The 60,948-nt window shown below is 41.7% G+C and overlaps 1 protein-coding gene and 1 long non-coding RNA gene across 4 annotated transcripts; one reads left to right on the top strand and one right to left on the bottom strand.

Annotated features, from left to right (window-relative positions):
- Window positions 1-318: 318 nt before the first annotated feature.
- Window positions 319-44,635, bottom strand: RNF175 (ring finger protein 175). 2 transcript variants are annotated; one of them, XM_032332741.1, is made up of 10 exons: window positions 44,521-44,616; window positions 42,551-43,790; window positions 38,188-38,225; window positions 35,331-35,472; window positions 19,871-20,025; window positions 13,804-13,911; window positions 12,283-12,403; window positions 6,740-6,873; window positions 3,583-3,684; window positions 319-1,341 (listed from the first exon to the last, which is right to left on the bottom strand). In XM_032332741.1, exons 2-10 carry the CDS (start codon window positions 42,719-42,721, stop codon window positions 1,221-1,223), a joined length of 1,092 nt encoding a protein of 363 aa, XP_032188632.1. In that variant the 5' UTR covers window positions 42,722-43,790; window positions 44,521-44,616; the 3' UTR covers window positions 319-1,220. The 2 variants fall into 2 exon arrangements, with proteins under 2 accessions (XP_032188632.1, XP_032188633.1); XM_032332742.1 differs by lacking the exon at window positions 42,551-43,790 and having other exon boundaries at window positions 44,521-44,635.
- A 222-nt stretch (window positions 44,636-44,857) lies between these two features.
- Window positions 44,858-51,409, top strand: LOC116584428. Of its 2 annotated transcripts, XR_004283196.1 has the most exons (3): window positions 44,858-44,977; window positions 45,537-45,671; window positions 50,890-51,409. It is a non-coding gene; the product is annotated as an uncharacterized LOC116584428 (long non-coding RNA). The 2 variants fall into 2 exon arrangements; XR_004283195.1 differs by having other exon boundaries at window positions 44,858-45,671.
- Window positions 51,410-60,948: the final 9,539 nt, after the last annotated feature.

Below are 60,948 nucleotides of genomic sequence, written 5' to 3'. Positions count from 1 at the left end.
GAGGGTGGCTCAGTGGATTAAGCTTCTGCCTTCAGCTCAGGTCATGATCTCAGGGTCCTGAGATCGAGCCCCCCATTGGGCTCTCGGCTCAGCAGGGAGCCTGCTTCCCCCTCTCTTTCTCTCTGCCTTCTGCTCTGCCTACTTATGATCTCTCTCTCTCTGTCAAATAAATAAATAAAATCTTAAAAAAAAAAAAAGTAGTACGTTATCAGCCAAATTAGAGGTTGGCTGTCCAGGGTGGGTTGTAACAAATGTGTTGCATGGATTAGAAAATGATCATGGTGGGAAAGATGCAAAGTCGGCTGTATTTGGGTTTTGTTTTGTTTTGTTTTGTTTTTTGTATTTGTTTATGTTGTTGTTCATATTAAAATCAAACACAAACAGAGACCAGACTTGAAATTCACTGAGCAGACAAAACCAGTTTTTTTTGTTTTGTTTTGTTTTTTTGTTCTGTTTTTACAATTTTACTTACTCATTTGAGAGAGAAAGAAAGAGAGAGAGAGAGAGAGCACAAGCCAGTGGGGAGAGGCAGAGGGAGAAGCAGACTCCCAAAGTGAGGAGTCCAACTCGGGGCTCGATCCTAGGATCCTGAGACCATGACTCAAAGGCAGATGCTTAACTGACGGAGCAACCTAGGCACCCCAGAACCAGTTTAGTCTTACAAGCAAAGCTTGATGTAGCTTATCTTGCAAGACAAGTGAGGCTAACTGACCTGGGTATTTCTTTGCTTAGGCCTCTGAAGATAATAAGCAAAACTTAAACTGTTTTCCTAAAATTGATATGAGGTCATCACTAACCACTTCCCTTTCATTTAAGAAAATTTCAGTATTTTAACCAATCTCTGTGAAGAATACACCGTCCCCGTCTCGGCACTATGTAAGCTGTTGCCTCACATATACCTCTGAGCTTCGTTCTGTGTTTTGGTCTGAGTGCCCTGGTTTGCAAACGATCTTTTTGCTGTGTGCACAATAAACTTTTACTGATGACTACTTTATTGATTCATTGGTTTTACTTCTGTTTTCCTCTGAACTTTTGACATTCAGCTTCTCTTTTAAATTCTTTCCACATAGATTGCCTTTTGGAGGGCGCTTTTATTCATTTCTCTAAACTCTTGGGCTCATCTCTGAAATTGAAAAAGCAGTATCAATAATAAAGATAGGATCAAGGATTTAAGAATATTTCAATATGTCGCAAGCTGCTTCTGGAGTAGGTGTGCTGTACTATTCCAGTCCTAGGGAGTAATTAATGCCTTGAACTATTCCAATCACCACGGGTTGCCAGGCCACCAAATAACGAAGCCAATCAAGGATCTGTCCATAGAGAAAGTGTGTGCGCTCCCAGCTAAATCTCAGTTAAGGAGGTTGCTCTCTGGGCAGCCAGGTAGCAGAAATATTCATAAATCTCATTTGCAAATATAATAAGCAATGCAGCGAGTGGGTATCTCCTTTCTTGTTAATTCTATGTGCCCACTGAAAAGCCCCTTCCGTGATTTTTACAGCATTTGGTCATCATTGTTATTTACATGACACTGAATTTCCAAAAGCAAATAAAACCGGCTTACAATAAAATCCCAGACTCTGAAACAAGAACTAAAGGCAAGGGTCACTACTAAAAGAGAGCAGGAAAGGGAAATGACTACCCCGGAAAACCAAGAATCATGGAAACGTTTGTAAGTGAGCCAAGACAGCCTTGGGCTTTGCTGTAATTGGCTCATCAGAGGGAATGCATTGCGTATTCCAAAGAAAAACATCACAGATCAGATAGACTTTTCCCAAATTCCTTTGATAGATTCTGCTGAGGGGATATAACTAATACATAATATCTCTGATAGCAATGTTGTGCCCATAAAGACAAATATTCCCCAAATAACTTTTTTTTTCTTTTTTTACTGAGTCTCAGTAAAAAGAGTACATGTATTATTCAAAAGCTTATGCTCTCAAGACAATATAGAGTAACCTGTTGTCCTTTGTTATTTACGTGATCATTTAAGGTGACATTTAGGATGATATTATCATCAATTTTATAACAAAGACACATATAGTTTTGTTTCATAAGGGATTAACCAAAAGCGGTTCTGGATGCAGTATCCCCCTATTAGAAGGGAACTTCAGGGAGAGTGCATGAGAAGAAGGGAGAAGCATCACAGGCCGTCAGTGTGGTTGTGCTTGAATTGCACTGACTCCCTGAGAGAGCTCAGGCCTATAGATGGAGCTGGGGGCCCACGGACGTGCTCTCTGCTGCCCAGGTCCTAAGACACCCATGGTGTTGCTTCCTCTCCTGCCCTAATGGCAATTCTTTCCTTGGTCTGCCGTTCTCAGGGATGGGAGCATTGCTGCCAACAGCCATTGTTACATCTGAATATTTAGGGCTGGTGAAGAGTAGGGGAGTGGGTAACAAGGGAAGGAACTCCTTTAGCACGGTAAAACGTGGCTGACCGGTACACAGGATGTATAGAAAGGCTGGCTGTCCCTTAGGAGAAGAGAGAGTACTTGGTAGGTTGATGCCAACCTCTCAGTGTTTTCTGCTTAAGGTCAGGATATGTTTTAATCCCATTTACCACTACCCCCGCCCCTGGAAGAGAAAGATTATGGTCTTGGGCCAGTGGGGTTGAGGACTAAGTCTCTGTAATCAGATCTGGATGGAGCCACTGAGGCTTCCAGTGGTCTTAGTTGGAGAACATTGGTATCTATAAATATCTTAATTGTTGCCATAAGCTGTCTGTAGGTCCTCATTTTCTTTCAGTATTATTATCCCTAGGGTTAAGCCCAAGACAAGATGAGACATGGCAAGGAATTTAAAGGCCAAAATACAGGGGGTAAAAAAAATTCTCTCTGGAAATAATAAAATTTAGTACAACTTAAAATTTATTTTTTATACTCTAGTTCACATCTGGGACTTTTAAACTTTCTATTCTAGGGGCACCTGGGTGGCCCAGGTGATTATGCATCTGTCTTTGGTGCAGGTCATGACCCCGGGGTCCTGGGACTGAACCCTATCTGGTGCTCCCTGCTCAGTGGGGAGTCTGCTTCTCCCTCTCTTCCCTGCTCCTCCCCCTCAAAATCTCCCCACCCTGTGCTCTCTCTCTCTCTCTCAAATGAATAAGTAAATAAAATCTTTTTAAAAATTTCACTTCTATTCCAGTCTATATGTCTACCCACCCACTCACCCCATCCGTCATCATCTATCTGCCTACCTACCCATGTGTCCGCCCATCCATCCATCCATCCATCCATCCATCCATCCATCCAACCATCACTGATTTATATATTTATCACCTTTCTAATCCTTCCATATTTACCTAACTCTGGCAATATCCCATCACATTTCCACTAAAGCGCTTATAGTGGAATATATGGAATATGTAGAGTAGAATGTTTGTTTTTTGGCATTTAAGTTCCTAGCCAGAGTCGTAACATGGGCCCAGGGTAGGAGAGGAGACCAGGGAGTCGTTTTGAAATAATTGGCTAAGGAAAGCAAATTCCTCTGCTAAAACTGTGATGAAGAAAATGAAAATTCAGGTTGAAGTCTGCATTACCAGAAACATTTAAGGTAACACTTGACAACTTTTTAGAGAAAGGATACGGGTTACTGATCATCCTCTTCAAATCGACCTTCTCTTTGCAGTAAGGGCAAGTCTGCTTTTTACCAACTATACACCAGCCTCGGATGCAGAATTCGTGAAAGCTTAGGCATCTTGTTAAGGAAGTTTCTAGATATTGAAGGGCAAGGTCTGCTTCACGATGACATAATGGAAATGACCCCATCTGCGGGGAGGAAGTAGAGGGTGAGAATGGCTGTCAGTCATGATCTGACTGTGCACATCACCATCTAGGGAAGATTGTGCAGGGCAATGGAACCCCCAAAGACTGGGAGCTGGCAGTCAGAGCTGCCATAGCTCTAGGACCCTGAGGAGTTTCCACAGCTCCTTGGCTTTATTTATTCTTCTTGCTTCACTCGATCCTCCCGAGATTTAAAGTAGATAAAGAATATGAAAATTCTTTTCTGCAGTAATATTTTATGTATTTTATGTAAATACAAAAGTGCTTTTTTTAACAGTAATTTTATGTAAATTTATGTGCATACTTTATGTAAACGTATCATGGCATTTCTCTGCCTTGCTGATTGTGCGCTTCTCATGCATTCCCCATAGTATTTCCCTATTCCACTTTCTGTGCATTACTCATGACCTACTATGGAATCAGACTCGTCTTAGACACTTAGACAAGCTTCAGTTATTTGTAGTCATAAACCGCCAACTTATGGATATTTCTATTAGCCTCCTATCTCCTATCTCAAGTTTTTTATTACTGATAAGGAGATACTTATTTTTAATAGACTATAAACCTAATAAAATTCTGAAACTCCAGGCATTGACAGATTCATTAGTACATATCTCTTTGTCTGGAGAGTTTAACCCTTTGCCCCTAAAGTTGAGAGCGCATCCGAGGTTCTCCCACTGCATCAGGGGGATGCTCCTGTCAGAGTTCATATCACATTGTGTTATGACATTCTGTGCGCATGCAGGTCTCTCCTGGCCCACCTGCTAGCTGTGGGACCATGTCTCATTCTCTGTCTTCAGTACCTTAAGCAGTGCCTAAGGGCCTAATGATGAAATAAATACTTGAATGAATCACTCAAAACCAATTACTTTTGCAAATATATTCTCTTGGTTTCCACAACATTGTAGATCGGAGCAAAGTGACGAACAGTTACGAGATCCATCCTAGAGGCTTATTTCTACAGCTGTTAATCCCAACGTGGCTTTCTGGAACCAGATCCCATGATTTTCTGACTAGCCTGCTGTCACCCATGTGAACAGCAATGATGTGGAAGTCTCCTCCCTAAAAAATGGAGAGCAGTGAAGTATAGACAAATTGAGGCCATGTGTAAAACTCCTCAGTATAGATCTGTATGCAACTAAGAATTTCCACTATTTATGTTCTTGGAATTGGGTCATTTTTGCAGTAGGCTTGGATTAACATAAAGTGGTGTATTCTAAGAAAAATTTTAAACCCAAGCCCCTTACAACCCTTTATTCAAAGCACTGGAGTACGGCCCCGTCTTCTAGATAGGTACAAAGGTCAGGGGTCAGGAGACAGCGTTGAAATGGCTACCTCCTCCTTAATATTCTTTGTCTCATCTTCAAAATCCCATTACTGAAAAGCCTCCAAGCTGGCAGAATTGCTGTAGAGAGACAGACTCCTTCCCCTGCCCCACCTTGTTCATGTGAGTCATGTTTGCCCACTTCTTGGTCAAATGACTCATGCTGAAGTGGGTCATTAATAATACTCCCTGCAAAGCAAATTTAAGGGTGACTACATTTTAGATTACATATGCACACATGTACAACAATCCCGAAGCACTTTTAAAGGTGGAGAGAGAAAATATTTCCACTTGCAAATGGGAGAAGGGGCTCTGGTCCAACATTTGAAAAGTAAATCACATTCAAAACCAGGACCAGATTGGGAAAATTTCTTCCAAAGAAGGATCCCTTTTTTGGGAAAGGTATCACCCTGAAAAGCTACCATAGAATTCCATATGGGAAACCTTTGTGTCTCTTATCTTAAAATAGTAAGGCTTAAAGGTTGGAGTAAGGGGTCCTATTATATTTCAGGTGAAGTTAGTCCATTTTTTTAACTCTCAGGATTGAATAAATGGAATCTGTCCAGATTAAATAGAACTGAATCATAGGCACTGTGCCTCTAGGATATTACTAAATTAGGTGGGCTTCAAAGGCAAAAGACAGATGGTTTAACCACCTCATCATGCCAGAGCTTTGAACTGAATGTAGAGCAATATTATCAAGTTGATGTTGTGCTATACAATAAAGCTAGATGATACCTTCTTTCCCCTTGTATTTAGAAAAGAATTAAAATACTGATCGTCCACCAACCCAAACACAACTTTGGTCTTCAGAGTTCTATACTGGGACAGCATGGGCTGCTTTGCTTGGGGCTCTGGATCCCAGTATCTTTCCACATACTGAAGTCTTCCTCCACAGTGACTGGAATTCTCAAAGAATGCTGGTTTCCAGGCCCAGGTGTGTCCTAACACCTAAAGATCCATCAGCTATTTGGGGCAGAACTCCCAGGTAGAGGACCCCAATGGTTCAAGAACTGAGTGCTCAAGCTCTGGTCCCTCTTTCTATAATCAAAGGTGTCTTGCTACCCACGGCGTTGTCCTATTTTCAAGACCAAACCTGATACTGGGCTGCCCCCACACCTGACACAAGCAGGTTCCCGGGATTATTCCTAGGCAGAGCCCAATGTGTTGTGCTCAGTCCCGTGAGATTCAGACCCAGGTTCCACCTGCTTTAGTCCTGAGCTCCTCCCTGCACCGGAAACTCCACTTTTTCTCACACCCAGACCCTTCTCTCCCTGGTCCTTCTTGGCTATCTGTTCACTTACAGCTTTCCCAGCCAGCGTCTTGAGCACACACTGCAGCTTTTCCGTCCGTGTGGCATTGAGATTCAGTTTTAAAAAGAAAATTACGAGCAAAAGAGTAAATTATTCAGCAGGGATTATCCCAACGGAGAGAGATGGCTGAGGAGGATCAAGGCCTGGGGTTTGGGGGATGGGAGCTAGCTAAGGGAGGCAGAGGAGATGGTGAGACGGGGAGGAGGAAAGGAGGCGACAGCGCTCCCTGACTTGCCATCTCCCATGACCCACACAGAGTATATGAAAGTTGCCTTCCATCACTGGCTTGATGAAGCCCACGTGGTTTCATGTGAAAAGGATACACATGATTGCAGGAGAGCTGGTAGGTGTTTTCAATGAGCCCTTCTTCCTCGAGTTCCACAATGATCTTCTGGCCACAGACAGCACAGATATTGTCTGACAAGCTCCTTGTGGGCATCCCACTGACGCTGTAGAACTGTTGGGGGAGATGCACAGAGCACTGTTGGAAAGGAGGGCAAGTGCCATTCGTTCCCTGAACACAGCAACCCAGAGTCCTTACTGCTTCTTCCTTGGTTTAGGAGCATTGCTCCTCACAGGAATGCTTCAGTGGGGCTGAGGTCTTTAGGCAAGAGCCCACTGAACCCCACATGGACCCAAAGCACACGGCTAACTATAACCTTCAATTTAACCTCCTCAATGTGAATCCTTCAAGGGGAAAGTTCTCTTATCCAGGGCTATAGTTCATAGCTTTTTAAGGTTACCCAGACACTGACCCTTTCTCTTATTCTGGAGATTGAGTCACAGGTCTGGAGTAAACTGAGGCGTTGCTTTATTTCTTAATTCCCACGTGATGAGAAGGAGCACATGGACTAATCCCATTGGGTGCAATGTTTTTAGAATTCTAATTTAGGATTCCGGCATCTTTTAGTACCACAGATGAAGACTGATTCCAATATTGGCAGTGTTATTAGAGTCCCTAAGTGTTGGAGGCCACGGCACGGGTGGAGTCGAGGACCAAACCAGGCCCTGACTTGTGTCTCCTTCAAAGTCCGGACACCTTGACAAGGTTAAGCACGGGAAAGTGGAGCGCACTGAGAAAGGGTCAGTGCTCTGCGGCGTGCGCTCGCCTACGTGACTTCCCACACACTCTCCCTGCCGCAGGTGAACAATGTGGCCGGAGTTCTTAGTTAATCCTTGTTGTTCTGTACCTCCCAAGATCCACTCCCTGTTTGATTGTCTTGCTAATGGATTTAGCCAAAACTACCTGGGCTCATGAGGTTTGCTCGTACTTAATGTAAACTTGTTATAGGAACTTGCGGTCATCTGACTAGGTACTGATGTAATGCTCCTCCTATTCTGGTTTGCCTTATAAATGCTTCTAAGACGTGGAATCAGTTTGGCACTGTTGGTCATCCTCTTCAGTGTCCCACCTGGCCCCATCTCTTTGTCTCTTAACATTTTTTCATCATCCTCTTAGCCCCCACGGTTACCCTGGTTGATTCATGGCGTTGGCTGCGACACCTAAGAAGCTTTTTTTAAGATTATTTATTTATTTATTTATTTAAGAGAGAGAGAGAGAGCACAAGCAGGGGAATGGGGAGAGGGAGAGGGAGAAACACTTCTCTGCTGAGCAGGGAGCCTGATGTGGGGCTCCATCCCAGGACTCCGAGATCAGGACCTGAGCTGAGGCAGATGCTTAACAACTAAGCCACCCAAGTGCCCCTGTTTTTTTTTTTTTTTTTCCCTTCTAATCTAATGTCCTTATTCTATTCCAGAATCTCATCCAGGATACCACTTAGGCTCCTCTTGGTTATGGTGGTTTCTCAGATTTCAATTTTTTTTTTCAATGACTTTTACAGTTTGGCAAGTATTGTGTGGAATGTCCCTCAAATGGAATTTAGCTGGTGTCTTTCTCTTGAAGACACTGATGTTACGGGGTTTAGAGAGGTAGATAAGAGAGGTGACATTCTTACCACACCATAGGGCATGTACATGCTTTCAACAGGACTTACTGCTATTGCTGTTAACCTTGATCACCAGGCTTGTGACAGTGTTGTCACGGTTCTCCATTATAAAGCTATTCTTTCTTTTATTCCTTCCTATTCTGTACTCTTTGGAGGAAAATCACCCTGAGCAGCCCATTTGTAAGGAGAAGGGTGTTGTGCTCAGTCAGTGAGGCTTCTCCAGAGAAAAGGGAAAAATAGGATGTGTGTGTGTATCTAGACTAGCGTTTGGGTATTCAAACAATTGGGCACCCTAGCCCACCCAAGCTGACACAAAAAACTTGACCATACAGCCTTCTTAAGGTTGGAGTACCTACATAAATTATGTGGAATTCTTTGGCAAAAAAGATTTGTCTGGTCTCCTCCACTCATTTATTCATATCAATATGGAGTCGTGATATTTACTTTAGAATTGGGTTATAACCCAATGCTCCTGCTACTACTTCTACTGCTGCTCTTTTGTTGCACAGATTATTCCAGCTTTGGCCATTGGCAGCTTTTTCAGTTGGCTTCTGTATCTCTCTCGCTAACCCTTATCATTGTGGTATTTTTTTGTTTGGTTGGTTTTTTGAGTCCTTGCTTAATTTCTGGCAGTACAATATACTCCAGGCTCATTTGTACGTTCCCTACCAAGACCTAGAATCAACCATTTCTCCAAGGAGCCCTGGTTCCTTTTGTTGTAGAATAGTATTAGAAAAGATCTGGGCTCAGGGCACATGGATGGCTCAGTCAGTTGAGCACTGCCTTCGGCTCAGGTCATGATCCTGGGGTCCTAGGATCGAGGCCCACATTGGGCTTCCTGCTCAGTGGGGAGCCTGCTTCTCCCCTCTGCCTGCTGTTCTCCCATTCATGTTCTCTTTCTTGCTTATCTCTCTTTCTCTCTCAAATAAATAAATAAAATTCTTCAAAAAAGAAAAGAAAAAAAAGGAAAGATCTGGCCACAAGGTGTGCTCCTTGCTACTAGGGTGTCATTGCTTCTAGGGCTTCTTAGCTAACAGAGCCAGGAAATGTATCTGTATATACTAACCCATGGTGTTTAACATAGCAATAGATAGCTCTGTATCCATCTGTATATATATTTTTAAGATTTTATTTATTTATTTGACAGACAGAGATCATAAGAAGGTGGAGAGGCAGGCAGAGAGAGAGAGGAGGAAGAGCCGAGCAGAGAGCCCAATGTGCTCGATCCTGGACCATGACCTGCGCCGAAGGCAGAGGCTTTAACCCACTGAGCCACCCAGGCGCCCCTGTTCGTAACCTTCTGAGAGTGAGAGACATAGCTCCCACTATGGGTCCTCCATTTGCTTAGTTGTTCAGTTCTGGAATACATGGATAGCAGTATCAGAATTGTTAACCCACAGCCTCGAGGGAAACCACTTTATGAACTAGAGTACAGCACTTATGTTTGGTTCCTTTGCTTTTAATCTTTGATCTCTTCTCATTTCAAAGGTATTTAAGTCAGCACTTTCTTCTCCTACTCCCTGCATTGTGGTTATCTCATATATTTGTAATACAGTTAGATTCTTTTGTCACAGTCTACACTCTCTCCTGGCATTCTCTCCTATCCTAAATGATTTTCTGTATTTGTATACATTGTTTCACCCTTTCTGCTACAAGGCACTATTGATTTTTATAAATGTACAGTGTCATGTATTTCCCATTACAGTCGTACAGAATTTCACTGCCCTTAAAAATTCCCTGTACTTCACCTATTCAACCCTGTTCCCCGCTAAACCCCTGGCAACCACTGATCTGTTTACCATCTCCATAGTTGTGCCCTTTCCAAAATGTCATATAAATGGAATCATATAATATGTAGCCTTTTCTCATTGCCTCCTTTCACTTAGCAATATGTATTTGCAATTCATCCATGTTCTTACAGGGCTTAATAGCTCATTCCTTTTCCTGAGGAGCTTTTAAAACGAAGCAGATGCATTGGCTCCACTCCCAGAGATTCTGACTTAATTAGTCGGCTGAGGGGCTTAGGCTCTGGTGTGAGAATGGAAACTGCTCCTCCTTTCCCTCCTCCCTATCTCTGTCATAAGCATATGTACAAGCATGCATGCACGTGCACACACACCCCTCATCAGTTCAAGTCAATGTTGGCTGTGCCAAGAGATAGCTTGAAGCAGTGGGTTTTATATATTTGGTAGATGGAGTTAAGATGACAGAGGAGAAGCCTCTAAAAAGCTGTTGCTTAAAAACTTGTCTTATGAGGTTGAATCTCTTCTTCCTGGTCCACTGGAGGACAGAGAACATATAATTCTTCTCCTTGTCTCCTGTCCATAGACAAGCACAAGAGACTTCGGGAATTTTTTAGGGAATATGGCTTCTGGCCTTTGCTAGAGGAAGTAGGAGTGGAAGTGTTCCCTTCTGTGCTCACCATAAACATTAGAAAAAAGGCAGTTGTCCCATAGATGATGCTTGGTGGAGAAATTCCCAAAGGTATCTTGTTCTAGCATTATACCACATAAGTGGATTCCAGGCTACAGGAAAAGAGTAAGATAGAGCCTCCAGAAATGGAGAAGGGCAGATGGGATGGGGATGAAGTCAAGGTCATGTCTACTTGGTCCTGCCCCATAAATGGAGAGAGAGAAGAATGGTCCTGAATTACACTCTTCTCTTGCCACTCACACGAGCTTTTCCACTTCATATCTGGTGTGTACCAAGAGAACGGTAGAGGACAGAGACAGGAATTCTTGAAACCACTGGGTCATCCCTGGAGCCTCTGTAAGTTTTTAAGAGATAAGCATGTGTGGGGCGCCTGGGTGGCTCAGTGGGTTAAAGCCTCTGCCTTCGGCTCAGGTCGTGATCCTAGGGTCCTGGGATCGAGCCCCGCATCGGGCTCCCTGCTCAGCAGGGAGCCTGCTTCCCCCCCCGCCCCCCCCGCCTGCCTCTCTGCCTCCTTGTGATCTCTGTCTGTCAAATAAATAAATAAAATCTTTAAAAAAAAAAAAAAAAAAGAGAGATGCGCATGTGTCAGATGTAGATGAATGCTCCTAACATTTGAATCTGAAATCCACCAAACCAGAAAGTATGTATATTTGGAGTTTTAAGAGAGTTTTTGAAAAAGCTATTAGGGATATATATATATTTTTAATTCTAGAGAAAAAACACGCAGTCAGGATACATTTAGCTCAGTTTTTGTATCTTCTACTTCCTCTAATGCTGTGTAATAACTGATCTTTATGAGGAGTAACCCTGAGACACTGATGGATCCCAAAGTACTTTATGTACATCAGATATGACTTTCTGTGTTAGGCAGATGGAAAGATTTTTGTTATTATTGAAATTTTTACTAATCCTTTTCTTTTTTTTTAGAGAGATGAGGGAGGGGCAGAGGGAGATGGAGATAGAGAATCTTAAGTGGGCTCCAAGGCCAGCATAGAGTCCACTGTGGGACTCGATTTCATAACTCTGAGATCATGACCTGAGCTGAAATCAAGAGTTGAACGCTTACCGGACGGAGCCACCCAGGCATCCCTACTAATCCTTTCAGTTGGAGTATGCTACTTATTGTTGCTTCCAAATAATTATTTTATTTAAAAAGAGGCCTTTGGGGGTGCCTGACTGGCCCAGTCTATACAGCAGGTGACTCTTGATCTCAGGGTTGTGAGTCTGAGCCCCATGTTGGGTGCAGAGATGACATAAACATAAGTAAATAAATAAAAAGATGAGATGCCTTACTTCCAACCACTTTATATAAGTAAGAAGTATATTTTCTAATCAATTAGCAAAGATAATTTTTGATGCAAGGAGATTCAGGGAGCACTTGGCCTGGGAGAACCAAAAAAAGACCAACATGTTTCTGAAAACGGATGCAGATGTGTAAGATGAGACCATTTCTTCAAGTGGTTTCAGAGAATGAAAGCAACACTTACCCCTATTGTAGAAGCCATGTAATCTGAACAGATCTCAGCAAAGTCTCTCCCCATCACACCATAGTAGAGGCCATAGAACAAGGATACGATACCAAAATCCATTGAATCTCTGGCCTTGATTCTGTTGAAAACAACAGTGGACCGAAATAAGAACGTGGCATTCAGGGGGCTTGGGAAGGGCTCTAGCTTAGAAGACAATTCCTGCCAGAGTATCTAAGAGAAATTTGGGAGCTTTTTTTTTTTTTAATTGATTTTTTAAAATTTCTTCCTTCCTTCCTTCCTTCCCTCCCTCCCTTCTTTTTCTTTCTTTCTTCCTTTCTTTCTTTCAGAATTTTAAATTCTCTAAATTCCCCTCGGATTTTATTACTCAGTGGCAAGTGGACAAAGTAATTCTTGAGAAGGTACTTCTAATGAGTGGTTCTCAGGTTGGGCTGTGCAAAGAAAGGCCTGGGCGGCTTGTAAAACTGCCCCCTGCACCTGGGCCTCCCAGGCCAATAACATCTGACTCTCTGGGGCTGAGGCCTGTGCGGCAATATTTTTGGAACCTCTCCAGACCCCAGGTGATTCCAGGGGGCAGCTAACATAAAGAACCTCTTTAACTGAGCTGTGGTTCTCAGCCTGCAATATAGATTAGAATCACCTGGGGGGAAGCTTAAGACTCTGGGGATCAGGAGCTGTAAAGTATGTGGCCTGGGCTGGGTCAGCCTAGCAGTGCTTTTTAGAAGTTTCTCAGGTTTGGGAATCTCTGCTTTCAAATACTTTACTTAATGGATACTCCAGATAGATAGGATTATCCCCACTTTGCATTTGAAAAAAATGGAGATCTAGAAGAAATGATTTGCTTAACATGACAATTGGTCCCAGGGATCAAGCTCCAATTTTGAGGCCCTTTGGTACTGTGCCACTGTTGCCATGTATTAGTCAGAAAAAAAACCCAAAAACGAAACTGTGCAAGTTGGATCACATTTCAAGTATAATAGGATTCTCTAAAATAACCCCACCCCATTTTTTAAAAAAAGATTTTGTGTATTAGAGAAAGAGAGGGCACACAAGCAGGGGAGAGGCAAAGACAGAGGGAGAAGCAGGCTCTCTGCTGAGCAGGGAGCCAGAATTCAGGCAGTGAGCCCAGGACCCTGAGATCATGAACTGAGCTGAAGGCAGCCGTTTAACCACCAGGCACCTTGCCCCCACCCCATTTTCATTTATTTATTTATTTATTTATTTATTTATTTATTTGACAGACAGAGAACACAAGTAGGCAGAAAGGCAGGCAGAGAGAGGAAGGGAAGCAGGCTCCCCACCGAGGAGAGAGCCCGACGCGGGGCTCGATCCCAGGACCCCGAGACCATGACCAGAGCCGAAGGCAGCGGCCCAATCCACTGAGCCACCCAGGCGCCCCCCCACCCCATTTTTAAGGGAAATATTTCTTTAAGAAATGAACAATTGGCCCCTAATTTAATTAGCTCCTAATTTAATGAATCTTAATCATTAGGTACTAAGGTCTTAATTGGAGATACTTACCTGAAAAGTAAATTGAATCCACACATTGTAAACATGATAGCCAAATAACCCACAACACCAAATGCATAGCTGAGTTTGTAGATTAGGAGAAACCATTTGTAGACCAATCTGTGAAGAGTAAAGTGGGGATAAATACAGAACATGATATATTATAAAGTATTTTACCTTCCTCAAACATTTTTGTAAGTCAGTTTTTAATTTCTAGAATTCTATTTTTTATGTAATATATGTGAGTAGATTATATCATCTAAACTCAGTAATAATCTACAGTTTTAATATATCAACAAAGCGTATAAATAGTATGCACACGCATATACAAATTCATTGTAACTTATCTATATTCTTCATGTAAGAGTGATCTTCAGGGATGGTTTCTCTGTCTGGGAGGCTGCCTCCCCTTCTCTTTTTTGGCCCTACGGTTATCTTAGAGTGGCTTTGGCAGGAATAGCTTGGAAGTAAGTAGAAGAGGAACAGAGAAGTCAGGAGGAGGGAACCTCCTGTCTTGGGAGTTTCTCCCCACTCCTGTTCTGGCTACCCTTCCACCCCCTCCCCCAGGCCCAGGGCAGATGTCATCAGCAGTGAGCTCAGCCTCATCCCAAGTCCTCTCTACTCACAGAACCCCTCCCCTAGCCCTGGGATGGAATCAGAAGTGAGCCTTGGGGGGGGTTTTCTCTTGCCCTGTGGATAGGTCCAGGCATGTACCCTGACCACTCTTAAAGACTTTCCTTCTTCCCATGGGGGTGAAATGGAGAAGTGGGAGATGGGGATAGAGAGGAAGGGTATAGATGATCTGGCAGAGGACCCCATACCCTGTTTGTTTCCCTTATCCCTGGCAGTAAAATCCCTTAGAAAAACTATAGAGGGGGCCACGTGGCTGCTTCATGCCTGGTAGGATGTGGGAAGAGGTCAGGAGCCCAGATCCCTGGGCAAGTACCACAGAGCAAGGTTGTGAGCACTGGAACAAGAAGAGGCGGTAGAAGGAGCAGGAGCAGCTGGGTGCTGTCCTTGGGTCTCAGAGTAAAGAGGCAGGTGGCTGGACTGTTGCTCCCAAGTAGGAGGCCTTGTTTGCCTCTCAGCTTGTCCCTCTGGTTCTCAGAAGCCCCTGTTCCTGCCTTTAACAGTGCTCTTCACTGTTAGAATGTGTGGAGAATGAGTGGAGAATCACACTCCAGAGACTACCATGCTGTCTTACCTTCAGCCCCTGGAGCCCTGCCTCCAACTCTCTCACCTCCCCCGGCTTCCTCTCTGTTGGAGCCATTGCTCCCAGTGCTTAAGTTCTATGATATTACTGATGCAGTGTTTCGAAGTTATTTTAAAAGATGTCCTGCTTCACTGACTTCTAGTCAGAAAGGACCTTGTGAAGCATGATGCTTTACATGGGGTTGGTGGGCTGGCTTGAGACACGAGTTGTCATTTACATAATTTATTTTATTTTTTTTTAATTATGTTAGTCACCATATAGCACATCATTAATTTTGATGTACTGTTCAATGATTATCTGCATATAATACCCAGTGCTCATTACAACACGTGCCTTTCTTAATACTGATCACCCAGTTAGCTATCCCCCCCACTCCCCCACCCTCTGAAACCCTCAGTTTGTTTCCTGGAGTCCATAGTCTCTCATGGTTCATCTCCCCCACCACCGATTTTCCCCTCTTCAGTTTTCCCTTCCTTCCCCTAAGGTCCTCCGTGCTATTCCTTATGTTCCACATATAAGTGAAACCATATGATAATTGCCTTTCTCTGCTAGACCTATTTCACTCAGCATAATTGCCTTCCATTCCATCCATGTCGATGCAAGTGGTGGATATTCATCCTTTCTGATGGCTGAGTAATATTCCATTGTATATATGGACCACATCTTTATCCATCCATCTGTTGAAGGGCATCTCGGCACCCTCCACAGTTTGGCTGTTGTGGACATTGCTGTTGTGAACATTGGGGTGCATGTGGCCCTTCTTTTCAGTACATTTGTATCTTTGGGGTAAATACCCAGTAGTGAAATTGCTGGGTTGTACCATAGCTCTATTTGAAAGAAATTGAGGAAGACAAAAAAAAAAATGGAAAAGCATTCCATGCTCACGGATTGGAAGAATAAACACTGTTGAAATTTCTATCCTACCCAGAGAAATCTACACTTTGAATGCCATCCCTATTAAAATACCATTGGCATTTTTCAAGGAACTGGAACAAACAATCCTAAAATTTATATGGAACCAGAAAAGAACCCAAATTGCCAAGGGGAGGTTGAAAAGGAAAAACAAAGCTGGGGGTAGCATGTTGCCTAACTTCAAGCTATATTTCAAAACTGTGATCACCAAGACAGTATGGTACATACTGTCTTGTACAAAGACAGACACATAGATCAATGGAGCAGAATAGAGAGCCCAGAAATGGACCTTCAGCTCTATGGGCAGCTAAAATTTGACAAAGCAGGAAAGACTATCCAAAGGAAAAAAGATAGTCTCCTCAGTAGATGGTGTGGGAAAATCTGGACAGCCATATATAGAAGAATGAAACTCTACCATTCTCTTATACCACACACAAAGATAAACTCAAAATGATGAACAACCTCAATGTAAGACAGGAATCCATCAAAATCCTGGAAGAGAACATAGGTGGTAACCTCTTTGACATCAGCCACAGCAAACTCTTTCAAGATACATCTCTAAAGGCAAGGGAAACAAAAGCAAAAATGACCTTTTGGGACTTCATCAAGATTAAAAGTTTCTGCATAGCAAAGGAGGTGGTCAACAAAACTGAGAGGCAACCTACAGAATGAGAAAAGATATTTGCAAATGACATTACAGATAAAGGGCTAATACCCAAGTTCTATAAAGAACTCCTCAAACTCAAAGGTCAAGAAACAAATAATGAAGTAAAAAAAATGGGCAGAAGACATGAACAGACACTTCTCCAGAGAAGACAAGCAAATGGCTAACAGACACATGAAAAAGTACTCAACCTTGCTAGCCATCAGGGAAATACAAATCAAAACCAAAATGAGATACCACCTTCCACCAGTTAGAATAGCAAAAATTAACAAAACAGGGAACAACAAATGTTGGAGAGGATAGCTGTTGGAGTAGATGAAATATTGGAGTGGAGAAAGGGGAACCCTCTTATACTGTTGGTGGCACATGCCACTCTGGAAAACAGTGCGGAGTTTCCTCAAGTAGTTAAAAATAGCGCTACCATTTACATCATTTCAAAGATGAAGGGCTGGGCTATGTGGGCCACGCCTCCTCCTGCAGCTTTAATCCTGCCCATGGGGGTGGTCACCTGTGGGGAATTCCACAAAGCCGGAAACTGAAACAGGACTGCACAAGGTGGATCAAGTCGCTCTGAGCCTTTGTCATTTCTAAAACGAGTCAGCGAGGGCTCTGAGGGGGGTCTTTCTGCCAAAGTGACTCCTTGGTCTTTTGTTCCTTTTGATTTGCCAGTGCCTAGCAGTTTTGATCACTGCTCAGGGTAGGCCAGTGGAGGCTAAAGTCTGGTGTTGCTAAAGTCTGGGGAGAGCGGCCAGTTCTGAGAGGGCCTCCCTGTCTGCCCTCACAGCACCAAAGTGGGGGTCCTAGAACTCCAGGTGTACTCCAACTCGATGTACTTGAGATGGGCCCCTCAAGGTTGTGCCAGCACCATAGGTGTTCCTGACTCTAAACTTTGGGGTTTCTCTGCTAATGATTTGTTGATGTCCTAAAGGGACAGCATGCTGGTGGGAGGAGGGGTTTTGCATGCTGCTTGTCCTTGGTATGATTCTGGGCTCCCCTTCCCCGTCACTGCCTGTGGGACTCTGGCCATCTTACTCTGGCATTTCTTCCTGGGAGTGCCCCATTTATAAAGTGGGGGTGACCACACTCGCTCCTGTGGTAGTCCTGAAGATTATGTGGGACAATGTTAAGAAGCCTCGGCACATTCAATACTCAATATGTCATATATAATTATTACAGATGTGTTAGATTTTTCCAAATCCCCCACCCCCAAATCTTCCTGCTTATTAGGGATACATGTTTCTAGAGTGCTAGAGTCCAGAACTCCCTTGCTACTTAGATTACAACTGGAAGGCAGAGAAACCGGAGTAGGACTCGTGCAGCCTCCACAAAGACAGATGTGGCCAAGCCTGGCTCTGTTGGCCCGTTTGTGGCCTGTTTTTGAGCCTTAACTCTACTGCAGTAGAGAGGAAACTCCCTTTCCTTTCTCTTACTCTGACCCACTGGTCAGGGCTTGGTATATTCTGGGGGAGGAACAGCTGGTTTTAAATGGTGTCGGGGCAGGGGACCCCTCCCCTTGGGTTTGCCTTTGCACCCTGCTGATTTGCTCTGACCAGTTTTCCCAGTCTGTAATGAAATCCTGTTTCCAAATGGAATATGGCTAAGAAGTGATTTACCTATGACATGATGATTAAACAAAGATCCATAAAGATCTTTAGGGCCTCCTACCTCTCAAAAACAGGAACTTCTCTTTCTAGGCTGCTTTTCTAGGAGTTAATGGGATCCTAATTAGCCTTTCCCATTGTCCTCTCTTCAAATGGTGGCTAGGTCTTTCCTTAAATGGTAGTGAGGCCTTGTTGGCTGTCAGGCTCTGTCTGCCAGGGCTCTGAGTGTGGAGGCAGGAGAAGCTGAAATGGGTGTGCGGTGGGCACAGATCCCTGGCCATCTGAGATAAATGAGGCATGGAGTATAACGAGGTAGCATTTGCATATTCTTTGTCATGAAGTTCCTCTGCAATGAACCAGCTAACGTGCACAGAAATACTGTCTAACTAGGTTGATTCATTCTATACTGGAGAAGTGAACTAGTCTCACTGAAATACAATATAGATTATATCCAGGGAATGGAAACAAGTACATTTTGGTTCATCCAAAATTTGGACCACTTTCACAAGTCTTAAATAACTGGCAATATTTTTTTAAGGAGAAATTGTGCCATATGTCCATGTGCTGATGGGCAAGTCAGGCCATGCAAAGGCTGTCGCAAACCCCAAACTCCCCAGTTTGGGAGGTCTCCTAACACCACCCCAAAGCTCTTCCCAAAGTGGGATTAAGTTAAACATCAACCTGAATTTACTTATTTGAATGCCAATCTTTTTAAAAAATTATTTATTTTTTAAAGCAGTCTGTGCATACAAACGTGGGTCTTGAACTCATGACCTGAGATCAAGAGTCACATGCTCTTCTGGTTGAGCCAGCCAAGACGCCCTCAAAGATTCATCTTGATCATTACATTTATTTATCTGATTTTTCTCACTGCATATTTTTTCTTCTCCAAAGTAGAAGGAAAAGTTGGTATTCGTCTCTCCCACTTTTTTAGAGGATTAAGAACAAACATCTGAATGGCTAAACAATCATAAGAGCATTCCACAGGAGCTGAGGATTTATTCTTCAACAAAGATCAGAATTTGACATTGTCTTATTACCATGTAACACTTTACACATTTTTTCCTTATCCGATTTCAATTTTATCTAGACTCAGATTCAGATTTTTATCCAGAGAACAAAGAGAGCAAAAGCAAACTTGGGGGTGCATTATGAGGTTAAAAGCACTTTCGAAAGATTTGCAGATGATATGATGGGAATTATAGAAATGTCAAGAGGTTGGCCATGGTAATTAAGATGATCATTGGAATAGGAAAGCCTCATTTGTTATGAGAGGAGTAAGTTGTCCATTGCTTATGATTTGTCTGACATAAAATACATACATAGTTGTTAGAAATGCCAGCATCGAACTCTTGTTCTATTATAAAATATGTGTAACCCAACATACAATGGAGTCAAACAAAATGCTGAGCTAAAAATAAAGATGAAAATGGTGCTCTAGAAAGTTTAAACTTTTACTTCTCTTCCTTCTGGCTTTCATCTGAAGCAATAAATGTTATAGGTATGTCCAAATCGCTATTAAATAATGAACATGTACAGCAGTACAGCTAATCTCTAAATAGTTTGTCTACTGAAGGCAAAAGAAGTGTAATGCTTTCCTTCCCCATCCAGGAAAAAATGGAATTAAAGTATACTTCTTAGTGGTTACAATAAGGAGGACGTCAGGGAAGGAACAAAGGGACTACATACCGTGGTGTTCTCCCCGAGAGGGGTTTTCGGGTAGCTCTGAACAGGATGTAACTGGTGATAACCGAGAACATTCCCCACAGAGAAAGAAACCGCCACCAGTAGAGTTTTATTGTGAAGTAGAGAGGGACAACCCACATTTGCAACAGTGTCACCAGCTGTCAGAAAAATGAACAGAAAGGCTCTTTCAATGACTGAAGACCCAGAATGGCAAGTCCACCAGTAAATGATTCAGAAGCTACTCTGGGGGGGGGAACCACCTCTACCACCCTGTCTGTAACATGCAGCTGGCTCACCGTCCAGCTGTAAGTTCTTCTGTACATGCAAAGTTTTGAGGGACTTGGTTTGGTCATCTGAGAATTCAAATTGGAAAGAACGCCAAATAATCATTTTCTTTTACGTCTTTTTGCCTGGGTATTTTAGATGAAAGCAACTTTGGGCTTCAAAAGCTACATGACTTTGGACAAATGAGCCTCACTTGTGTTGTAAAATTGGGGGTAATAATGCCTGTCCTGTTTGCCTGTGCTGACCGAGGTAATTAAGATGATCATTGGAATAGGAAAGCCTCATTTGTTATGAGAGGAGTAAGTTGTCCATTGCTTATGATTTGTCTGACATAAAATACATACATAGTTGTTAGAAATGCCAACATCCTTATGATTTGTCAGACAAATCACAGATAGGAAAGTGCTCTGGAAACAGTATGTAATAAACATGGAGCCAAGCGACTGTTTTTCCTATCACGAGCACATGTACAAATGCACAGTGATGGCAAAGGAGGAAGTGACGTCACAACAGCTCCTGGGAACACTTTTGTCTGCTGCCCCAGTGCATTGTGTAGGGTTAACTCTTGTGTCCCATCTGTGGGATCCCCTCATCCCCTGACTATTCGATATGAAGCCCATCGTTTTGCTTCTTGCTTTGCCTTTTTAGGTATTGGTGGCTTTTCTAGGCAAGCCAAGATGTGAAGCAAACTCCTTCCTATTCATCTGTGTGTAACTCCGTGTGGCCTGTACCACTGACCCGAGTGCGAGTGACCTTAGAGGGTTAAGTTGCCTGGCCCCAATCCCATATGGCAGAAGCAGGAGGGACTGAGCTGCAGGCTTGTGGGTCAGCTTGATACCATCACCACACTGACAGGCGCATTCTTTTTTTTTTTTTTTTTAAAGATTTTACTTTTTTATTTGACAGACAGAGATCACACATAGGCAGAGAGGCAGGCAGAGAGGAGGGAGCAGGCTCCCCGTTGAGCAGAGAGCCCAATGCAGGACTCAATCCGAGGACCCTGGGATCATGACCTGAGCCGAAGGCAGAGGCTTTAACCCACTGAGCCACCCAGGTGCCCCCACGTGCATTCTTTAGATCAGGCCCAATACCAGCTATCACCTCTCCTGGGAAAAGCAGACAGGCTTAAACAACAGCCATAACCTCTGATCTTTTGTTTGATTACATGCACACTAACCACCTATGATCTGCTCAGCACCAATGTAAGAGGGGGATGGCAAAGACAGTTTGTCGCATGTGAGGATGTTCATTGGTGGGCACCAGGCAATGTTCTGCTGAGGTGAATTCTGAGCCTGGGGCTTTAATTTTCCATCCTACCTTGTGAGAATGGTTATAGTGAATCCATGAGTTAGCTGCTTTATTTAGGAAATCAAGATGAATTTGGCTTTGCTTAAGGAAGTAGAATACTGGGGCACCTGGGTGGCTCAGTCGGTTAAGTGTCTGCCTTCCGCTCAGGTCATGATCCCAGGGTCCTAGGATCGAGTCCCACATTGGGCAACTAGCGCAGCGGGGAGTCTGCTTCTTCCTCTCCCTCTGCTTGCCACTCTGCCTGCTTGTGTTCTCTTTCTATCTCTCTGTCAAATGAATAAATAAAATCTTAAAAAAAAAAAAAAAAAGGAAGTGGAATACTCTTCCTGAGGGCCAGAAACTACATACTAAGTAAGACTCGCTATACTTGAGAACTCAGCACTAGCCAACGTGACCCTCTGCTATTGATAGTAAACGTGGGAGGTGCCCTTAAAGAAAGTCACACGAGTATTTGGGTATTTTACTCCCTACAGCTGATTTTGGAGATAGTTATCTATGATAAATGACATGTTTTCTGGCTTCTTTAGTTTATTACTTCTGATATTGAAAAAGGAAATGGACATGATTTCCCTCTTTCAAAATCTGATCATCTACCTTTGCATTTTTCATCTTTCTGTCTTAACAGTTCGATTTGTCTTGAGCTCTCAGTGTTATATGTAGGTGATGAGTCACTGAATTCTACATTGGAAACCAACATTTCACTGTATGTTAACTAACTAGAATTTAAAAATTAAAAAAAAACCCAATTTGATCATTTTTTTATCTCCCCCATAAAAATGCTGAATTTTTAAAGAATAATGATTCAGTTCATTTTAATTCAGCAAAACTACCATACCTCTATATTTTATACTTTACATCATAAGCCAGAATAGGTTAGACTAATCCATTTCCTCAAGTCCATGGAATTATTATCATCTATAATACTTTGGAGTAATGATTGGGTCATATTTTTATAATACTAGTTCTCCTTGTGAATCAACCCATTTCTAGAAGAGCTCAAATTTCTCTTACTCGATGCCTGGGCTTAATTAGCAGTGAATAACCATGTTCAAATATATAGACATGCTATTTTAAAAAAATAGGCCTGAGAGATCAGAAATAAAAGAAAAGCAAAGAATCATCATAGCAGGAATGCAACTGTGTAATTTCTTAACTATCTTTAAAGTGTAAACCCAGTGCCATATTTTCTCAACATGCACAGAGCAAGATTAGAAATGTGCATTACAAATTCACTAATTGTAGAGGTCATTTTGAATATATTTTTTTAAAGATTTTATTTATTTATTTGACAGAGAGAAATCACAAGTAGACGGAGAGGCAGGCAGAGAGAGAGAGAGGGAAGCAGGCTCCCCGCTGAGCAGAGAGCCCGATGCGGGACTCGATCCCAGGACCCTGAGATCATGACCTGAGCTGAAGGCAGCGGCTTAACCCACTGAGCCACCCTGGTGCCCTGTAGAGGTCATTTTGAAACGAGGGCCACATTTCGTATCAATTTAAAAGATTCTTTATCAATTTCCAGAGCAGTTCAAACTTCTCATTTTAACAGCAACTGCCACATATGAAATGTAGGAATTTGGTGCCTCATAAATAAATACACGAAATCTGTGAAATCGAGGTGCATGCTTGCAAATGAGGAGGCCTGGCAGCTGGGACACATTAATAATGCCAGAGGGGTCACCATCTGGGCACGTGCATATAAAATAAAGCTGCATTCCTGGCTAAGGGCAGCCTGTGCATCTGGATCCCATCACCAAATGTTCTCCCCACCCACATGTTGTGGCAGAAGGAATTTCCTGACGAATCAGATGCTGCCCAAAGGTACCATGCTTTTCCTTGGAGCTAGGCACATCATAAATCGGAAAAGAACAGCAAATCAAGTCAAAACAAAGATAGCTTTTTATTGGCCTAATTATATACAATGATGATTGGATCACACAACATAAAAGAGAGAAAAGGAAAGGGAGGTGGGAGAGAGAAAGAAGAGAGAGAGAGAAAGAGAGAGAGAGGAGGCAGGGAGGGAGGGAAGAAGGGGCAGAAGTAGGAAGTTATGTGATGCTCATTTCCTTTGCACTGCAAATCCCTAAGTATTTGCAGCCATTTGTCCATGTGTCTCTGTGTATTTGTGCAGGTGGAGGTGCAGCAAGAGCAAGGAGATGCCAGAGGTAAGCAGAAAATGATCAGTAAATAAATGACTCCAGGAAATACTGCTGCTGTGATCAGTGCCAAGGCAATGAAGGAGCGTGGACATAAATCAGACAAGTAGAATGATGGAATCTTGGCATATGAAGGGCCATTAGATTTTCACTTGGTCCTTACTTCTATCTTCAAATCAATTCAGACTGTTGATTTTGCTCTTCAAATTCTTCAAGGAGATTCTGCAATGTTATGTATGTATGAAACTGTATCTATTTGTGTGTTGCCTCATTTAAAAAAGATTCAAGGAGGCAGAAGGCTTTACTGGTATGGTAATACGTTCTAGTGTTTCACAGCTATTAATAGGCAGGAAGTTGATTTAAATAGAGCAATATTTCAATCTGTGGCAAATTATTTGCCTGTGTGTGGACACAAATGAACAGTGTATCTGAAGTCCAAGTTCTGTGTATGTAGTCATCAGGCCTTCTAGTGATCTGAAGGGAAGTACAAGTATTCTTTTTTGGCCTCTTCCCCCTATTTCCTGCAGATATGAAAAGTAGGATATATAAAAGGAGGTGGAGAGGGTGGTGTGGAATGAGATTTTATTTTTTAATTAAATGCTGTTTAAAAAATGCTGTTAAAAGCATTTGGAAATAATTTAACTTTGAAGTTCTGCCAAGTCCAAACCATATCAACACTATAAGTTGAAAAGAGCAAAATTCAAATATCCAGATGCTCTATCTTGTACTAAAACTGTGACTATTTGGAAACATCCAGGTATTTAGTAGTATTCCAAACAAAATAAGAATTTTCCACTTCTCACCTACTTTCTCTCTTCACTTTTTGACATCACACAGGAGCAGTTAATGTTCTATTTTTAAATGTTGTTTTCTAAATAACATGTTTCCTTTGATCTAGGTATTTATAATAAGCTGCTCTGACACACATACAGTTCCTACAGACCATGGATCAGAATCTAAGACAAACCAAACAGTCACTTCAGAAGCTAGACATTTCTTAAAAGTTGTAATCTGAAAATGTTTCCAGCATTTTAAATTAGTCCCTTCCCCCCTGAAATCCAAATTGTTCACGAAATGATGTGAAACTAATACTATTTTATATGTCGTAGATAATACCTTCAAGGTGTAAATAAATAATAAGTGACCTGGCTCCCACCATGTGCCATTTATTTCTTAATTGTTCCCTTCCAGGATACATATGGAGCAGTATGGGGTTTGCCATACTCCCATGGGACACTTTTTATCAGTTGCTCATGTGCAATTCCCACTGCCTTACTGGTATAGACTCCTCTGATTTCCAAAGGGACTTAGAGCAGTACCTTTCCCCCCTAATTCCCTTCAGTGAAGTAGTTTCATACATTTGTAATGTCACCATCTGCATTTCCTGGGAATTCTCCAATCTCCTAAATGGAATTTTTAAAAAATTGGCATGCCTTAACTTCTGCTCGGTGTCCTGTACTGTTCAGTGGGATTTGACAAACGCATACAATTTTGTATCCACAGTAACAGTATAATGCAGGTCAATATTATGGCCCTAAAGTCCTCATTTTACTTGTTTGTCCTTCTCTCTTCCCTCCTTGAGCCACTGATAGCCAATGGTCACATTATGATCATGCCAATGATTATTTTCTCAGGGTGTATTACTGGAATCCTACAGCAGGCAGCCTTTTCAGATCAGCTTGTTTAACCAAGTTTCTTTCATGTCCTTTCATGGCTTGATAGCCTCTATCCTTTTACTGCAGACTAACACTCCATTGTATAAATATACCACAATTTATTCCAATTTTATTTATTTTTTATTTATTTTTTATTTTTTTTAAAGATTTTATTTATTTATTTGGCAGACAGAGATCACAAGTAGGCAGAGAGGCAGGCAGAGAGAGAGGAGGAAGCAGGCTCCCTGCAGAGCAGAGAGCCCGATGCGGGACTCGATCCCAGGACCCTGAGATCATGACCTGAGCCGAAGGCAGCGGCTTAACCCACTGAGCCACCCAGGTGCCCATAACTTAAATGACCCATGGTTTCAGAAACACATTTCTGCTTCTTTTTTTTTTTTTTTTTAAGATTTTTATTTATTTATCAGAGAGAGAGAGGGGGAGAGAGCGAGCACAGGCAGACAGAATGGCAGGCAGAGGCAGAGGGAGAAGCAGGCTCCCTGCTGAGCAAGGAGCCCGATGTGGGACTCGATCCCAGGACACTGGGATCATGACCCGAGCCGAAGGCAGCTGCTCAACCAACTGAGCCACCCAGGCGTCCCACTATTCCAATTTTAAAGGACAGCTTGGTTGTTTCCAGTTTTGGGTAATTATAAATAAAGGCACTATTAAATATTTGCATGCAGGTTTTTGTGTCAATGTAGACTTTCATTTCCACTGGGTAAACACCTAGTAGTGTGATTGCTGGATCACGTAGGAAGACTATGCTTTTTGGGAAACTGCCCAGGGGACTTCCAGAGTGGCTTTAGCATTTTGAATTCCCACCAAGATTTCCTGCTTTCTGCATCCTCATCAGCATTTAGCATTGTCAGTTTCTTTGGATCCTAATCATTCTAAAATGTATGTATTAGTATCTTATTATCGTTTTAATTTGCAGTTTCCTAATAACATGCTGATGAACTACTTTTCATATGTTTATTTGCCATTTGTATATTTCCTTGATGAGCTCTCTTTTCAGATCTTTTGGCATTTAGCTTATTTTCTTATCATTGGGTTTTAAGCATATTTGGAGTAACTGTCCTGGGATGGATGTTCGTTTTGCAGTTATTTTCTCCCCTTCTGCGATTTGTCTTTTCATTCTCTTCATAGTATCTCTCACAGAGCAGTTTAATTGCTATAAAATCCAACCTACCAATATTTTTTTTCATGTATCATGCTTTTGGTGTTCTAAATTCATCAAGATTTTGCCCCCATGTTATCTTCTAGGAGTTTATAGTTTTGCACTTTATATTTAGACCTGTGATCTACTTTGAGTTAATTTAACGTTTTAAAAGATTTTATTTATTTATTTGTCAGAGAGGCAGAGAGAGAGAGAGCATAAGCAGGGGGAGCAGCAGGCAGAGGGAGAGGCAGTTTCCCTGCCAAGCAAGGAGCCTGACGCGGGGCTCGATTCCAGGACCCCAGGATCACAATTTGAGCCGAAGGCAGATGCTTAACCAACTGAGCCACCCAGTCATCCCAAGTTAATTTTAGTGAAATATATGTTCCAGATTTTTCTATCTCTCTTTTTTTTTTGCATATGCGTGTCCAGTTGTTCCAGCACCATTTGTTAGAAAGATTATTCTTTCATTGAATTATCTTTGCCCCTTTGTCATGGATCAGTTGACTGTATTTGTGTGGGTCTATTTATGCGCTCTCTGCTCCAGTCCATTGATCTAAATGTCTACTCTTTCACAAATGTCACACTGTATTGATTACTATAGCTTTACAATAAGTCTTGAAGTTGGGTAGTGTCAATCCTCCAACATTGTTTTCTTCAGTGTTGTGTTGCCTATTCTGGGTCTTTTACCTTTCCATATAAAATGCAGATTTAGGGGGCGCCTGGGTGGCTCAGTGGGTTAAGCCGCTGCCTTCGGCTCAGGTCATGATCTCAGGGTCCTGGGATCAAGTCCCGCGTCGGGCTCTCTGCTCGGCAGGGAGCCTGCTTCCCTCTCTCTCTCTCTCTCTGGCTGCCTCTCCATCTACTTGTGATTTCTCTCTGTCAAATTAATAAATAAAAAAAATCTTAAAAAAAATGCAGATTTAGTTTGTTGATATTCACAAAATAGCTTGCTATGATTTTTTTATTGGGATCGTATTGAATCTATAGATCAATATCTTAACGATATCGAATATTCCAATCCATGAATATGGATTATCTTTCCATTTATTTTAGGTCTCCTGTTTTTATATACACATCTTATACATATTTTGTCAGATTTATACCTAAATATTCCTTTTTTAAGTGCCATTGTAAATGGTATTGTGTTTTGATTTCAAATTCCAGTTGTTCATTGCTAGTATATAAGAAAGCAATAGACTTATATATATTGACCTTATATCCCGCAACTTTGTTATAATCAGTTATTAGTTTCAGTGTTGTTTTTGTTGTTGTTGATTCTTTGGAGTTTTCTACAGAAGTCATGTCATCTACAAACAAAGATGCTTTTATTTCTTCCTTCCCAATCTGTATTTATCTGTCCCCCTTTTTCTGTCTTATTGCAGTAGCTAAGACAGTGCAATTCAGATAGATTTTCTTATATTCTTCCTTATCTTAAGGGGAAAGCAACCTGTTTCTCATCATTAAGTGTAATGCTAGCTGTAGGTTTTTTTTTTTTTTTAAAGATTTTATTTATTTGACAGAGATCATAAGTAGGCAGAGAGAGAGGAGGAAGCAGGCTCCCTGCTGAGCAGAGAGCCTGATGAGGGGCTCAATCCCAGGACCCCGGGATCAAAACTCGAGCCAAAGGCAGAGGCTTTAACCCACTGAGCCACCCAGGCGCCCCATGTAGGTTTTTTTAATAGATATTCTTTATCAATTTGAGGAAGTTCTCTATTTCTAGGTTGCTGATAATTTTTATATGAATGGGTGTTGTACCCTGTCAAATGCTTTTTTCTACATCTATTAACATGATCATAGACTTTTTTCTTCTTCAGCATCATAATGTGATTGATTACATAAATTAGTTTGTAATTTTTTTTTTTTAAAGATTTTGTTTATTTATTTGACAGACAGAGATCACAAGTAGGCAGAGAGGCAGGCAGAGAGAGAGAGAGGTGGAGGAAGCAGGCTCTCTTCTCTGCAGAGCAGAGAGCCCGATGCGGGACTCGATCCCAGGACCCTGAGATCATGACCTGAGCTGCAGGCAGAGGCTTTAACCCACTGAGCCACCCAGGTGCCCTCGTCTGTAATTTTTGAACCAACCTTACATATCTGGAGTAAATCCCATTTGGCCATAGTGTATAATTCCTTTTATACATTGTTTAATTTGATTTGCTAGTATTTTGTGGGGGGATTTTTACATTTGTGTTCATGAGAGATACTGGTATGATTTCTCCTTTTCGTAATATCTTCATCAGATTTTGGTATTAGGGTAATGCTGGCCTCAAAGAATGAGTTCTGATGTGTTCCCTCTACTTTTACATTTCGGAAGATTGTAAAGAATTCTTCCTTAAGTGTTTTGTAGAATTCACAATTGAAATCATCTGGGCTTGGTGCTTCTTTTTTAGAAAGATATTAATTCTTGACTCAAAAAATTTTTTGGGGGGTGCCTGGGTGGCTCAGTGGGTTAAGGCTTCTGCTTTCGGCTCAGGTCATGGTCTCAGGGTCCTGGGATCGGGCCCCACATCGGGCTCTCTGCTCGGGGGACAGCCTGCTTCCCCTTCTCTCTCTGCCTGCCTCTCTGCCTACTTGTGATCTCTGTCAAAATAAATAAATAAAATTTAATTTTTTTTTTTTTTTTTAAGAAAGAGCAGAGTTCGGTGGGGAAGAGGGAGAGAGAGAGTCTTAAGCAGGCTACAGGCCCAGTGCAGGGCCTGATGCGGGGTTAATCTCACAGGCCTGAAAGCATGACCTGAGCTAAAATCAAGAGTCCAATGCTTAACAGACTGAGCCACCTGGGTGCCTTGACTCAGGGTTTAAAAATAGATATCCACCAGAGGCAGGAAGTATGGGGAGGGTTAAATGGGTGATGGTGGTCAAAAGGTATAAATCTTCAAACTTCAAGTTATAAGATTAAATAAGTCTTGGGGATGTAATGTACACCATGGTGACTATAGTTAACAATAATATGTATTTGAAAGTTGCTAAGAGAGAAGATCTTGAAAGTTCTTATCACACACAGAAAATTATAACTATGTGTAGTGATAGATGTTAACTAAATTTATTGTGGTAATAACTTAATGTCATATGCATAGATCAAATCATGAAGTTGCACACCTCACCTAAAATTAATGCAGTGTTATATATCAATTATATCTGAGGAAAAATAGATAGAGGCCTATCAGATTATTCATTTCTCCTTGTGTGAGTTTTGGTATCGTTTATGTTTTTTAAAGAATCAGTCTATTCTATTTAGGTTATCCAGATTTGTGGGCATATAGCTATTCATAATAGTCCATTATTTTTTTTATGTCCATAGGATCAATAATGATGACCCCTCTTTCTTTTCTGATATTAGTAATTTGTGTTTTCTTGTTTTTCTTGGTTTGCTGGCTAGAGCTCTACCAAATTTACTGACCTTTAAAAAAAACAGTTTTTGGTTTCATTTAGTTTCTCTATTGGTTTTCTGTTTTTAATTAAATTTTTGCCCTAATTTTTATTATTTCTTTTCCCTAATTTTTATTATTTCTTTTCCCTGCTGTAAGTTTAAATTACTCCTTTCTTTCATTTCCTAAAGTAGATGCTTAATTGATTTTAGATCTTTCTTCTTTTCTAATACATGAATTCAATGTTATAAATTTCCCTCTAAGCACTGCTTTAACTTTATCCCACAAATTTTGATATGTTGTATTTTTGTTTTCACTTAGTTAAAATTATTTTTTAGTTTCTCTTGAGTCCTTCTCTTTGTCTCATGTGTTGTTTAATCTCTAAATATCTCAGGATTTTTCCAGCTATCTTTCTATTATTGATTTCTAATTTAATTTTTGTGGTCTGAGTGTATACTTTGTATACTTAAATTCTTTAAAAAAATTTTTGGTGTGTTTTATGTCCTAAATGTGGTCTATCTTGGTGAATGTTTTAAGTGAGCTTGAGAAGAATGTGTTGTTGGATGAAGTATTCTATAAATATCAATTAGGACAGATCGATGAATCGTGCTTTTCAGATCAACTCTATCCTTACCAATTTTCTGCCTTCTTGCTCTATCAACTGCTGAAGGAAGCTGCTGATCCAACTAAGCAGTGCATTTGTCAATTTCTCCTTGTAGTTCAATTAGTTTTTGCCTTGTATATTTTGATGTTCTCTTGTTAGCTATATGCACATTAAGAATTGTTATTCCCTTTTAAATAACTGACTCTTTTATCATTATGTATTGCCCCTTTTTTCTCCCTAATGGTTACATCTGTATTCTTATGAGTTTCTTGTCAACAATATATAATTGGGTCTTATTTTTAGTTTTCATTTGTTTTATTTTTTATTCACAATGACAATCTCTTTTAATTGATGTATTTAGACTATGTACATTTGAAGGGACTGTTGATATAGTTGGATTACTATCTACTATATTTGTAACTGTGTTCTGTTCATTGCACAATTTTTTTTTTCTTTCTTTTCCTCTCTGCCCCACCCCCTTTTTAGGCTCTCTGGCTTTAAGTGAGAATTTTATGATTCCATTTTCTCTCCTCTCTTAGTATATGTATTTTTTAAGAAAGAGAGAGAGAGAGCGAGAGAGCGAGCACAGGCATGCATGCACACAAGTGGAGCTAGGGAGAGGGCTAGAGGGAGAGGGAAAGAAAGAATCCTTTTTTTTTTTTTTTTTTTGGAAAGAAAGAATCTTAAGCAGGTTCCATGCCAGCACAGAGCCCAGCACAGGGATCAATCTCGTGACTGAGATCATGACCTTGGCCAAAGTCGAGAGTTGAACACTTAACTGACTGAGCCTCCCAGGTACTCTAATTACATATTTTTAAAAAAGTGTTTCAGTGGTTGCCCTAGAGTTTGCAATATACATTTACAACTAATCAAAGTCCGTTCTCAAATTATACTATTCTGTTTCACTGGTAGTGCAAGTATCTTATAACACAGAAATCCCAATTCCTCCCTTATGTTTCTTCTAACATTGCTGTCATTCATGTCATTTACCCATATACTACAATCAACCAGTACAGTAAACCCTTGAACAACATTGATTTGAACTGCACGGGTCTGCTTATATGTGGATTTTCTGACAGTACCATATCATAAATGTATTTTGTCCTCCTTATAATTTTCTTAATAACATTTTTCTTTCTTTAGTTTACTTTATTGTAAGAATACAGTATATAACATATAACATATCAAATATGTGTCAACTGACTATGTTAATGGAAAGGCTTCTGGTCAACAGTAGGCTATTTAGTAGTTAAGTTCTTGGGAAGTCAGAAGTTATACACAGATTTTCAACTATGTTGTTCAAGGGTCAATTGTACATTGTTACAATTACTACTTTGAACAAATAGTTATCTATTTGGTCAGTTAAGAATAAGAAGTATCTTATTTTATCTTCATTTATCCCTTTCTGACACTCCATTTCTTTATGTAGACTTGAGTTTCTGACCTATATAATTTTCTGTCTTTCTGAAGAACTTCTTTTAACATTTCTTGCAGTCAAGTCTATTAATGAATTACCCCATTTTTTTTGTTTATCTGAGAGAGAAATTATTTTACTTCCACTTTTGAAAGATAATTTCTCTGGGTATAGAAATATACGTTGGTGGATTTGGAAAGGGATTCTTTTATTAGTAAACTGCTTTTATAATGTATGGCTAAATTTGTGAAACTGTTTTATATACATCAATTTCTCTTGAATGCACTCAGAGTCAACTAATGGTACTGAACACTCACTATATATCAGTTACCAAGCTAGAAGTTCTCACAGGAAAATGTTTCTGAATCACAATAACTTTGGAGACAGGTTCCTTTCTTCAGTAGTTCCATTTTGCAGATTAGGAAACCATGGTTCAGAGATATTTAAGGAACTCATCCTTGATATGAAAAAGACAAACAAACAAACAAACAACCTAGTGAGGTTGGATTCTAGTCTCTACTCCGCAACTAATTAGTTACACAAACTTGACCAGGTTATTTAATCTCTCTGAACTATAATTCACAAAAGAAATAAAAAATAATTATCTCCCAGGGTAACTTAATGTATAAAAAGCTCACTATCACAACTATAACAGTAACAGTAATTTGTATATAAATTTTTGTATTTAGTAATTTATATCTAATAGTAATTAAAATTAACATGTTACAAATATTAATATATTACTAATATACTGATGGAGATTACAAAGTTAAATAATAGAAATAAATCCTCATATATGGCCCCTTGTAAAAAAGAGCCAGGAACTCATGAATCTTGTAACTGTGTTCAAAGCTCTCTGTAGCTCTGCTAGGTGTCACATAATCTTAGGTGCCAAGAGAAGCAATTTAAAAGTTAGAGTCTCCCTGGATGGTAAGGTTGTTCAGGTCAGCATTTGTGGAAACATGACCATATCAAATTCCATCCCAAAGTTGAGAAGTATGTCAGGCAAAGGGATTTTTTTGATATGGTTCACGCAGGGTACGGTAAGAATGCTGAAAACTGGTGCTAGTATCAGCTACTGTTGCTCTGGAAATCATTTCCAGATTCAGGACTTTCAGGTACCACCAAGAGTTCCTGAAATGGCTGTGTTCTGATGCCTGGATCTGGCACTGAACCCTTAAGAATTGCAAAGTATGGGGTAAATCTGAGGCAGTAATATGGGAAAGATCAGCCTCACATGCTGGCTCTCACTTTGAGCCAAAATTATCAACAGAGACATGCAGGGGAAAGAGACTGCTCCACCCATTCCTTTGGGACATGCAATAATAGATATAGATGGACTGATGGGCAAAGAAGTACAAAATATTCTAGAAGCCAAGCATGTCTATGAGCTAATCTAGGAGAGTCCCAAAGGGCCACCATGAGACCCAAATAGTCCTTGACCACTGTGGGGTATCTTTATCTAGGCTCCTGGCTTTGCCAGGCAGAATCACTCTACGAGAGGCTTCTATCACAGGCATCTGGTCACCTACAAGGGGTTCTCAGAGCCCCTCAGGGTAACCATAAAATAGAGGAATTGTGTGATAGAAGAACACAGAAGTAGCAACCTTGGAGAGCATAAGTTGGGGGATTAAGGGAGTCTAGTTGTTAGTGAGGGATGGGGTGCAAGCAAAAGTAACAAGCCCGGAAAGTTATTTCAGGCAGCACAACTTGTGGCGGTGAGCGGCAGGAAACAATTTGGGAAGGCCAATCCAGCTACCCAACACTTTTTAAGCTCAGGGATGTCTACTTGGTGCCAGTGTGGCCTGAGTCATCAAGGGTTTGAACCTCCAAAGGCAACAAGTCCTTCAAGTGGCCTCTGAGTCACGGGCTGATCTGTCTGTGGCTAAGTAGAACCAGTGTGTGAGCCTGACATCGACTAGTGTTGTGAAATACCTCTTCAGAGAATTGACAGAGGGGCAATTTCTCCAAATATAAGACAGGGACAAATTCTTCTTGGCATAAGCTACCTCGAAAATCATCAAATAAAAATGGTGGAGGAGTAGTGGGACATAGTGCAGGTCAGCTGGCTCACAAGGCATTTTCTTTTCAGGAGGCTTTCTATGTAAAATTTACACCAGAGTTGTCATGGAAACTGAGCATGTTTTGAAATATCTAATCCAGAGATCATTATCAGTTATAAGGGAATAATGAAATAGGGCTATGAATGGTTTCCTTAGGAATCCAGTTTTCTTCTTACTTAAGGACTCGAGAAATTCTGAATATTAGATTATTTCCATTTTGCAGATGAGGAAACCATCGTTGTTTTATTTAAGAAGCTTTTCTTTGACATGAGTGAATAACTTATGAAGTTTTATTCCAGTCTTTTTCTTTTAAAAACAATTTGTTCAAGTATTATATAGAGGATGTTTATTTTAATTGACAAGACAGTGGTACATAGCAGAAAATTAGTGTGTTTGCTTAAACAACAAAAAGACAAGATTTCCCTTTCTAAATAAAATGTGTAACTTGTCTAAACTTAAACATTCTACAGAATTAAAAAGAATCCTTTTAGACCCTGTGCTACACAGGGAATAATTTCTATAATGGGTAAAAATAAAAAACAATATAATACTGGTCTAAGCCAGCACTTCATATGTCACAGACAAGTTTTCTTATATAATGACCAGTCTAAGACCCACAACCAGGTGGAGTGTTAAATGAGGACCTTCTTTCTTTGCAACATACTCAAGTCTAAATGATTGGTTCTCAAATGTGGTCTCTGGCCCAAAGCATCAGCATAACCTGGGAACTTGTCAGACGCGCAAATTCTTGGGCTCCTATTGAATCAGAGACTTTGGGGGTGAAACCTAGGAATCTGATTGACAGTCTGATTCACCTCTCCAGGTGATTCTGATGCACCTTAAGATTTGAGAACCACTGCTGGAAACATTACAATGGCAAGATCTCAGGCTATGATCCTGAGGCCCCAAGATGGTAAGGTTCTCATGGACACGCTCAAGTGGGATTGGTCTTTGCCAACGGGATCATGCTTTGTGTTGCTGAGGTCAGTATAACATTTGCATTAACCCATTTTCATGGATATGCCAACTATTGATGCCAGCTGAGTTTATGGCTAATTAAACAAAGTTAGCCTCAATCTTTTGTTGCTGCAGTTCCTAATCTGCCTTTTCCTAGGCCACTTGCAGAAGTTGATCATGCTAAAGGAAAACTAATTCATTTAAACCAAAGTTTCTTAGTCTTGTCATGAGTGTCAGGAGCTGTCCTCTGCATGTTTAGTGGCATCTGTGGCCTCTACCCACCAGATGCCAGAAGCATCTCCCATCCGCCTCTCCCCTCCCACTAAGGCGTGACAACTGAAAATGTTTCCAGATGTTGCCATGTAACTCCTGGGGGCAAGACTGCACCCTGTTGAGGGCCACTGACTTAAACCAAAGGGTTTCCTTCAAAGCAGTGAGAAAGGAAGGATGCAGCAGGAAGAGGAGCAGGCTTCCAGAGGCCCCTGGGGGCAACTCACGTTGTAGGACCGGCCATGCCTTTGTCTCCACTGTACCAGCACTATCTGGGCGATGACCAGGGTGCAGAGGAAGATCAAGATCATCTCCACGTGCATGGACTCATGGCCCCGGTGCATCTTGTGTATCCTCTCCTGCTGCAGGCTGGAACCAGCAAATGATGTCATCTGAAAAAGGCTTCAACCCTTGCACTGCACATTTAGGGGAACAAAATGTCTGGGCTCGTGGAAAGCAACTGGAGATTTCAAATGTAGGGGGTTTTAAGTTTGAGTACAGTTTTCCTAAGTTTTTCTTGGTTTTGCCTTTTCTCTCAGGCTTGAGGAGGTGGCAGCAGAGAGGAGGAGTCTGAGTTCATTAGGAAAACCGATTCCTCTCAGCCCTTAGCTAGCCTGTGTGGTTTGGGCTTCAGCCTTGTCCTTTCAAGGGAAATGATGGGGCCAAGAAAGTCACTGATGGGCTCTGGAAAGACCTGGGTGCCAGTCCCCAGTCTGGCACATTATCGTCATACAGACTCACAGACGTCACTCATCCCTTCTGCACCGCGGTATCCTCCTTTGCAGACTTAAAATCATCATCCCTCTGTACCTCACAGGATTGTTCTAAAACTCTAAAGCCCATGTTATTTGTTCTTAAATGAGGAATAATAATGATTATCAGGTTAAATCATATAAAATTGCCATTTTTGAAATTCAAAACAGTAAAATAGTGGTAATTCCAAGTAACTTTAAATATTCTTAAGTAAAAGGATATACCGCACATGATACCGACGAAGAGAAACTTATCCAAAGGACTCCAGAAAACTCCTCAGTGAGCTGTATACATTTTTTTTTTTTCATTATAAGGAGAAAGAAGAAGCCCATGTATTACCTTAAGCAGGTACAAACATTCAGTTGATGGCTGAATGTCTCAGTTTTTAGATGAACTCTTGGCTTTGCATAAAGGTAGAGAAAACATGATTATAGTACGTCATCTGGTTTAACTTCCCATAGTGGAAGTAGCTTCGGAGGAAACCTAGAGCAGTGGTTCTTGTTGTTGGCTGTAAACTGAAAATCCCTGGGGAGCTTTTAAAAGTCCCAAGGTCCAAGCCGTGACCAGATCAATTAAATGACCGTTTCTGTGCCTTACATGGGCTGAACTGTGCTCACCCCCATTCATATGCTCAAGTCCTACCCCCCAGTTCCTCAGAAGGTGACTGTATTTGGAGATAGGAACTTTGAGGAGTTAGCTAAGGTTCAATGCTGTCCATGAATGGGCCCCAATCCAATCGGACTGGTGTCCATCTAAGAAGATTTTTATATATAAACTCACATGGAGGGAAGAGTGTAAGGCAGCTGCAAGCCAAGAAGGGTTGGGAGAAACCAGACCTGCCGATACCATAACCTTTGACTTCTTATCCCCAGAACTATGAGAAATGAAATTTTTGTCATTTAAGCCACCAGGGCAGTGGTACTTGTTATGGCAGTTCAACTTCCACATGCGATTTTCAGGTGCAGCCAAGATTGAGAACCACTGGGTTAGAGGAAGAGAGAGCAGTCCAGGGTAGGATTAGGGAAAATGGGAAAATTATGAATGCTGCCAATCAAGTACTTTATAAATAGTGGTTAGCATTACCTTTCGCTCTGGATGGGGCACCGTCAGTCACGAAATCTCTTGAAGTTTCACTTATGACTGGATATTGTCTGCACTTGCTGTACTGATCAGAAAACACTGCAGGGTACTATTCTGTGCTGTGAGACTGTGACCTTTTAAAGGCACTCACTGGGTATGTGGGCTGGGTTTTCCCACTTTACCAGTAATTTCCACCACTACTCTGAAGAGTGAAGTACCAAGTGCTTCTGAAAAGGGCACTGAGGGTGCCCCCTGCTGGAGAATGTGTAGCAATGAGCCTGCAGAGCCCATTAAATACTGCCCGAGTTCTCCTTTGAGATGGAATCTTAGAACCTGGATGCTGGGAGGCACATTAGATGTACCTACACCCCTACCTTTATCAAATGAAGAAGCTAAAGTCCCTATCAGGTAAGCAACCTTAAAAAATTACATTGTTAATAGTCTCTGTGTTGGAAGCTGAGCTTAAGAGATAAGAATGATTTTCAGAAACTCATTAAAAAATACACTCGTTCCTTTGAAGAAATGGGAAGTGAAGAAAAATTAAAGGGTACAAGCACTTACAGTTTTTACAGCCCCCAATCCAAAGAAACTATTTAATATTCTACTTAGTGAACAGACTTTCAACTTTGGGCAGGGAGACAGAAAAATGACTTTATAATTGGTCTAAAATAGGGCTTGCATAGACATAAACTATGCTTTATGACATGCATCGACTTTGTGTATATATAATGAAAACCTATCTTAAATGGTTAACCTGTATAGAATTACTTTGGAAAGTATAAAGTAGTGTGCAAATATAATAAGTATTTCCTATTTTGATTAGGAATACATTCATCATTGATTACCATAATGCAAAAAAAGGAAGAACTTTTCATTTTTATTTTATTTCTTTTGGTGCCCACAGGGCCCTAATGGCCCTATAGTAAGTACTAGAACACAGGTGAAACAGCATATATAAAAAACCAGATGCATCTTATGCCTAAAATAAATACTAACTTGACATTGCCCTATTTTGAAGGGCATACAAATCCAGTTTTGGGGGACTGTGTGGGGCATACTGTAGGAAACAGAAGAAATCCAAGTGGTTCAAGTTCATCCTATCAGTGCACATGCATGCTGTGCTAACCGACCTTCTGTAGCCTGAGACATTTACAAATAAATCATAGCTTCATTTAATTTCTCCAACTGTTAAGGTGGAGATGGAATTTTTAGATAACAGCTGTAAAAAAAGAAAAAAGACTCATTACTTACTTCCACTCATCATCTGCAGAAAGCTTTGTGTGAGAGATCTGGAAAAAAAAAAAAAAAAAAGAGCCCCTTTCAGAATTTTTTTTCCAGCTTATAATGTACAGAGGGGAAAAATGAATACAATGATAATGATGAAGATGATGATGATGATGATATTTTCAGAGACATCTCTTTTCTAGTAGTAGTTCCCTTATTTTACAATATTTTTCTCTAGGGTGAAGTCTACTTTTTGACATTTTTTTCTGGTATGTTACTAGGCAGGCCCATTCAATATCTTACAAGCATTTATTTTGGAAACGAAAGTGACACTAAAATTCATCTGGAAAAATAAGCATATAAGGATGGCCAGGAAAACTCAGAAGAGTAAATACCGGAGTAGTGGCCTACCAGACACTGAAATACATAATAAAGCCACAGAAATTAACTTCCTATTACTGGTCCAGGACTAGGAAGATAGATGAGTGGACAGAACACAGACAGCATCCAGGAACAGACCCAAGTACCTATGATAAATGAATCCCTTCAAATCAGTGAGGAACAAAAACGGATTGTTCAACGAATGTTGCTGAGACAAGTGGTTTTGGAGAAAAATATAGAGCTGTATCCAAACCCCATCTCAAAATAAAGTCCAGGTGGATCAAATATTTAATTGTAAAAAAGAAATTCTTGGGGCACCTGGTGGCTCAGTTGGTTATACATCTCTTTTCAGCCCAGGGTCTTGGGATTAAGCCCCATATCAGACTCCCTGATCAGTGGGAAGTCTGTTTCTCTCTCTGCTCCTCCCCTGCTCATTATTCTCTCTCTCTCAAACAAATAAATAAATCTAAAAAAAAAAAAAAGTCTTAAAAGCACTAGCAGAAAATATGGTAAATGTTTTAATAATCATGTAGTAGACAAAGTATTTCCAAGTATGAGATAGAGACCAGAAATTGTAAAGTTAAAAAAAGCAACAGATTTTTTTTTTTCTAGGCAGAATGAAAGTTGGAGCTTTATTTTGAGGATGACGGTGGTTAGCCAGGAGGAGCTCAGGGTCAGAGCCTTGCCTAAAGGGATGGTGGAAAACTTGTGGGACTTTGGGGTATTTGGTTGGACCAGAGACCAGGTTGGGGTCACAAAGACAGCCTCAGGGGTTCCACTGAGAGGGCTAGTTGAATCTATAGACCTCAGGGTCCCCAGCACCACCTTCTCTTAGGGACAGTGAAGTGGCTGCCTGGGCTAAGGGACAGGCAGGCAGAGATAGTAGAGGAAAGGGTACAACCCTTCACCCCACATCCAGGGTGGCAGGAGGGAATGGGGCACAACCACTTTATTACTGTGGGCAGAGAACCCAGGGTGCTAGGTGAGATAAACGGGTGGGATGCGAGGTGGTCCCTGCATTCTCCTGCTTCTGAATTTACCCCACCCCCCAGAAGGGCTGAGGGTGAGAGGGGCATCTGTGGCATTGGGAAAGATAACACCCTATGAGCACTGGAATCTTCTGGGAGCACGAGAACCCCAATGCCCTGGTGTTGAGCGCCCCCTCCCCCACTGGGAGGGTCCACCACCAGTTCCTGAGAACAGTTGAGGTTGTTGCCTCTGGAGAGTGGGAAATCAGGAATGGGAAAGGGTGGAGTGGTGACAAGGGTTCCATTGTTTTTTTGTTGTTGTTGTTTAAGTGCTGTAGAACTATTTGACTGCTTAAAATGTGGATGTCCATAATTTTAATACAAATTAACATTAAAAAGAAAAAAAAAAGTAAGATGATAAGGGGGAAAATGTCTAGCAGCTAGTGCCGAAAATGGCTTCCTCCTGCCCTTCAGATGCATTGTATACATTAAGACAGTTTCTCTGAACAGATTAGGTTAGGTATGTCAAAATTTTAAGTGTTCGCTTACCCTATGTAGAATAGTCTAGGAATATTCTCTCACAAAATAAGGTGAAAAATGCACAGGGAAAGATGACATAGGTGTTTGCATAGTTTTATTTATAATATTGAGAAATTGGCAACAATCTATGTGTCAACCCATGCGGGATCAATGAGTTCTGATATAATAAAGGAAATCTATTGGGTCTTTAAAATGATTGTTCAGATCTATATTTCTTGACACAGAAGTATCTCCATGACATATTGTTAAGAGAAAAAGCATGCTTTAGAAATGGTTGTATATACTGTAAACCTATTAATGTAAATACAGAGTTGCACTGAATCAACAAACATCTAAAAGAAAGAGGTGTCCAGAATGGTCACCAAAGTCCTAATAGGAATGATCTATGAGTGCTGATGTCTGCTGGAATACTTACTCCTTTTTTATACTTATTTTTTTATAATTTGCATGAACATATGTCACTTAAATGAAGAAGTCATTTTGAGTCTGCTTCTCCTTTCTCCTTCTCGTCTGTCATTGCCAAATCCTTTTTGCCCTGCTAGCACATCCTTATTTATCTCTCCTCCCCTTTTTGTTCACTTCTGAGCTTCAGATTCTTCTACCGAAGTGCCTTTTACAGATTTCCACTTGGATGTCCCCCAGACACACAAACTCAACCTGACCCAGACTGAACATATTCGTTTCCCCCCAACCTACTTCCATTTCAGTTCCCCCTCTCACTCAGCAACTCCATATCCCATCTATCCAATCATTCAAAACACAGATATGGGGCACCACTCTCGACCCTAACCCTCCACCACCAACCCAGTACCCTCCTGCTGACCTTACAAAAATACCTGGCAACCCACTTCTTTCCACCTCAATGGCCTCTGTGCCAACAATTTTCTTCATTCATCCAACCAGTATCTATTTACTACCTCCTGGGTGCCACACACTGGGATAGGACCTGGCATATGATAAAGGTGAGTAAGACAGAAAAGGTTCCTGTTCTCATGAATTAAGCCTTGTGTTCTAGAGAAAGTATGGACAATAAGCAAGTAAGGAAAACAATGACCTAATGCGGTAAATTCTATGAAGAAACAAAATGTAGTGTGTGGTAAAGAGCCAGAACAGGAAGGGGCTCTTACTCTTTAGACTGCCTGGCAAGGGAAGGCCTCCAGCCTGGTGTGCAGTGTTCCCTCCTCACCCCGGAGATCTTAAGTCTTCACTTCTTTTCTCCCTTCAAACAGTGAGGGTGATCCAATGACAAGCAGACTGGTCCTATCTGATCCTCTGCTCGTAACCCAAGTGGCTGCCCTTGTCACTAACAGGACTCGTGCGGTCCTTGTCAGCTTCATTTCTCTCCACAGCCCCTGAACAGCCTCTGGTCTAGTCAAGCAGAACCTTCCTCCCCCCGAGTGCTCTTCCTTGTCCCCCAGACACGCTTTGGGGATGCCCTAAATTCCACTTCCTCCAGGAAGCCTTTAGGGTTAGGCACCTCTGGTAGATCCACTGTCCACTGAACACTGTCACCACAATGCATGGTCACTGGTGATTTATTACTTGTCTTACCCCACCCTGAATACCCCCATCTGACACAGCACGCACTCAATCAACATAGAGTTGAACTTTGAACAATGTGGGGGCTAGGGGCAGCAGTCCCCCATATAGTAAAAAATGTGGATATAACTTTTGATTCCCTAAGGCTTATCTACTAATGACCTGTTGTGGACTAGAAGCCTTCCCAATAGCATAAGAAGTTGATCAACACATACTGTGTACGGGATGTGTATTATTACTGTATTCTTATAATAAAGTCAGCTAGAGACAAGAAAATGTTACTAAGAAAATCATAAGGCAAATGCATTTACAGTACCACACTGCCAATAATCCATGTACACGTGGACCTGTTGTTCAAGGGTCAACTGTATCTGAAAACTGCCTCCCTCCCAGCACCAGCCCTCCTCATTTCTCACCTCAGCTGCTGCCTCCAAATGGGTCTACCCACTTTCAACTCTTCCCTCACAAAAACCCATCTGTTAGAAAAATCTTGCTAAAATGCTTGGCAAAACTGGAAGTGTGAACTCAAACTACTGGTGTCCCTGATACATATGTGAGGGAGGTACAGGTGTGTCAGACTTGGAGGGCCGTGTTTAGTGATACGGAATCCATGTCACTGGGCAAGCGCAGAGCTTCCATGACTGGAGGGGGAGGAAGGGGTTGTGTCAGGCCTACTGTAAGGCAGAGAAGAATTTGGGGTAGAGGTGGGTCCTCTGGGGGAAACAGAGGTTGCAAAGGAGGCCTCAGACAAGAGGAAACTGATGAATCCACTCTGCCTGCTTTCTTGCACCCCAACTTTGAGGAGTCTCAGGAGCAGACATGGTGTAGCTGGCTTGCTCTTGTGATCCCACAGGGGGTCTAGCTGGGGAGGAGGAGGGTTTTACTTGTCACAAAGGGCTAACACTGGGAGCTGGGCAGCCTAGAGTCTGGATCATGAGGTTTTATGTTCATTACTCACTCACATATTTGTCGAATAAACATCTCCAGGCTCTGTGCTGGGTCCTGGAAATACAGTAGCCAGCAAAGCAGATCAAGTGCTTGCTCTGCTGGAGTCCAAGGGGATGGAGGTTCTCAGAAAAACAAGTACACAAAGAAATATGCTTCAGGGGGTGATAAGGATGTTGAATGAACATTAAACAGGGTAACGTTTCAAGTCAGGGTGCTGTCATACACAGGGTGCTCCGTAAATTCTTATGGGGTTGGGGTGCTCAGTAACCATATCTATTTCTCCTTTATTATCCGCAGCTCTTACAAAGTCTGTTTTAAACTAGCACTTCTCAAACTTTGATGTGCAGTCAGCCAGGGGTTCAGTTAGCACGCAGATTTTAAGCCTGCAGTTTTGGGGTGGGGGACTGAGACTCCATTTCTAATTGGCTCCCAGGTGACACCTTGGCCCTGGGTCCCTGGACCACAAGGCTCTGCCATGAGGGATTAAGGGAAAAGCTGCTGAGTTCCCCCTAGGGAAGAATTAACAGGGGACCATGCCTCCTGAGGGCAGCAGGCAAGGTAGCGATGGCAGCCTTAAGGGAACAGCAAGAATCAGCCACAGAATCGACTCTGCCAGTCTTCTGTCCTTCCCAGCTTGCAGACTTCTTCATCCATAACCTGCTGTGAATGATCTGATCTGGTTCACAGGAGAGTGAAACCAGCAAGTCAGCCAGGGAGTTCCCTTACAGCTTCCCTATTTTAGAGAATAGATCCCCAATACATAATGTGTTACAAGATTTGTCATAATCCAGCTCTCTCTGCCTACAAGGATTCATGAGCCCTGGATTTCTGCCAGGATCATAAAGAATATCCACTCCTACCCCTACCTTTCTCCATGCTCACTTCCCAGCCCCCACCAATTTTTTTCACCTCCAAGTAATTTCATATTCCTGTTTCCTCCATGGAGAATTATCATTTCCCCTCATGGCCACATGGAATCTCATTCATTCTCCAAGGCCCTGCTCCCAAAAGCCATGCCATCCCTCCCTCCCCCATCAGCCTTCCCACCCTCCCTGTCAGAAGCAGTTCCTTGCTTCCTAGAAAGCCTACAAAACTTCACTCCAACCTCTTATGGGGACAGTAATCTCTTCCTACCTTCTATGAGTTATTTTATCCTTGTTATACTTTCTTCCCAGGATGCGAGCTCCGGGGGAAAGGTCTACCTCTAACTGCTTCCCCTTTACCCATGCACAGTTCCTGGTATGTGATCACGGCCTAAGAAGAGTCCATAAATGAAATATAGTAATGACTTGGATTTGAAAACACCGAAGGGTTCGGGGGAGGGCAGGATGCAGGGGAGGAAAGTGCTAGCCCAGAGCTTCTCTAACCTTGAACATCAGCACCTCCTGGTAACTAGTCAGACTTGCAAATAAATGATCAGCCACTATCCCTGATATCAAGAATTAGAAACCCGGGGCATAGCCCAACTATCTGCTTTTTAACAAGACTTCCGAGTGATTATGATGAACGCTGAAGTTTGAGAACCTCTGCGAACCACAAAGTCAAGCCTAATGTACACCCAGCACCCTTCAGCTGTTGTCTTCCAATGCCCACGGCCTTCGCCTGGGCCCTGGGGCTTCTGTCAGGGAGAGGGTGGAGAGAGGGGCAGCCAGTATGGAGGACAGGGAATGGATAGGGATGAGTCCAACAAGGGTGCTTCTGGAGGAGACAAGTGGCGGCGGGGGGACGAAGTTGGAAGAAGGAGGGGTAAGGAAGAAGAAAGGGGAGAAGAGGGAGAGGGAAAGAGGGACATGGAGAGGGGTTCGACTCCCATGGGGTGGGGTAGGGTGAGGCGAAGCAATGAGCACCTTCCAGAAAGGTCATCCGCCCCTCCATCCCGCGCCGGGGCGAAGGACTCGGAGACCTGTCCGCGCGGCCACCCAACCCCCGCGCGATCCTCGGGACTCTAGCCCCGTGTCCCCAGACTGCGGCCCGCGCCCCATACCTGCTCGTGCTGCGGAGGCGCCTCCAGCACCGGCGCCGCCTTGCGCACCGCGGCCCCCGCGGCCATACCTCAGCGGCGGCGCCCGCCCCCCGGCCGCGCAGTCTCTCGCTCCGCGCGGGCGGGGGAGGGTCTCCCGGAGTCCGCTGGGGGCGCTCTGCCTGGCGAGCGCGGGGGGGCGAGCGGTGCGTACGGCGGCCCCGCCCCGGGCCCTGCGGCGGCGCGCGCAGACGGCCTCCGGGAGCGCCGCCCCTCCGGCCGGTGTCCGCGCCCCCGCCGCCCGCAGAGGCGCGGGCTCGGGATCCTCCTTCCTGCCACGGCCCGGGAGATCCCTCAGGGATCTTTCCCTCTGTGGTCCGGCAGTCGTCGGCCACCGTGGCTCTCATCGCGTGCGGCGCCTGGCTCCTGCCGGCGGTTTTGTCACCAGGTGGCAGGGCTGGACACCCTGCTCAGAAGTAAGGTGGGAAGAGATGTGGGGAGGACCGAGAGTGAGAAGTGCAGAGGAGAGAGAGGGAGCGAAGGGACGTTTTCTCCCGGCTCTTTCCTTCAGAAGCCTTTATCTCAAGACGGGAGTTCAGGGGACTCTCCAAAACCTGGGAGGCTGAACTTCTGTTGCATCTCCGGTTGCGTTTCTGTTCCTGGGCGCATCGGCCCTTCTTCCCTGTTAGCTGCAGTTTTAATTATCTGGACAGGTCCCTGTTGAAGTCACACTTGTTTCCCCCAAAGATGACAAAGGAGAGAAACTCAGCTGTGGGGAGAGAAGGAAGACCCTCTGGGCCTTTGTGCTGCTCTGCCCCTGCACTTCCTGGTGGGAAATTATCCACAATTTGCCTCCGTCTCCTCCACCTTCAGGGGGGCATTCTCCTTCCCCTCAGCTGTAGACCCAATATGGATTTATGGCTGGGAACAAGCTGGAACATTGGGGGAAGCCTTTAGGAACGCATTGGTAGAGCAAGAGACAAAAAGGGAATATGTTAGTAGATAGACTGACTTACAAAATATGGCTGGCTCCTTTCCAGTTTGTGGTGGCTCACAGTTTCCAAGAGCTACAAGGAGCTACCAGTGGAGGCTTACCAACAGATGGATACATCTCTGCCCTTGTAGAACTTCTAGTCTAGCATGGCGTGGAGACAAACATCCAGGACGACTACCTGGTAAGTTAGTAAGTGGTAAGAGCTTCCTCCTCCAAGTGCTTGACCCGTGTCAACTCCTTCAGTTGTCACAAGGCCTCCAGGTAGGTGGTGTTATCTCCATTTTACAGGAGAACATTGAATCACAGAGAGGTGCAGAAATCTGCCCAAGTTTCAAAGCTAGTAAGTGGTGCAGTGGGAATTTGTATTTTGGCTTCAGGGGTGGGCAAGAGGGCTCAACTATGGTTCAAGCCAGAAAGCTGTTGCTATAGTTCAGTTAAAGACAGCATAGCGTATGTAAATATGTGCAGGGTTGGGGTGGTGTGGAGATGGAGAGATGTTGATAGAGTCAAGAGATCTAGGTGATAAAATCTGTAAGACTTACTGATGGCTTCCAGGCTTGTGGCTCCAGCAGCCTGGAATTTGGGCAGGGGTGCTGAGAGCAGGAATATTGAAAGAGCAGTGTATTTCTGGGAACAAAGATAAGGAATTCATTTGGACGTTTTGCCTCCCTTCCTAGCTCTTGGCCTATTTTCCTGTGGCAAAGACCTTTTTTTTCTCCCCAGTCCCTGATGTCCTCAAATTCATCTGGTTTCATCTAATTCAACTACCTCCACACCCCCCCTCCGCTGGTTGGTTGGAAATAGAATTTCCCTATCCTATAGGGATAATGGCTCATTGTCATTATATAAGTTCTGACTCCGGGGTATGAGATTCTCTTCTTTGGTTGACTGACACCAGAAACATCTACAGGTTTCACTGGAGACACATGTGAGCCCACAGGGAGTCATCTTCCTTCTGATTTCAGCTCAACAGTCATCAGGGAATAAAACTCAAAAAGTCAATTTCTTCCCCACCGGTAGTGATGGACTTGCTCTGGTCTACTGTATCATATCTGGTTCTCTTTCATGACTCGTTTCCAGATATGGAACTAATACCTTGTTTCCCAGAGGGTAACCGCCGCTTTCTGGAGGGGTTCAGCCAACCAGAGTTCATTTCTTCACAAATGTGTTTCCTAAATCAAATACTTGGCAACTGACAGTCGTAAATCATGGAATAGATCAACAGCCTTCCTCTCACTTAGCACTAATATCTTCAGCGTATTAGCCATAGCTCATGCATTCCCTGTTCTGTCTTGATGAAGAGCCCTGAAGTGATTGTAGTGATGTAATGAAAGAAATGAGCTAATGCCATAAAGGTGTTTGAAAAACAAGGTGGATTCAAGAATAGCTAGAAAATTAAGTATGCTATTTGGTGCAGGAATAGCGAGATAGAACCATAGAGCGACCAGAAAGCCCTCCAAATAGACACATGGATCTACGGGAAACTAGTTTTAGGGCAGGAGTGATAATTCAGCAGGGATACATAGACTATTTAGCAATTAGCTTGCCATGCCAAGACAAAACAGGTGGTTTAACAGGCAAAACTTGTAGAAGACAATTTAAAAGAATAGTTTTATTATCTCAAGATGTGAAGAATATATTAAACAAAACTCAAAAAGAACAAATCATAATGGGAAAGATTAGTAAAACTGTCTATGTTAAGATATTAAACTTCTATATGATAAAGAGTTGACATTAAAAAGATTCAAACCAGGATGCTGGGTGGCTCAGTCAGTTAAAGCCTCTGCCTTTGGCTCAGGTCATGATCCTGGGGTCCTGGGATCAAGCCCCACATCAGGATCCTTGCTCAGTGGAGCCTATTTCTCCCTCTGCCTGCTGCTCCTCCTGCTTGTGCTCACTCTCACTCTCTTTCTCTGACAGGAAAAAAAAAAGATGAAATCTATTAAGAAAAAAAAAAAAGCAAGCCAAGGACCAAGAGAATGTATTTGCCTACATCTAGCTGTCAAATAATTAGTGCTTGAAAAAAATAGAACTGTAAAAACATTAATTTTTAAAATGTATAAATCAGGGGCCCCTGAGTGGCTCAGTGGGTTAAAGCCTCTGCCTTCAGCTCAGGTCATGATCCCGGAGTCCTGGGATATAGCCCCACATCGGGTTCTCTGCTCAGCAGGGAGCCTGCTTTCCCCCCCGCCCCTACCCTCTCTGCCTGCCTCTCTATCTACTTGTGATCTCTGTCAAATAAATAAATAAAATATTTAAAAAAAAAGTGTAAATCAGTAGAATGTGGGCAAGGGATAGAATCCAATTTTAAGAAATAAAATCATGAGACATTTTGTAATTTTAAGGGAATTAATTACTGCGTTTATGTATATGTGAGTTACTCTAGAATTCACTTTACAGGAATGCCTTGTGTATGTTAAATTACTTATTGCAAAGTGACTGCCTTCAGCCTTCCTATCCACTTCTGACCAGCAATCATTAACTTTTCCTTTCTGCTGTCCTTCTCAGGACAACCCAATTGCTCTGGACTGAGGGTGCCACCTGATGGTTAGATCTTATGGAAGTCCTCTCTGTTGTCTTACAAATAGTCTTTTCCAAGTAACTTTCTTTTTCAATTTACTCCTTTCCTCTTTTCTCAAGTGTTTTTCATATTTACAGATAAAATACATATATCTGATCCTTAGCCTCATAGCTAGAATGTGTGATTTTGAACGTCTTTGACCAGGTGTGGTAAAGGGGGTGGCAATAGTAGGGTCAGTCTAGAGGTGTCAGATTAAAACCATCCACGCGATGTGAGTATCCAAGAGAGCTTGTCTGGTCTCAGAAATCAGTGTGAAAGTGGCACCAAACCTTCTGCGCTTCGGTGAACGTTTGGTGGCCCCTTCGGGGTCAGGGGCAGACTGGGTTGTAAATGAGGGTAATCATGTTTGAAAAGGAGAGGGGCATGGAAGTTAGGTCCTACCATCGCTGATGAAGTGGCTGCATCGAAATACTCTGGCGAACTTTTTCAGTCATCCTCCACCCGCTCACACCCCTGGGTGCTAGGTTAGCCTTCAGGTGCAGACACTGGTCTCTTAGAATTGGGGAGATCCTGCAAGCTGGTCTGATTCCCACCTGTGGGGGTTCCTAACTACAGTCCGTGTTCCCTAGCCTCTCAGCCTCACTGAATAGACATTTTCATCCTCCGTTTACTAAATGTGCCTGTGCTTAAACACTACTCCTCAAGACAAATGAAAGATACTCAACTTTATTATTTCATTCTTAAAAAAAAAAGATCTATTTATGTATTTGAGAGAGTATACATGTGCATGTGCACACAAGTGGGGGGAGGGGCAGAGGGAGAGAAAAGGAAAATCCCAACCAAACTCCCCACTGGGCGGGGAACCCGAGGTGGGGCTTATCTTACCACCCATGAGATCATGACCTGAGCTGAAATCACGATCTGGACGCCTAACTGATTGAGCCACCCAGGTGCCCTGTTTATCTCATTCTTTAGTTATTAGTATTGTAGTATAATTGCCCTACTGTTTTTTTGGCTAAAATGTACAGAGAGTACCTACATTATGATTACAGGGAGTTCTGTGAGCTGGCGTGTGGCCCTCATCACCATTTATAACATTGCATTCTGCCTTTCAAACCACAGACTTCCAAATGCACATTTGGAACACAATCCGTTTGTGAGTTGGGAACCCTCTGTATTAATGTCTGCTGGCCCAGGGCAGCCCCACAACCAAAAGACATGTGGTTTAAGGTTCCTGTAACAGCCGGTTCATTTAAATAATGTCTGCTGGAGTTCAGTTCAGGTTCTCAGGTTTCTGGTTAATTTGGAAGAGGGGCGGCGGCAGAGTCCCAGTGTTCAGACAGCATGTGTGGGGCGCCCCACTCCCTGTAGAGGGATGACACATTCCTGCTTTTTGTGATTTACCCATAGGTTTCAGGATTGAGCCTCTTCTGAGGGCAAGCTTTTAAGTTCTGTTGAACAATTGATCTTGAAAAAGAACTGCTTTTAAAAACCAACTCTGCTTTCCAGGTTGGAAGTTCAGCTAGGGTCATTCTCATTTACTGAGTACAGGGGCCCTCTCAGTAGGAGGGAAAACCACATATGAGTCCTTGATGGGGCTCCTTGCCCTCCCCTCTCCTTGTTTTCGTTTCCTGGTGTCTCCTTTAAGATGTCTCCTCTTCAGTAAGTAAGAAGCCAGACAAGCAAGCCAGTCTCTACCGTCTAACTATAAAAAAAAAGGTTAACATTTATGAAATGCCCACGGTGTGCCAGGCCCTGGGCTAAGGACGCTATGTGTCTGGTGTCATTTCCTCTTCAGAATGAGCCCCAGTGACAGGTATCACCGTCCACATTTTACAGATGAAGACATTGAGTTAGAATAAGGGCATTGCTTTATCTAAGAATGTATAGCAGCAACCACTGCTCTCCTGGATCCCTAATCGCTGGGTGTGATGGGAGGCTTTATCGGGGGGGACCCCAGGAAACTTGGTCCTGGAGTAGAAGTTGTATTTGTCATTTCTAGTTGAGACCAAGGACCTGCCATCCCAATTCCTACACTTCAGGTTAATTGCCAAGACCACAACACACCCGTGTTCTGCAAAAGTCAACATGCTTGTGGAAGAGAAATATAAATGTTCCTTTTTTCCTCTTGACTTCAGATATTTGTCCTCCTTGGGGGCTTGAAACAAGATCAGTCACAGAAGCAAGAGGACACACAGTTACTTTTTGCTGGAGATTAAAGCCCTCCAGGGGCCACTACTGGTGTTACCAACCTCCCGGCCCACGATAATAGCTACAGCTTTTAAAATGCCTGGGACGCCTGGGTGGCTCACTTGGTTAAGCAGCTGCCTTCAGTCTGGTCATGATACCAGCGTCCTCGGATCGAGTCCCACATCGGGCTCCTTGCTCAGCAGGGAGCCTGTTTCTCCCTCTGCCTCTGCCTGCCATTCTGTCTGCCTGTGCTCGCTCTCTCCCCCCCTCTCTCTCTGATAAAAAAAAAAAAAAAAAAAATCTTTAAAATGCCTGCTAAGGCCAAGCACTTTCTTTCTTTCTTTTTTTTTTTTTTTTAAGATTTTATTTATTTATTTGACAGAGAGAGATCATAAGCAGGCAGAGAGGCAGGCAGAGAGAGTGGAGGAAGCAGGCTCGCGGCTGAGCAGAGAGCCCGATGCGGGGCTCGATCCCACCTGGGATCATGACCTGAGCCGAAGGCAGCGGCTTAACCCACTGAGCCACCCAGGCGCCCCCCAAGCACTTTCTTTATATGTAATCCTCAACCTACCCTCCAAGATAGGTGTACTATTATTATCTTCATTCTATAATTAAGGACAATTAAGATCACTTCCAAGCCATGGCCTCTGCTTATGATGCCTTTTTCTTTTCTCATTTGAATCTGCAGAAGTCGTCCCTCCCCATCCCATCCAAAGCCTGACCAGCCCTGTTCTCTCACCAGACTCTCCCAGATCTCCAGTGGGAATACATTTCTTTCAACCCTGCGCAGCACAGCTTTTCTGTTTGCCTCTATTCCGCACTGCCTTGTGTTCTAGGCGCTGTTACGTACGTCTCTACGAGCTGCCAGCTGCAAACACGGGGGGATCAGAGACTCTGTTCTCATCATCTTTTCCCCACTGCTGTGTCTAGCACAAACCCTGGCCTGGGGCCAGATTGAATTGATGGTGTGGTCCCAGTTCCAGGTGCTCCTGCGTGTGCCTCAGGCGTCTTCCTGGCTTCTGGTGGGTGATTGGGGACAGGTGGATTCCCTCAGTCTATTGTCTATTGTCCTTTGGGGAAGAAGGGGCTGTTGTCACTGTGTCCGCAGCCTTTTGCTATCTACCCATAACAGGACCATTGAGACCTCTGCACACATTTGAATATAAACTTAAAATACAAAAAAAAAAAAAAGAAAAAAGAAAAAAGAGGCCTAAATTGTGCCCTTAACATAATTCCATGCAGTCCAGATATGTATCTACTACTATTTATTTTATGATGTGTCTTTGTTAATCAGAACGGGACCCACTTTTGCCAACACTCAGAGATGCTGAGATGTGAAAGGGAGAAGGAAAGCAGTGTAAAGGGTAAGGCCTGGGTCTGTTTCTTTCTACCTGTTACCTTAGTCTTGTACTGAATGAACATAAATTTTCGTGTCTAACCACATAACTGCTAAGAATATGTGTCACACATGGGTGTTGGAGGTGAATTGTTTTCTGGTTTATTCTGTAAGTGCAATAATCCTGACACATTATGTAAATAGTTGAGATAGTGTGTGCATGGAAATAAAACATGTATTTACTATATTCTAGAATATCAGAAAAATGGAATATCAGTGTTTTGGATTGTTTGTTGTTGATTTCGCTTTTTCTCTGGGAAGGATTTCAGTTATTCTAAATTGCCAAATGGTTAGAAACAAAATTTTTGTGCTGGGCATGTTGTCTAATAACTTTTTAAAACTTAGGGGCACCTGGGTGGCTCAATGGGTTAAAGCCTCTGCCTTCGGCTCAGGTCATGATCTCAGGGTCCTGGGATCCAGCCCCACATCAGGCTTTCTGCTCATCAGGGAGCCTGCTTCCTCCCTCTCTCTCTCTCTCCCTGCCTCTCTGTATACTTGTGATCTGTCTGTCAAATAAAAACAAACAAACAAACAAACAAACAAACAAAAACTTAATATTTTGTGGCGCCTGCGTGTCATGATCGGCTAAGCTTCTGACTCTTGGTTTCAGCTCAGGTGTGTGAGATTGAGCCCCATGTCAGGCTCCGTGCTCAAGGCAGAGTCTGCTTAAGATTCTTTCTCCCTTTCCCTCCGCCCCGCCTGCTCATGCTCTCTCTCTCCCAAAATAAAATAAATCTCAAAAAATTAAAAAAATTTAACATTTTGTTATAAAGTTATGTATGTTTAATTTTTACACTACGCACATTTTGCTGGGTCTCCAAAGAAGGAAAATTTTGGAAGTCATCCTGGATACAGTAGTTAGAGGGCAATTTAGGGAATAGCTAGACTTTACTGGTTTAAAATTTTCCTGCATCATATGAATATCCACCAAAGTGGCCATAGTTTTGTGGACGACTTTCAGTGAATAACTCAAAGGATGTTTTATCCTCTTAGAAACATGGAGAAGTACAGAGACAGACTGACCCAAGAAGAAAGTTAGGGATAAAGAGAGACTTGGTTTTTGATAGTGGTGAACTCTACAGGAGTGAGTATTTCTAGAAAGCCTGTAATGTGAGAAAAGGAGGTCCAGGAATATACTTGGTAATTAAGACAACAGGATTTATAATCAAACAAATTTGGCTTCAAGTCTCAATTATAACACATTTGTGTGTCACCTTAAGTCTTGGGACCTCTGACTTTTTTCTCTAATGGACTTAAAATACAATTCACATGCTATACAATTCAGCATGAATCAAAGCACATGATTCAGGGTTTTTTTTTTTTTTTTTTTTAAAGATTTTATTTATTTATTTGACAGAGAGGAAATCACAAGTAGATGGAGAGGCAGACAGAGAGAGAGAGAGGGAAGCAGGCTCCCTGCTGAGCAGAGAGCCCGATGTGGGACTCAATCCCAGGACCCTGAGATCATGACCTGAGCCGAAGGCAGCGGCTTAACTCACTGAGCCACCCAGGCGCCCCGATTCAGGGGTTTTTAATATATTTACAAAACAATGCAACTACTACTGCTGTCTAATCCCAGAACATTTTCATCACCCCAAAAAGAAACTCATTTTCATTAGTAGTCACTCCCCATTTCCTGCTTCCTTCATCCCGTAGCAATCACTAATTTCTTTGTGTAGATTTGCCTGTTGTAGATGTTTCATATAAATGGAGTCATACAGTATGTGGCCTTTGTGTCTGGCTTCTCTTCCTTAGTATAACGTTTTCAAAGTTGATCTATGTTGCACTATGTTTTGGTACTTCATTCCTTATTATGACTAAATAATACTCTTTGAATGGTTATACCACTTTTTGTCCATCTACTCATCAATTGGACTTCTGGGTTGTTTCTCCTTTTTTGGGTATTATGAATAATGCTGCTGTGGAAGTTCATATAAAAATATTTTTGTGGATATATGTTCTCAATTCTCTTTGAGTATATATTTGGGAGTACAGTTGCTGGGTCATATGGTTACCCTATGTCGAAGATTTCGAGGAACTGCCAAACCGTTTTCCAAATTATCCCATTTTACAACCCCACCAGTAATGTATGAAGGTTCTGGTTTTTCCACATCTTTACCGACAGTTGTCATTATCTGACTAGTTGATTTTAGCCATTCTAGTTGGTGGGAAGTGGTATTTCAATGTGATTTTGATTTATGACTAATAAGGTTGAACATCTTTTCACATGATTATTGGCCATTTGTATATCTTCTTTGAAGAAATGTCTAGATCCCTTGCCCATTTTAAAATAGGCTCACTAATCTTCTTATTGTTGAATTTTAAGAGTTCTTTGTATATTCTGGATACCAGTTCCTTATAAGCTATATGATTTGCAAAGATTTCTTCCCATTTTGTGGATTTTCTTTCTATTTATTTTTTGACAGTATGCTTCAAAGCACAGAAGTTCTAAATGGATCTATACTTTCTTTTGTATGTGTGCTTTGGTATCATGTCTAAAAAAATCATGACCTAATCTTAGGATGTAGAGATTTACTGCTGTTTTTTTTTTTTTTTTTCCTAAGACTTTAATAGTTTTAGTTCTTACATTGAGGTTTTAATCTATTTTGAGTGAATTTTTGTACGTGGCTTGAGGTAGAGGTACAACCTCCTACTTTTGTATCTCAATATCCCGTTTTCCCAGCATCATCTGTTGAAAAGACTGTTCTTTCCCCATTGAATTATTATCTTGGCCTCCCTTGTCATAAATCAATTGCATAAATATAATGGTTTATTTTTGGATTCTCAATTCTATTCCTTTGATTGCTGTGTCTATCTATCCTTGTGCTAGTACCACACACTGTTTTTGATTACTATAGCTTTGTATTAAGTTTTGAAAAATGGAAAGTGAAAGTCTTCCAACTTTGTTTTTATTTCCCATGATTATCCTAGCTATTTTTAGTGCCTTGTATTTCCATAAGAGTTTTAGAGTCAGCTTGTCAATTTCTACAAAAAGGACAGGTGGAATATTGATAGGGATTGTATTGAATCTATAAACCAATTTGGTGATAGTATTGCCATATTAACAATATTAAGTCTTCCAATTCATGAACATAGGATTTTTAAAATTTGGTTAGTTCTTTAGCTTCTTTCAGTGATGTTTTATAATTTCCAGTGTATAAATCTTACACTGTATTTGTTAAATTTATTCCTAAGTATTTTATTTTTTAAATTTTAAATGGAGGCATTTTCTTAATTTTATTTTTGAATTGTTCAATGCTTGAGTATAGAAATACAGTTTATTTATTTATTTATTTATTTATTTTTTAAAAAGACTTTATTTATTTATTTGACAGAGAGAGATCACAAGTAGATGGAGAGGCAGGCAGAGAGAGAGAGAGAGAGAGGAGGAAGCAGGCTCCCTGCTGAGCAGAGAGCCCGATGTGGGACTTGATCCCAGGACCCTGAGACCATGACCTGAGCCGAAGGCAGCAGCTTTAACCCATTGAGCCACCCAGGCGCCCCAGTTTATTTTTTTATGGTGATTTTGGATCCCATAGTCTTGCTGAACTCATTTATTAGTTCTAATAGTTTATTAGTGGATTCCTTAGGATTTTCTATGTACAGAATCATGTCATCTATAAATAGAGGTAGTTGATTTCTTCTTCCTTTCCAGTCTGGATTCTGGTGCTCCCTCTCCCTTTCTGTCTCTCCCTTCCTCTCCCTCCCCCTCCTACCTGCTCCCTCCTTTCCTGGTTCCTTCCTCCCTGCTTCTTTTCCTCCATTCTCCCCTCCTCCCTCCTCTCTTCTTACTTTCCCTCCGTTCTTCACTTCCCCCCACCCCCAACCATCTTTTTCCAGTAGGCTTTCTCAAGTGCTTTTCTGTATCTATTGATATGATCATGTGGGTTTTGTGCGATGTTCTATTAATAGAGTGTTTTACGTAGATTGATTTTCATTTGTTAAACCAAGCTAGCATTTCTGGGATGAGTCCCACTTGGTCATGGTGTATAATTCTTTTAATATGCTGCTGGATTGTTGAGCATTTTTGCATCTGTATTCCTAAAGTATATTTGTCTATAGTCTTTTCTTATGATTTTTTGTGATTGTTTCTTGTGATTGTGATTTCTTGTGACCTGGTTGTGGTAATCAAGTAATACTGGCCTCGTAGAAGGAATTGAGAAGCATTTTCTTCTCTTTTACTTTTTTGGATGAGTTTGTGAATGAATGATGTTAATTTTTTAAATTTTTGCTAGAATTCACCTGCAAAACTCTCTGGGCTAGAGCTTTTCTTTGTGGGATATTTTTTGATTAGTAATTCAGTTACTTTACTTGTTATAGGTCTATTTAGATTTTCTATTTGCTCTTGATCAACTTTGGAATTTGGTGTCTTTCTAGAATTTGCCCATTTTATTTAGGTTGTCTAATTCATTGGCAGTAAAACTGTTCATAGTATTCCCATATAATCCTTTTTACTTTTGTAAGTTTGGTAGTAACATCCCTCTTTCATTCCTGGTTTTAGTAATTTAGATTTTATTTTTATCAGTCTACCTAAATTTTTGTCAGTTTTGGTTATTTTTAAAAAAAATATTTTATTTATTTGAGAGACAGAGACTTCATGAGAGCATAAGCAGGGGGATGGAGCAAAGAAGAGGGAGAAGCAGACCCCCTGCTAAGGATAGAAACTGGGGCAAAACTAGAACCTAGGACTCTGACTGAGTTCATGGCCTGAGCTGAAATCAGATGCTTAACTGACTGAGCCACCCAGGCATCTCAATTTTGGTGATCTTTTTAAACAATCAAGTTTTATTTTCTCTATTGTTCTCCTAGGTGCAATTTTATCTATTTCTGCTCAGCTTAATCTGTATAATTTCCCATTTCTTCTGATTGCTTTGGGCTTAGTTTGCTCTTCTTTTTTTTTTAAGACAGAAGGTTAAGTTATTGATTTGAGATCTTTCTCCTTTTTTACTGGAGCATTTACAGCTATTTCCCTCTGAGCATTGCTTTAGCTGCATCTATTGGTCTTTGGTATCTGGAGTTTTTGTTTTCATTCACCTAAATTTCAAACACATTTAGGAAGGTGTTGTTTAATTTCCATATATTTTTGGATTTCCCAAGTTTCCTTCTGTGATTTATTTCTAATTTCATTTCATTATTTTTGGAGAACATAGTTTGCATGATTTGGGTCCTTTTAAATCTATTGAGGCTTGTTATATGGCTTAACATATGGCCTGTCCTGGAGAATGTTCCCTGCGTACTCCTGTGGTGAGGTTAAGGATTTCAGGGCTGATCAAGGAAAGACAATAACTTGAGATGGCAGTATTGCACAATAGTATTATTGGGCCATGTTTTGCTGGGGTTCCAGGAAAGGGGAAGTCCCTCCCAGCAGGAGACTGACAGAGGAAGAGGGAAAGGCAGGTCCCTGGGAAGAGGTGAACAGAGAAGAGCTTATGTGTCTAAATGGTGTCATTTAGTGGCAGGATGGGAGGATTGGAGTTAGCACCAAAGGGCAACAGGGGTTTGGGGACTTTTATGACCACAGGGTTTGTCTTATCTATGGCTAGTGGATATTTGGTACAGGTTTGGAGGGAATGCAAAGCAGGCAAGTTCGAAATGGCTAAAAATATTATTTTGGATATGTAAGAATTTGAGTTTGCCTTTGAGCTAATGGTACTAATTTGCTGTGAAAAAGTAAACAACATAAGGGCCAATATACAGGGACCATCTTTTGCCCATTTATATAACAACATGAGAAAAATGTGTATTCTGCTGTTGCTTAGTGGGATGTTCTATATATGTCTGTTCGGTATAGTTGGCTTTAGTGTTGTTCAAATCTTCTATTTCCTTCTTGACCTTCTGCGTATTTGTTCAATCTATTATTGAAAGTGGGGCATTGGAGTCTCTATTATTGTTGGATTTTCAGTTTCTCTACTTTGCCCCCTACTTGCACATCTTTCCTGCCTCTCCTTTGTCAAGATAACTCTCGTAACATAAAAAGTTCAGGACTTATAGTGGTGGTCTGGCTCTTCTGGGTAGGGGGTAACTTTATTGGTTTGGGGGAACATTTCAGTTTAATTTTTATTTTCTAGACTTCCATCACATTCGATTATTATTATTTTTAGATTATCATTATTATTATTTTTTTGCACATTCTAATCCTTTATTGGATAAGAGTTTAATGCAGTTAGGCCAGGAAATACAATAGGGATCATGCTAGGCTCAGAATCTCTCCCTTTTCAATTTCAGTAGATAGTGAGTGTTAAGCTTGTTAAAAGTACAAAAGACTAAAAAAGAGTATCGTGACCTCCCCCAACCACTTCCTAATTTTCCTTCTTATTTTAAAGCATGTAAATATACAATGAATTTGTTGTCTCCTGTTAACTATTTTAATGCTTTAAAAGAATATATCAAAATCAAATGCTTTTCTCCTTTTCCCCTGTTTTTGGAACCCCTGCTTTATTGGCATCCTGAACACAATGTTTTGCCACCACAGAATTAGATACTATAAGGAAGTCTCCTTTGCTGCATAGGACCTGGGTGCCAAGCATCTGGGGCATGACTACCACTTCCTTTTCCCATGCCTGTGTGGACATCATCAAAACAATATGTATATCCTCTTCCACCAAAAGTCTGTTCATGTCTTTTACTCATTTTCTAAATACATTTTGATTTTTTACTGTTGAGTTTTGACAGTTCTTTATATATTCTAGATATAAATCCATTGTTAAATATGTGGTTTGCAAAAGTTTTCTCTAATCTGTAATTTGTTATTTCATTCCATTAACAGGTTCCTTTTTCCCTCTCAGCTTTACTGAGGTCGAATTGACAAATTGTGAGATATTGAAGGTATACAATGTCATTATTTGATGTTTTTTAACAGATCTTTTGGACAGCAAAAGTTTTAAATTTTGAAGAGTTTTTGTTTTTTTAGTCTGTTTTTCCTATTATAGATTATGCTTTTGTTACCAAATTTAAGAACTCTTTGCCAAGTGCTAGGTCTTGAATAAATACATTTATCTTGTCTTTTTTGTTCTAAAACTTTTATAGTTTTATGCTTTATATTTAAGTTCATGATCCATTTTGAGTTAATTTTTATATACAACATGGGGTTTAGATTATTTTTATTTTTTTGCCCATGAGATATTCAATTGCTCTAGCATTATTTGTTGAAAATGTTATCCCTGCTCCATTATATTACATCTTTGTCAAAAATTAATTGGGCATATTTGTATGGGTTCATTTCTGGGTTCTCTATTCTGTTTCATTCATTCATTCATTTATTCATTCATGTATTCCTTCACCAGTAGCACACAGTCTTGATTACTATAGTATAACAGTAAGCCTTAACATTCAGAACGATAAGTTTTCCCACTTTCTTCTTTTTTCTTTTAAGATTTTAATTTATTTATACTTGAGAGACACAGAGAGAGAGAGAGAGAGGCAGAGGGAGAAGCAGGTTCCCTGTGGAACTGGGAGCCTGACTTGGGACTTGATCCCGGGACTCCAGGATCATGACCAGAGCTGAAGGCAGACAGTTTAACTAACTGAGCCACTCAAATGCCCTTCTCCCACTTTATTCTTTTTCAGAATTATTCTGGCTCTTCTAGAGCCTTCACCATTCAATATAAATTTTAGAATAATGTTTTCAATGTTTAGAAAGAAGCTTGCTGAGATTTTGAAATAAGAATTACATAAAACCTATAGATCAATTTGAGGAGAATTGACATCTTTACAATGTTGAGTCTTCTTTTTTTTTTTTTTTAAAGATTTTATTTATTTTATTTGACAGATAGAGATCACAAGTAGGCAGAGAGGCAGGCAGAGAGAGAGGGAGGAGGAAGCAGGCTTCCTGCTGAGCAGAGAGCCCGATGCGGGGCTCGATCCCAGGACCCTGAGATCATGACCTGAGCCGAAGGCAGAGGCTTTAACCCAATGAGCCACCCAGGCGCCCCCAATGTTGAGTCTTCTAATCAATGAACATGGTATGTCTTTCCAATCTCGCATACCTTGAAGAAATCCAACATGCTTATAATATATTATTCTTTTAATACATTGTTGGATTTGATTTATGAGTATTTTGTTGAGAAATTTTGTATCTAAGTTCATGAGAAATATTGGTCTAAAAAATTTCTTTTTTCATGCTGTTTTTGTGGTCTAGTTTTGGTGTAGGACAAAACTAGCCCCATAAAATGAGTAGGAAAGGATGCCCTCTTCTGTTTTCTGGATGGAATTGTGTAAAATTGGTATCCATTCTTCAAATGTTTGGTGGAATTTTCCAGTGAAACTTTCTGCGCTTGGACATTTTGATTTTTACTATTATTTTATTGTGAATTTATTTGTACCCTGAAGAATACAGCACTCAGAGAGACTGTGTCCAGGAAAGTCAGGAGAAATATGGGTCTCAATTAGTGTTACCTGTCACATGTGTTTGTGTCACGTTAGATTGTGAGCTTCTTCAGAGTGCCCATAGTGTGTTGGTCATCATTGGAACCTCAGCACCTAAGACAGCACCTGGCACACAGTAGGTTGCTCAGTGTAAGATCGTTAAATAATAGAATGAATTCTCAGCCCTAGGATTATGCAGATTGGAAGCCTGATGCAGTTAGAGAAGCCTAGTGAGGAGAAGGCAGCATGGAGGTGCTTGAGTCCTTCCTTGGGGGTGGAAAAATCTCTTTGGAAGAAAGGAGTAGATAGTATTTACAACTCCATTTCTTCCACCTACCTGCTTGAGCTGCTACTACCCAGACTCTGATCACCCACACCAGCTAGAGCAACTCATTGTGCTCAAGAACTTGAAGAGTATGAGGAGCTCGTAGAGGAGTGGGGTATGTAGGGGGTAGGACTAGGGCTAGCTGTAGACTGGTGCTCTTTACTGCTGTGGGTGTTTCCTTACCCAGAAACAAGCTCTGAGAATTATATTTCAAAATTGAGGATGGACAGGAGATGACAGTGTATTGAGCTTAGGCATAGTTTATAGAGTATGAATTCTTTATTTAGAATTGAACAGTCTCAGGTTTACAGAAGTAATTAAATGGCCTTGGTCTCTCTGAATTTCAAAAGCCACCCCAAGGTGTTTTCTACTTACTGTTGTTTCTAGTTGGCTAAGTGGTTTATTTTGATATCCCTTTAATTATACAGTTTTAGAAGATTTTCTGCCAGAGTTGCATTTGTGTGTGGGTGCACATGAGTGTACATACTATGCATGAGTAAATGAATAGGTTTTTAGGTGTCTTTCTACTGAGGATCCAGTTACTGAGTTCTAGTGTTTTGTTTATTTCACTGTATAGCAGAATGCCTAAATTGATAAAATAAATGATTTTTTAAAAAGAAGATTTATTTATCTATTTGAGAGAGAGAGGGAGCATGCATGAG

This window comes from Mustela erminea, chromosome 2 (assembly GCF_009829155.1).
Source record: "Mustela erminea isolate mMusErm1 chromosome 2, mMusErm1.Pri, whole genome shotgun sequence".
Classification (NCBI taxonomy): domain Eukaryota; kingdom Metazoa; phylum Chordata; class Mammalia; order Carnivora; family Mustelidae; genus Mustela; species Mustela erminea.
This window is presented reverse-complemented; position numbering and strand designations above follow the sequence as displayed.

Coding starts and splice junctions, on each gene's coding strand:
- RNF175 (XM_032332741.1), bottom strand. CDS start 42,721: ATGTTCATTCAACATCCTTATCACCCCCTGAAGCATATTTCTTTGTGT. Junction 20,026..35,330: donor GGCATGGCCGGTCCTACAAC/GTGAGTTGCCCC, acceptor TTTTTCTGACAG/CTGGTGACACTGTTGCAAAT. Junction 12,404..13,803: donor GGATTCAATTTACTTTTCAG/GTAAGTATCTCC, acceptor TGTTTTCAACAG/AATCAAGGCCAGAGATTCAA.